Source organism: Leuresthes tenuis, unplaced genomic scaffold, assembly GCF_036924035.1.
Source record: "Leuresthes tenuis unplaced genomic scaffold, fLeuTen1.0.hap1 SCAF_12, whole genome shotgun sequence".
NCBI classification, from domain to species: domain Eukaryota; kingdom Metazoa; phylum Chordata; class Actinopteri; order Atheriniformes; family Atherinopsidae; genus Leuresthes; species Leuresthes tenuis.
Genome location: NW_027325366.1, coordinates 15911515 through 15983603, shown reverse-complemented (window position 1 = coordinate 15983603; position 72089 = coordinate 15911515). Strand labels below are relative to the sequence as shown.

The 72089-nt window shown below is 40.7% G+C and overlaps 2 protein-coding genes across 3 annotated transcripts; one reads left to right on the top strand and one right to left on the bottom strand.

Annotated features, from left to right (window-relative positions):
• The first annotated feature begins 23137 nt into the window (after nt 1-23137).
• On the top strand, nt 23138-63593 carry klf12b (Kruppel like factor 12b). Of its 2 annotated transcripts, none has more exons than XM_072396617.1 (6): nt 23138-23300; nt 38436-38518; nt 46174-46711; nt 49725-49860; nt 57715-57872; nt 60165-63593. In XM_072396617.1, the coding sequence occupies exons 2-6, from the start codon at nt 38453-38455 to the stop codon at nt 60344-60346; spliced, it is 1080 nt and encodes a 359-aa protein (XP_072252718.1). In that variant the 5' UTR covers nt 23138-23300; nt 38436-38452; the 3' UTR covers nt 60347-63593. The 2 variants fall into 2 exon arrangements, with proteins under 2 accessions (XP_072252718.1, XP_072252717.1); XM_072396616.1 differs by lacking the exon at nt 23138-23300 and adding an exon at nt 23311-23573.
• A 2308-nt stretch (nt 63594-65901) lies between these two features.
• Nucleotides 65902-69799, bottom strand: klf5b (Kruppel like factor 5b). Its single transcript, XM_072396615.1, has 4 exons — nt 69497-69799; nt 67930-68827; nt 67745-67804; nt 65902-67390 (listed from the first exon to the last, which is right to left on the bottom strand). The coding sequence occupies exons 1-4, from the start codon at nt 69671-69673 to the stop codon at nt 67212-67214; spliced, it is 1314 nt and encodes a 437-aa protein (XP_072252716.1). The 5' UTR covers nt 69674-69799; the 3' UTR covers nt 65902-67211.
• Between the last annotated feature and the right edge of the window lie 2290 nt (nt 69800-72089).

The window sequence follows — 72089 nt, the reverse complement described above, 5'->3', positions numbered from 1 at the left end:
CTTTTGTAACATGCAAACAGTTCCACAAGTGGCAGAAGAGGAATTATCTTTTTTTCTAAGAATGGGGATGCCGACACTCTTTAGAGCAGATGGTGTTATGGCAACAAGAGTATGAGTATGTGTTTGTCTTATGAGGAGACCAACACGAATTTTTGATTTTTTCCTGTGTTATAAGAAGAGAGACATAAGTTTTAGCAAATTTCCAACTTTTGATTTGAAAAATATTAAAACACATATAATGGATTTCCACTTTACATATTTTCTGTTTGATGTAGAAGCAAACTTTACACAATAAACAGAATTTGGGCAATTTTTATTCCTTTTGCAGACTTGCAGGCAGAGGGGAGTTTTGTCTTTCCTATTTTTAGGGCAAGGGTAAAAATCACAGTGTGCCTGAATGTACTGTTTATGTGAGTGAGTGTCTTTGAATGTGGAAGAATACTCAGAAAACTAACACTTCTGGAATGCCCCCTGCAGAGTGAGGACTCCAGGGTTGGATGTGTGTTTATGGGAGGATTTTGGCAGCACAACGCAGAGACCCTGGCCAGAATAACGGAACAACAGTGGAATGTGGTGCAGCAGGGAATATCCTGAGTCAAACACAAGCCAGTCCCCGGGTCTGAGGAGGAGCACTTTGTGGTAAGATTACTATAAACTTTGTTTTTATATTAAGTTAGATGACACCGAGCACATCGTGCTGTGCAAATGACAACACTACATAGATCCCTGCAATCGACGTTCATTTGACTCTTTTTCATATCACACCACAACTAAATTAGAAGACCATGTCCCATGGAATATTTTTCAAACCTGTGACTCATTCACTGAAAATCTCATCCAAATGTGAGAGCCTCAACTGTGGCGGTGTTGAAGTCACAGTGAATACGAAGTGTTAGTATTTCTCTCCAGGCTGTGCATTAGGCCGGATGCCACGCACCTTCGCCCACATGCCTCCCACAACCCAGCACCCGTATATAGAGGGCAGAATCGGAGCCCAAGCTGCAAGCAGGCAGATAAAGACAATCTCATTGATGTAGGAGCAGCTCACTGGTGAAAAGAGACATCTCTGACACAACCCTGCCTGCGTTACCCTTGCTACAGAATCAGATTAACTACCACAAAAATATTGTGCAAAGGCTTGAAGGCGTAGAGTCAGCTTTTACATACATTTTAAGCAGTTGTGGTGTTCTGAATATATGAATACGTGTGTGTGTGCATCACCATAAACCTTATGGTTGTAGCGAAAATACCTTTAACTGAAACACTGACAAGCAACACAATCCAGCAATTCCTCCAGGAACCATGCCCATGCTTGTAATGACATAAATATGTACTGTGGAGCCTTTTGAATGGCATGTTCCACCCACAACACAATCTGCCAGCTACACCTCTTATGACTTTAAGGCTTTTCTTTTGTGAAAACACTGACAAAGTTACGATGGGGATCTCTTTTAGGAATTCTAAAGGCATCTAATCCTACCTATTTAGCTCAACCTAATTTTTACATAATGTGTTTAATCCACACAATAAACCTACCAACCCACACTGCACCAAACATCTGACAAGCTCGACCAACAGTTTTGTGCTATCCTTAACGATATAACTGCTCTTCATAAAGATTTACCATATATCATCATGAGTAACATTTTAATCTAACAAATAATGACTGAGTATAAAGTTTACGAGCTTGTCCTGCTCAGTTTGCCTTTATTTTCAACTCATTCTCGCAGTCTTTTCCTTTTATTCTATCTCTGCCAGACCTTTACTCTACCCACCCCCTCCCTCTTCCTCACCTTCTCCCTGAAACCAATTCCTTGGCAACCAGTTGCAGCATCTCTCCCAGAAAGGTAGACAGCCTCTCTGTGGTGCCACAGCAACCCATTGCAACATCAGACACTGAAACATGTTACATTATTAACCAGAAGGAGCCAACGGGGGTTGTCAAGGAAGGGATAGTGGGCAGGAGGGAGAGAATGAGAGGGAGTGGGCTGCAAGCACTAAACTGCTTGTTGTTGCTTTGTAAGCTTCAGAGGTTAAACGGCACTTCCAGCTTTGATTTTACCGGACATGCAGCACCATAGAGGTTAGCAGAGAGGCAAATCTACACACTGAGCATGGAAGACAGAGTGTGAGAGAAATTTTGGAGCGGTTACATTCAGTCAAATCCACAGGGGGATCAATAAGGAACATCTGGGTCTGGGGTGGACAGGGCGGCTTTTGTTTGCAGGCAGCACATTGGCCTGACACCTCACCCAGATTCTCTCTGGGTTTCTACACAGGAGGAGGGAGGGAGGGATGTGAGGAGAGAAATTGCTGGGGGTGCAATCAGGGAGGGAAAGGTGTTTGCTTTTTCTACAGGCAAAATTTGTCTGTTCCATGGCCAAGGTTATATTACCACAAGTGTTTCTACCTTTTTATTTGTGAGAAAAGACATTTTATTTTTAGACAAAAAAAAATAGCTGTTCTTTATTTTTATATGCATGTTTGTTTGTGTTTTTGCCAATGTAATAAAAAAAGCAGCATTTCAAAGTGCCATTTGATTCAAACTACATGCTTATGAAATATTAAATGTAAAATTAGCTGATGTCAATCACAAATGCTAAAAGTCTTCCATAGTTTATAGGTGTTGTCAAAAACTAGAAGCTTTTGTATGTATGGGACTATGGGACTATGGGATTCTGTGACGCTGTAATTGAGCACATAGAGCTTGGAACTGAATGCCAACATCAAAACATTAACAGTTAACACAAATTAAAGTACGAGTCTGTCAAATTTTGAGTCTGTAAAACATGGCTGCAGTTACCCTGCTGTGCCTCGTGTCACTGGAAAATGTATAATAGGTATGTTTCTCCACTTGTCCAAAATTCAGAAAATGTGAGAGGAAAACATATCCTAAGGAGTTTTTTATTTGTTGGACTGTGTCCTAGTAACAGAAACCACATCTGATGAATAGTAAAACGTGTAAGCCCTCGCATGGTATGTTTTTCTAAACCTAACCATATGTTCTGCGACATCCAAACTTTAGCACTTATATTAATCTTTTAAAGCCCACGCTTAAATTTTGTGTGCATTTTTTATTTCTGCTGGCGAGATGGTAAGTATATTAAGTATAGTATTACGCATAAAACCTAAACAAATCTTGGAAAAATCTAAATATTGGCTTTGAACAGGAAGTAGTTTTAGAGAAAAAATAGAAATCTAAATAGTGTACAATAGTGAGACACGGTATGTAGAAAACACTGTGTGGGATGGGTTTGAACTGGTCTTTCCAGCCCATCATCTACAGTACATAATATCATCAAAATATGAGGGGAAATTCTGAGAATCCAGAAACATCTTTGTGAAGGAGAAAAACTGCCAAAAAAAAAATCAATATTGTACGTCCATGATATTCAGGCCCGTAGGCAGCACTACGTTGAAAACAAAAGCATGATTCTGTCATAGAAATCCCTGCTTAGGCTCAGGAACACTTCTAGAAACATTGTCTCTGAACACAGTTTGCTGTGCCATCCACAAATGCATGTTAAAGCTCTTTGATGCAAAGAAGGAGCCATATGAGAGCATGATCCACAATCACTGCTATCTTCTCTGGGCCAAAGAGAATATAGAATGACTGAGGCAAATTAGAAAATGTTTCAAAATCTTTTTGAATATCATGGACTCTACGTCCTCTGGAATAAAGAGGCGAGGGACCAGCTGGCTTGTTATCAGCACTCAGTTCAAAAGCCTGCATCTCTGATGGTATGGGGGTACATTAGTGTCCTATGGAACTGGCATCTTGCAAAAACATAATCAATGCTAAATGGTACAGAAACATTTCAGAGCAACATATGCTCTCATCAAGGTGACATCCTTTTCAGGGAAGACCTATTTCAGCAAGACAAAGATAAACAGCAGATTGCAAAAGCCATCAAATGCAAGATTAGCTAATATTTCCTATGAAAAAGGGAAATCTCTCACTTTCAACATTTCAAATTAATGGTAAAAACCACATTGAACCCTCTGGGTTCTGAGCCCATTTTGGTAGTTTTTGAATATTTTAGATTTTGCCTTTATATACCAAAAAAAAAAGAAAAAGTTTGCCATAGTCATGCTTGTAGATCTTTTTTTTTTCTAGTTTGTAATATCAAAATTAATTGTAGTATGTTTTCCACGGCGCCATACTGACGTGATGCGATCTGATCACGCCGGCGTGATCATAGACCTCAGAGGGTTAAGAAGAAAGCAGTTCAAAGCAGCAAATGTCATCAGTACGCAGACTTGTTTACTGTGAATTTTCTGGACAGTTGAAGAAGCTGAAAGGGTAAACTCTCCACGAAGGCCAGTCTGTCTTCTGTAAACATCGGTGTTCTCACATACACTCTTTTAGGATAATGTCTTCAAACTTTTAGAGCTGCAGGACATGCCGTGTTACTAACATCTTTTAATGAAAACGAAGTAAAGTTCGGCCTGACAGGAATGCTGTTTGCTGTTGTTTATTTAGTTCTAACCGGAGGTCTTGGATAAATAAAAAATACTCTGATGACAGTGCAAAATGACAACCAATGTCAGCAGACTTTACCAGTTGGGAACTATGACTGACCAGTTTATCAAACCTCTTTGAGAACTCTCCTTTAGTTATGGAGATATGTCTGTGTGCAAAGTAGTGGAAGAGACAACCTGTAGAAGTTATAATGTGTCCACCCTTTTAGTATAACAAAAGAATAAGTAACAATAACACGATGCCATACTTTTTAATGAATGTGTGAGTTTATTGAATTTGAATTTACTGTTCCCTAAGCTGAGTTACGACTGAGTGTATTACATAGTGAGTATGAGTCAGAGTGTGTCAGTGTCACGGATGATAGAAATTGCGGACCCAGATGTGGACTAAGAGGAGGCTCTGGAGCTGGGAGATATCCTCGAAGGTTTATTTAAGAGACGCGGCAGAACACAAGAAATAATGGATGACGGAGACAAGGAGGAGAAACAGCAAACAAGAAGCAATCGTGCGACCGAGGACGACAGAAAACCAAGAGACTATATACTGAGGGAGTAGGGAATCATAGACAGGTGAGTGCTAATTAGTAATAGAGACCAGGTGTGACATGGAAAGGAAGTTAAATTCAACAGAATACACAGGGAGGAAGAACCTACAAAATAAAACAGAAAACAAGGAGACTGAAGATGACAAAATAAGCAAAAGTACAAGATACTACTTGAAAAATATAAATTAAGAAACACAAAAACACAAACCATGACGGTCAGTTACTTTAACATTGATAAGACCTACCATTATTTAGGAACGTGTGACCAGCCACAACATTAAAACCACTGGCCTGAGATCATGTAGATCCCCCACGCAAAGCCAAATGTTAAGAAATGGACCTCAGAATATCTCTAAAGGTGTCCTGCGGGATCAGGTATCAAGACAGCAGATCTTTTAAGTCCAGTAAGTTCTAAGGTGGGTCCACTATACCCCACACTTCCTTGATGAGGTTGAAATCTGAGGAAGTTGTCAAAATGTGTGATCATCATCGTGCAAAAGAAAGAGGCCACAGCCATGAGAGAATACTGTTACCACGAGGGAGGTTTCGTAAAAGGTTTGCAGAAATGTTAAGGTAGGTGTTATGTGAACAACATCCACATGAATAGCGGTACCCAAGGTTTTTCAAGCAGAACATCACACTGCCTGTTTCAAATTGCTTTGCTACCAAAGTGCATCCTGGTGCCATATTTCCAAAGATAAACTATGCAAACCAGCTGTCCACATTTTATGAAAGAAAACACGATCCATCAAACCTTCCGTCATTCCATCATGACTTAGTTTGGATACTTGCTTACCCTTTGTATGCATTTTGGTGGCGGTGGACATGAGTCAGCATGGGCATTATGTGCAGCAAGTAGTGGTGCACCATCTGATGCCTCTTTAACTTTTTGCCATCTTTTTTGAGTTACTGTGAAATTACTGTGAAAGTGAGAGTATTGAATGAGCTGTATCAGTGCCAGCAAGTTGCATCAGTGAGCGTAGCGCACCAATGAACCTGTCGCTGGTTCACCAGTTTCCCTCCTTGAACCACTTTTGGAATGTTTAAACCATTTCATACCAAGGAGACCCCATAAGACTTGCCAATTCATTATCTGGCCTTGTGAAAGTCACTCAGATGCCTACACATTTCCATTTTTTTCTTGATTCCAATATGTCTGTTCTATTCTGTTCATTTGCTGCCGAATAGTCTAAAATGTATTGTTTGATAAGTGCTGTCAAATTGTCACTGTTATGTACTTCACCTTTTCCTGGGTTTAGGTTTTGTCTAGTCTTCACAGTGGTGGAGAAGAATCTGTCTGAACCAATAGCGCTTTCTGGTAAACAGAAAAAACACTTAAGTTTGTTTGTATTTCTTGAGTTAGGGTTGTGTTGGATGACAATAGTCTCAGCATGCAGCTACAGTGCCTCTGAGAAATTATGAGGATAAGAGAGAAACTCGTCTTGGTGGAACAAGGTGCTCTGCTTTACAGGTATATACCAAGTATCCAAAGTGACCCGAATCAATTTAAACTGCTCGAGTGACTGCTTTTACAATTTAGAAATATTTTACAATATACAACAAACACAGAAATAAATCAAACCACTTATGCACCTAATTTGTGATAAAAAACACCAAAAATTTAAAGGAAATTTAAAGAAATACTGAAAGGATTTATTTCTTGCAATACAGTATAATTGACTTGATGAACTATAGAGCTCCAGAGAATCACAGCGACAAAAGAAAAACGTCATCTATTCTTCATCCAGTAGCCGAGTCTCTCAGCCAAACCCACACCATGTTCCCGGAGATGAATACGCTCTCCTCAGACTGTTCGGCACTTTAAACAGGAGGAAAACACATAGATGTCGAAATAGAGAGACAGAGTGAAGGAGCACAAACAAAGGCTGGGGACTGACTGCTGAAATGGAAAAAAAAAAAAGTGGAGGAGATGAGAGAGGCTAAAGTGAAGTGAAAAAAAGAGAAAGAAAAAAGTGAGTGAAAGAGTAAAAGGAAGGTTTAGTCAGAGAGGGGGGCAGAGTGAGAGGAGGGGAGAGGAGAGGTAATGAGGCCAGTGACTGGCTTTACACCTTGTCTCTGTGGAAACTAATTGGGAGAGAGCTGGAGGCCACTAATTTGAGCACTCTGCTGGGTAAATGTAGTGCACCGAACTATGAAGGGTAAATCAATGTACTACCTCTCCCTACCTCTTCACACACCTTGCTTTTTTTCTTTCTACACCTCGTACCCCTCACCCTCCATCCCACCCCACCCCCACCTTATTGGTTTCCTAATAAAAATTCTATTGACTTCTACTGTGCTTGTGGGCATATGCCTGAGTAGATATGCCTGCTGATGAGGTACAGCTCACCAGACAAGAGATCAGCTAGTTAGATGGGGGAAAAAAAAACCAGGATACAACCCTTCTCTTTATTCCAACTAACACCATGTTTTGTCGACATTTGGCATTGTTCCTATCGAGATTATAGCACTGGATAAACATCAAAAAGGTGATCTGAAGATACATTTTCTTCCCACAGTGGCTGAGTAGCAGTGGGAGGTAATGATTGAAATTCGGCAATACTACTTGGAAAGTATTATGTGCAGCATGTACGTGTTCTCTCCCAAGGAGGTTTGGTAAATGGTGGGAGAAAGGGAAACAGAATGTATAGTTACCCCCTGTAGGGAGCGCAAGGGTGGTTGAACAAGGAGACAGATTTGGGAGGTCTGAAGGAGGCTTATCCTCGCCCTCGGGCTTGAGAATATTGTAAACCTTTCAGCATTAAATGAGAGAAAAGCTCTGCAGCAAAGACAGGGCAATGCACTTTATCAGACAGAGGGGATTCTGCACTTGTGTTGCAAGTCATTTATGTTGCTTTATTTATTCAAAATCTAGAAGTAAAGGGACAAAAACAGTTGCTGTCTTTGAGAGGGATTGTACTACACTGAATGATTATGTGTGTTTGCCTAACTCCACCATCCACTGTGATTCTTGGAGGATGCTGATCTGCTCTGTTCAGCACCATCTGCCCCCCTCTCTCTGCGACAGTGCCTTGCAGCTCGGCCCCCTGGGAAATAGCTGTGGATAAGTTATTCAATTAGAGGGGCATTATTGGCCTGCTCTCTCAGAGGACAGAGCTGATGATGCTGTGATTATACTGCTCTGCATTCCTTTATGGCTCGGCACCCTCTCTCTCTCAGTGTGTTTGTGTGGCCTCCAGTTACACTTGTGTGTGTTTGACTTTTTCAACATATGTGTGTGTCTGTAAACCAACAAATAATTTTTGCAGGGTGAATGGATGTGGAGAGGAGGTGGGGGTTAAAAATAAGGGCTCGAGCAGAGATGCTTGGGTGATTTCAAATGAGCCCATTTCTATTTGAATCGAAATACACAGATAGACACATTCACACAACACATATGGGCTGACCACCCATCATTTCAGAGAGGATGGAGACCTCCAGAGTTACTAATCAGTGTATTTCAGCTATTCAGCTATTTCAGTTTTAAAAATAAACAACCTAAAAGAACAACCTAAGTTATGGTAGATGTGTTTCCACACAATGACTTGTGAATGATTGTGCTATCATTACAGTTTGACAATGAGTTTTCAGTTTTATACTGGAGTCTGGTGTTTTGTTTATTTTGTCTCTACAAAGACAAAGAAATACAAGGAGAGATATCTCAGAAATGCAGAGGTTCCTCACACCCAAGTCCAAATACACTGGTTCTCTGCGGACCAGTGAGGTGGTCTTTAAAGCGCTGCCATGATGGGTCTGCCCTATCTGCCCAGTGCAGACCCACAGATGCCCTCCCAAGGGGACAGGCTAGAGGGGAGCAGGGCAGTGGGCCTGGAGCCTCATCTGCTCTGCCCAGAATACAAATAGGTCAGTGTGTGGTTGGAGAGGAGGGCTACAGGGAGACACACACACACACACACACACACTCGCATATTTACATACACACTGACCATGAACAAGAAGGGGTCCTGCCAACTGAATTCCTCCATTGGCCATGATGGGAAGGGCCATCTGGTATCAATGTGAGGAAGTCAAGCAAGCTTGTGAATGTGCACACATTCATATTCACAGCCACACACACAGCAGACATGACTTTGTTTTATCTACGGGAGCTCCATGGCAGAACCTGAACATCGTGTCAGCAACCTCTCACTGAGTCACCAATACAATGCATCGAATAGTGCAGCAGCCTTCCATCGCGTGGGCATTAAAATCAAGCATGAGACATTTTGCTGCTTGGATCATACAAACCTCATTTCCTTGTAGTGATGGTGCACTTCTGCAGCTTTACTCGTCTTTGTTTTCCAATGAGAAAATCTGTGCATTTAATAATCCGTCAAATTTGTCAACATTTAAAACATTTGTTGAAAAGTGTAGCGAATGAGAACCTTTTCAAGAAAAAAAAGATTATGTGTAATTATGTGTTTCATTGTATAGTTTTTTTTTGTTATTGTTAGTGTTTACTTATATACTTGACATCGATATAGTAGAGATTTTCCGACAAGAAAAACTTTTGAAGTAGAAACCTGGAGCTAGTTTTCTGTACAAGGACTCTTAATCCCTACAAATTTAATTTCCAAACAACCTTGGAGGATGTTTAATCCCTGTTTTGTAAATGTATGACCACACTTTTAATTCAATTTTTGCAGCACTGTGCTCCATCTTTTAGATTTGTCCTGTTTAGGAAATTCCTGGAAGTAAGAAAAACTTTAGCCAGTTTAAAAATAGACATTGTTTAGATGTGATGTAATCCCATGGCTGTATTCTAAAGTTTTTCTTTCTGCTGTCGGTGCAGGCTCAACATATAACTGAAAAGGGAAACTGATTTATTTTGGCTTGTTATCAAAACCCAAGCCTGATGAGGGAAGGCTTGCGCAGAGTAAATCAAGTAGAAAATAAGCAGGGTTGAATTATTTTCAAAAGCCAGAATGCTATTAAGCCAAAGCAGGCCTGTGGCAGCAGCTCATGAAAAGAAAACATTTCTGGGTTTTCCATCATACAACGTCTTGTTCGTAATATCAGCACCTCTTCGTAGTTACATAAACTTCCAGAAGGACAGCAAGAGCTTTACTTTAGCTTGCTGCAGAAGCCTTGTGCTTCATAAAAAGTACACAAGACCTGGAGTATCATATATCTGCCAGAGGGCAATGTATGAGCAAATGGGAGCAGAAGAGGTCTGGATAAACACGTAAGTTCAAGTACTTTGTACTGATGTTTCAGGCACTAAACTATGAGTTACAGAAATTGCTCTGCAAATGAACGTTAAAAATCTCTCACACAACAGTGAGCTTAAAACAAGGAATTTATTTGTCTGCCAGACTTTTGCATTCTCTCCCCAAGACACTGTGGTTGAAATTATTGCAACTTTAGTCCTCTGCCTTGCTCTTGTATTAAGTAAGTTCCACACTATGGCAAATATTCTAAGCACCCTTGTCTCCACCTACCACAGTTTCATGTCTGGAAAAAAATGTCATTAGTTGTGCAGCAATCTGCCTCTTTTTGATTAACAACCCCATTCTATATCCTTGGCGTGCCCCCTCCTCACCTCTCTTTCTTCTTCTTTCTTTCTTTATGCACATCCATCTCTATGATTATTTAAACGGATGCCAGAAAAACACTGTGACCCGTCTAATTTAGGCTGTGAGAGAGCACACAGAGGAGAGAGGGGCCCTGCAATTCTCCACACTCCTTTTTACCGTGCGGGGAAGTGGCGGGTGAGAGAGAAACAGTTGCCATGGCTACCTGCTGGCAGCTTCTGTCCTTGTGTTTGGAGAGCACTGGCTGTTCCCTCTCTACCAAACGCCTGGGAGGGAGGAGAGGGGAAGGAGGGGATGAGGTGAGGGGAGATAGAAGGTGAGGTGGGAGGGGTCCGGCTGCCAAAGGGGAACAACACGAGGTCTCCCTGCCACAAAACCAAAGGGCTGCTGGCAGGGAAAAAGCAACAAAAGAGAAACAGAGGACTTTGGTGGCTGATCAGCCCCTGCTAGTTACACACAAACACATGCATGCACACACACACTGGGGCTGATGACAGGTCTGACAGCAGTGGGGGATGTGGAGGAGTGGCAGTAGATAATTGCTTTGGTCCTTCCATACAATTCAGGTGTCTCAATTGCTGTATGAATCTCTAGGGAAACTCATTAAAGCTCAGTTTAGGAGTCTGCTCAATGTAAAACAGGAGACTGATATTGGCGTCATCACGCCTCTACAGGTTTGATTCAAGTTGATTTTTGGTGATTTTGCTGGAGGATGATATCTTAATAACAACATTAACTTTTCTGCTGAAAGTCTTGTGTCCACATAAGTGAGTCAGGTTTGTCAGGGTGGCTTCAGTATCACAGGCCCCACCTTGGGTCTAGCCACCCAGTAAGATGATCCAGGTAATTGATAGCAGTGTAATGGACATAATGCGTAGATGGCAGTTTAAAAAAACCCACACAGGTCTCCTTGTTACTTTCCAAGCTACTCTTTCATTCTCCTAAACTCATGAGGTAAAGTTACTTAGTCAACTTATTCAAACCATTTTGTTTTCCTAGCACCTTGTTTTTTGTCGCATGTATGTGCAGAGTGAGCTGCTCTCTGCAGGCACTCTTGGATGTGTTCTGAAGTCAAAGAACACTTGCTACTCTGGTGTTATGGTGCTTAAGCACATTCTATGGGTGAGTGTGTGTGGTTGCTATTAGACACAGTGTGCTGAGGCCCCGGTGGCCATGCTGCTGAAGCGTCCCCCTCCCTGCACCCCCCCCCCCCCCCCACCACCACCCGCACCCGCACCCACCCACTGGCAGGCAGATGACCTTGGCAGGGCCTGACAGAGAATTGGCCTGGAGGGGGATCCACGGAGCTCCACGCCAGCCCACTGAGCCAACCCACTCAGTCTGTGCAGGTGTGCAAACGCCTGGACAAACACATGCACAAAAACAGCACTCATACACATCCATGTGTGCATAACCAGCAGACCAGGGAAGGCCCCCGAGCAAGCAGATGTCCTAACAGTCCTCTTCTCCATGTTCTTCTGGATTTCTCATCATTTTTCTTGTCTTGTCGTATTACTGTTTCATTGTCCAGTTTAATATTTCTATCCTATCTTAATTGATCTAAATTGGCTCTGAGGCAGATAGCACAGCAGCATTTGACAAAACACAATAACAAAATGAAAAACGCAACAGTTCAGAAAGCTCAACATTACACAACACATCACATTTCCAAGAACACATCAGCGAAACAGAAAACATGACTGGTATGTGCTTTGATGCTGGATTTGTGACTTCATATCGTAACCTCAGCTTTAGATTTTGGTTGTAAGTGTCATGAAAGTGGTCCACTTTCTACCAGGGTACATAGAGAAAATTTAAAAAAGATACTGCCGCAGGAATGGAGAAAGGGCGAGAAGGCATCCTCTCTTTCCCATATCTCTTTGGAGTCAGATAGAACATATAAACCCCTTGGCTTTCCTTAGCGAGCATCCTTTCTGTACAGTATGAAAAATATACAGTGGATAAGGGAGCAGGTTATCTTTAACAGAGACTAAAGACCTAAAGCTTTGTGCTTACTGACATTATGAAATTGGAAGTTGTATCACTTTTTTTTTATTTAACTCAAGAGACCATATTGCTCCACAACATATTTTTAAAACATGTAACTTATTTCTCACAACGAGAGTAAGAGAACCTGTGTCGACTTACTGAGGTGACAACTGGTGTTGTGACAGTTGTTAGGATTATTTAAGCTAGATGACCAATTAATACCATGGTTATGTTGAGCCTGTCTTATACTAAAGGCCTGAATATGCACAGAATGCAGCATTTGCTGTGGAGAAGAGAGTAGCTGGACTCACCTTTGCAGCCTCTTATGGGGAATCTATTAACATGAACAACATAGAAACATTTTACAAAAAACAAAAAAAACACATACCGTTTCCTCTTTAAGAAAGCCATTGGTGAATAATCTAACTCACTTCAAACAATTCTAACTCACTTTAAACAATTCTCTAAAGCAATTTGCTGATCTGTTAAGGGAACAGATAAATTGTTTCATAGATCAAATGGTTAGATAACATCAAATATAAATACTGATGATAAATATTAACTCAGAATTGGTGAAAACATCATCTCTGTCCCTTCGCAGGTTGATTTAATGACTTCTTTATTTAAGCTGTGAAAGATCTGGCAATGAGATCTCCTTACGGCATAACTAATATAAATTCTATCGTCTTTGATCAATATTCTTTTAAGGTTGGGAAAGTTAATCAATCAGATGTAATGAAAGCCATCAATAAGTCAAATTCTACATTTTCTGCCTGTGTTTCTGGTCAAAGATCAAATTGGTTTGGTTTGAAAACCATCTGCGCCTGAATGTTAGAATGAAAGGTGATCTTCACTTAGCAAGAAGCAGAGGAGAAATACTTAGATATCATTTTAAATTCTCAGCTAAATTTTTTAAAGTCATGTTAGAATGATCACTAAAACATTAAAGGCTCACCTTTAGACGATAAGAAACTGTTTGACATTTGACTGTCTGACCTTCCTGTTTTTAAATCCTGATATTTTTCCACATGTCATATGGTTTGACTCTCTGGTCTGCTTCAGGTAATTTGTAAAAGATCTTTCGCTCAGACAAATTTTCTGTGCAAAGATTTGAAATGCTCCAGCTGTTCATTTGAAATCTTCTGAACTTGAACTCTTTCAGAGAGCTGTTAAATCTTAATTCAGCAACAAACGTGAACTGGTTAAGACCAAAATTGTGTTCTTAACTGGATTTATTTTGGATATTTCATTACTTCTTACCTCTTCACTATTCCAATCAAATACATTATAAAATAAATAACTTAATTAATAAGAATTGCTCTCGTAAAAACTTAAACTTCTATCATTATTGTGAACATATATTTTGAATAACTACATATATAGGCCTATGATCACCCAGCGCTGTAGATAAACATATTATTTGGACTGTTCTCACTCTCAGGGCTGAATGAAAGAAGGAAGAATAATCTTAGGGTGAGAGCATTTATGACAAAGCTAAGAATACCAGGTAAAACGTTGAGAAGAAATAAAACTTAAAATGGGAACATTATGGAGCAGCTTGGTGGTTTGGAAGAAAGCAAAGCGTTTGGGAAAGTGTTTGGAACTTTTAAGCTTTGTGGTTCATCATTTACATTGATGGTGCTCAGCTGATCTTGAGATGGAGACTTTGCTGTCAGACCAAGCTCCCAACTCTTTGTTGATCTTTTCTTTTTCTTTTATGTGGGTCTATTAGTAGTGACCTCAGACAGTAGTCAGAGTAGTGACAATAAGGGCTACAGGGAAAGTTGCAGACCGGGTGGGTGACGTAGAGTTGTATAAAAAGATGGAAGCAATGTGTGCAGCTGGAGCACAAAGTGGTCTGCTTTTCCAAGGACATGGTCTCAGATTTATCACACTGAATCACACTCTTCTGCTCTCTGTGAGGCCCTCAGTCATCATGGAAAATGTGTTAACACAAACACACCAACTCAAGCTCATGCTAATGCTAGCTCGATACGAGGCTGCTAGGTTAATTTAGATGCTGTGAACTATGTTTATGGCTAGGCTAGGCAACTGCTGGTGCTAATGGTGATGTTAACTATGTTATCTTATGAGGCCTATGCTCTAGGCTTGGCTTAGCCCATGTTAATTTAATGCTAGGCTAATTTAGCTAGTCGTTATTGTTACTGCCATAGACATACTGTATATATGTCCATGGTTACTGCTACCATGGAGCTAGGTTATTATTAGCGTTGTTGCTAATGCTAATAACTATTGGCTTATTGATAATGTTTATTGATAGTTAGTCTTAATGCTTAAGCTATTTTAATGTGACTCAAGTTAAGGTTATTTCCCTATCTTTTGCCCTACCCAGATGCTTCCAGTGGGATCAATGCAAAGTGACCTTTCAACAATCTAAATGAGACAACCACCTACATCACAGCTCTGTCAATTCTGACCAATTAAATACAGACACACCACTAAGCCTACCTCATAGGGTCTTATTTTACTCCTCCCAGTTCCTTTAGTGAAGGAATAAACTTTTACTTTTCAGGAGATATTGTCATAGAAAATATATGAAATTGAAAAAGTTTCTTTTTATATACCTTATGGTTTATTCATGGAATCAGAGGAAGCTGACGTGTGCTTCATCAGCCTCAACTGTGACCTCTTCTAATATCTCCTGTGGCCAATTAATGATCCATTTTGAAATTCCTTCTTAAAATGTTTTCATCTAAGATAACTGGTTCTAATCAGATATAATAATAATGCTAATAATATTAACACATATATTAAAACACGGCCTCATAGAGCTGGAATACATAGCTGGAATAGAGTTTTCTTGAGATACTTTATTGATTCCACCTTCAAGCGTTTTCGTCTATAGGTCAAATCAATGATCAGCATCCGTCTGCTCCTTGACTAGCGAAAATAATTTCCACATAAATAAAAACTAGTGTATGCCTTGGTTATCGCCCTTCTGTGCACTAAAGGTTGGCCTTTGGCACCAAGACAACACCATGAACAGGTGATTTACGTCTTCTCACTACACCCTACTCACTAAAAAAGCATATCCAAGATTCCAGTTCCCAAGATCTTCATTCACACAACACATCCTGCCAGGGCCAAGTGACTAGTCCTTCATAATTCAGAGTGCACTCATGTCATTTCACGTTACAGCACAGCTGGACACATCTCACAAGCTGCTGTTTGCTTCCAGCTTCAAACCCTCAGCATCCTGTGCTCAACAATTTCCCTGAATAATTTCAGCAGACCCCCCGCGCAGAGGAAATAAGAGGCTACGAGCGCGAGCCCACCACATTCTCCTGTGCTCTTAATTTGAAGGAACTCCAGATGCTGTCACACTGTACCTTTACAGCAAACATCTGCCGCTTTAAATGGTGGGAAGAAAACATACCTCCTGACTGGCTTTCACAAAAGGTCCCAGCTGCCGGGTCACAAAGAACTCACTCAGCGGGGTTCCAGAAGTCAAATTCGTAGGAGTCACCATTATGTTGTGGAGAAAAGAATACACAAACTCACCTTTGCTGCCTCTTATGGGGAATTTATTAACATGAACAACATAGAAACATATTACATGGCAGCATACATAGAATTCCCAACGACAACAGTTCTCTAAGTTTCTTGTAAGTTTCTCTAATATAATATGATTTGAAATGATAACATTCTGCGCATACGTGGCCAAAACCCAATCTCTGTCCGACACCACTGTGTCTGAGATTGCCAGAATCTCTTCCGTTATCACCTTGACAGAGAACATTACAGCCCTGAATAATATGTGGTGTGAGCAGTGGCAAGGTCCTGCGCCATCCCACACATTCTAAAAGAATCCCTTCTGAAATCTTAGGTTTTGATATATATATTTTTTTTTCTCAGAATTGTTGGAATTTTTTTGAAGGTTTGTGAAATATTGTGCCTTACTTTTTCTTAATGTGTTTTTTCCCCCGTTCTACTTTGTCTGAATTGGTTGTGCTTTGCAGCTGATTGTCACCATGGTTATCACTCTCAAGAACTGTTTACACTTATGAGCACTGGAGAATTTGGTTAGGGCCTTGTCCTTAGTTTCCCAGTCATACACACACACACACACACACACACGTACGTACTACAGAGAAGATTCTCTATTTGTGACATGTTTTGACAAATACATCTGGTTAAAGCTCACAGGAAGCAGGACATGATGCAAATGCATGCTATTGAAATGACAGTGTTTGCTTTTGTAGTAGTATGAACAAATATGGCCCTCAAAGGAGACATATTATGCCCTTTTTCTCAAGCTGACACAATTTGCTGAGGTCTTAATAAAATCTCTGAGACATACTTTGATCAAAATAACACATAGACACACTATAGTAGCTTATTTCTCTTGCGTTAAGTCATGCTTCTATTCGAGCAGATCATTTTAGGGTCTGGAGTGACTCACTCGACTCCATTCTGTCCCTCTCTTCATCAAAGACTGCCTTTTTTGAGATCTTTACTATCTGATAGTTATTACAGTATGAGAGAGCAAACAGTAAATAGCCTGAGAGCTCAGACCTCACTCCAAACTGATTAGATAATTCTTGACAGACAATTTGACTCTCAAATACTTACATTTCCCACTTCTGCATTTGGACCATGGACAGATGATAGACTACCAACAACTCTTTTAGGTACAGTACATGTGTTGTACCAACCCGAGTTGTTAAAGTACAGACTGCAGAGCTTAAACAATTCAGTGGTAAAGCATTATAAACTTTTTTTTTTCTCCAGTTAAGTGAACTTTATTACTAATGACATATCTGGTGTTAAAAGCAATGCAAAAACAATTTCAAAAGAGTTTCTCCCACTTCTGAGCTACAGCAAATGCAGCATCATCTGAGGTTGTAGTTAGGTGGAGATTTTGAGAAAATGGGCTGGATCACCTTGTAAAGTGACATATATTTCCCTGCAAATCTGAACGGCTCAGTGAACAACACCCAAAATAAAATGCCATTTTTGTGTTTTTTCACAGTTTTTGAGTTTATATTGACTTTACATAGCCATCTATAGATAGATAGATAGATAGATAGATAGATAGATAGATAGATAGATAGATAGATAGATAGATAGATAGATAGATAGATAGATAGATAGATAGATAGATAGATAGATAGATAGATAGATAGATAGATAGATAGATAGATAGATAGATAGATAGATAGATTTTTTCTGTCTTTTTCTGTCCTCTTAAACCCCAGCTGGTTGAGGTGGTTGGCCATCCTTCCTGAGTCTGGTTCTGCCAGAGGTTTCTTCATGTTAAAAGGGAGTTTTTTCTTTCTACATTCGCCTCGCGCACGCTTAGGACAGGGGATTGGATTGAAGTTTTGGTGCAATTTGTTGGTTTCCTTAGCTAGGCTATTTGTTTTTTTTTTATTGGCTTTTTATGTATGAATTGGACTAATTTGGAATTTAATTAATTGGATTTGATTGGATTATGATTGTATAACAATGACTTGGATTCTAATTGGCTTGATTTGTATTGTGTCTTTTAAGTGCCTCAAGATGACATTTGTTGTAATTTGGCGTTATATAAAATTGAATTGAATTTAATTGAATGTCAGGTCTGTCGTCGAGATTACACTCTGGTAGCATCAAAGATGTATAGGTGTTCTCAGCAATGTGTAAACTAATTCTGTTTCGTGAACAAATCGTAGTTTCTCCATCATTGTCTGCTCTGGGTTTCTCCCTGTTGTGTCCAGCAACCTCATACCTTATGCTCTGATTGGCCGCAGCTTCTCACTGACGGTTCACTCAACATTCCTCCCCCTCCGACTGCTTGAAAGCAAACATGCAAGACATTCAGTCAGGGGCTGGGTCGTGTCTCTGAGCCTCTCAAATCATGTCTTTAAAACATTCACATACAGCAATTGATGAACACTGGTCGGACTGCCGCTTTGACGCAGATCTGAGTTATTTACCAGTGGTATGAAAAATGGGCTTAAAATCTTGTCGCGTCAACTAGGTTTAAGCAAGTATTGTTATTGCCTAAACCAAATGAGGAAGTGAAAAACATGTCTTTGTAAGGGATTCTTGATTGAACATTATCCAGAAGTTTAAATAGTTTTGAAATCTTGATGATTAATTAATGATTAATAATGGAAACTTTTGAGAATGAGGCTGATGTGGAAATTCTCAAATATGTATGGGTAGTAGTTTAAAGGGCGGTCGCTTGGATCACACAATCTGAAGTTGCAAATATTTCTATTTTGTAATCGTTTATAATTTACAACAAGAAAGAAAGTGTCATTCAGCATGTCCTTTCCTATTCGAGCCATGCTGCAACAAACAGGACACCATGTTGAGAAATGTAATAACAGGTGATTTGTGAAAAGGCTCATATGCCGCTGGGAAATTCAGCATTTACTCTGATCTGTGAATTCAGTCAACAGCGGGATGCAGGTTCCAGCTAAATTTTGAAAGTACACAACACACAAAAGCTATATTAGAGGTTTCTTTCAAAAAATATTTTTGCAGTGTATTCCGTTAGTATTGCCCTCAAATCTATACAGCAAGAGCTTCTCATTTTGTGAATGTAGTCCTTTGCTGTTGTGCATTCACAATGGGGGCATAGTGAGACTGTAGTGGATAAAGAGGAGCTCCAGGGATGAGCACATCATTGCTTACAAACCTGGGATCTTTGACAAAATGAATATATATATTCTTGTCCATCCCAGTTTCAAGGTTTAATCATTCTACTTTGAGCTTTTTCATGGCCACTTCTTGTATTCCATTTTTCATTCATTTTATTACTTTTTCATCACTACATTGAAAATTACTTATTTTTTGGCATATACTCTAATAAAAAAAATTCACATATTGGAAAGGAAAGGAATGAAAAAGAAAGAATTGCAATCTGTTAATTGTGGTTATATTTACTAACTCAGCCTACAGTGACAGAATATCCTCTGTCCCCCTTCTTTTGCACCCTCTCCCCCTTGATTGTGCTGGTACTGGTTGTGTTTAGCCTCTCTGATCCCTACTTCCTCATCTAGCGTGTCTTAGTCCAGAGTCCAAAGTTTAGTCAGAGACAATAAGAGGGAGCATCACTCTTAGCTTCTCGTGAGACACTTGCACATTTTTTCTGCTCTCATAGGGAGATGCCCACCCCCTCAGCATAGACATTTGGTAGTGTATGACTAAATGATGAATGGTGTTACAATAATTTGATGAGATTGGGTCGGATGATGCAAGGGAGAAGAGGGTTATGATAATGCTCTTCTTGATGTCTTCCAGCTTATTATGCCACTCCACAAACAATCTCCCAGACACCCACGCCTTCTTTGAACTGCTCCCTCCCCTGGGTGTCACATTTGCAAACTGTCTGTAACTAACGTAGCCTTTGGGAGATATGCTTGTGTTTCAGGTGTTGAATAAGCCCAGCTGGCGCTGGAGATGGATGGAGAGCCGACTCGAGCAACAGTCCACCTTCACATACCTTCCTTTGCTGCTCACCTGCTCCATCGCTACTGAGAGCCCCCGTGTCCCTCAGACATTTTCCATCATCTTCTCTCACGCCCCCCTTCCTCTTTTCAGTCCTGTTGCCTGTTGGTGTTCCTCTCTGCCTGCGTTCCCTCAGCACACACCAGGGGCACTGGTTACACAGTGAGGATTTCATTTGAAAGAACTCCTGAGGACATCATTATAAAGATCATCACTGGGCCTTACGGCTGATGTTACGTTAGTGTTACATTACTGCAACCAGCCAGTCCTCTAATCAAGTAAATCAGAATTTTTCTCTGAGATTGGTAATGGCACATTATTATGTACCTGACCATTCTTTTGTATCTGTGATAATATGAATAATCACATGTCAGTCATTTGAATCATTATTGCTTTTAATGCATTTATTCAACATTACAGAGTTATTGAAGGTTCCACGAGTAATGAGATGGCAAGATGGTAAATTAGACTGACAGAGAAGAAAGTCGGACAGTTAAAAGAAAATGTCCAAAACGTGCTTATGTGCCGTTTGTTTATGCAGCCGGGTATGACCTATAGTTTCTTAAAAAGATTATGTAAACTCTTGTTGTCATGAAAGCAAGTGCATTTGAAGGACATAAATGTCGTCCATGACGGCATGGCCATCATGTGAAAAATAACATTTTTTAGCTCTAATAATCGTTGTTTTCTAACCCTACCTCAGTAGATTTCCCTTTTAACTCTAAGCAAGAGATGTTATTGCCAAACGACAAGCAGGAAGTGACAAAGTTTTGTCACCAAGGCAACCAATAGAATGGCATCTTTTTTATAACGTGACCATCACCACCATATATATTATACATTTGTTATATTATATATATTTGTGACCCAACCATGATCATTTCTAGCCCTACCAAAGTAACGTTGTTGTCTGAACACAAGTGTAGTCATGTTATCGATGACATGTATGCTGGTCTTAATCTCATGTCTAGCAAAGGGCCAATGGTTAGCTGCTCCAAAGGCTTTAGAATGACGTGAGCTCTGATGTGGAAACAATTATATGAGTCATATTTCCCTTCTGCCACATTTAGTGGCAATAGTTTACAGATACGCCTCAAATCGGTCTCAGATACCTAAATGTTCACATACTTGATCGTTCTTAAACAGCATTGATTACATATCATTCCTAAGAATGCAAAATGTCACTTTGTCTGATTTTTGCATGGTTTTCCACACATTTGTGGTGATTTAAATAAAGTTCTTGCTGATACATTTTGCTTCCAGTTCCGTTTTGTTTGTATTTGTCCCCTCTAAAAGCTAAACACAATAGGTGTCTTAAAACAAAAGTGAAATGACCTTTTAGAGGTTTACTTGGGACAAAGGATCAGAGGACAGACTAATTTCTTCTGATTTCAATATAAACAGAGGTGAAATTGGCCTCTCACCTAAAATGACATCAGCTATAATTTGATCTACGAAATGTATTGATGCAGATATTGTAATAGGAATGAATCCCTGCCCCTCATAAATCCCTTCATCAAGGTGCTTAAAAACACAGTTAAGGCAGCATTTGCATCCCACACAGCTGTGCAGGTCCTTACCACTCACACACCACTTCAATTTACATCACAACTATCATCTTTCCCTTTATTATCCATCCATCCATTCATTCACCCAAGCCCTCTTCCCACTGGACACCTTTAGTGCCTCCAAACCAGACAGCCACAAATTTCCCCCTCAGACAATCACCTTACCATCCCTCTAGCCATCCAATTCAAGCTCATTAATCTATCCTTTTTTCACTCCATTCGTATCCTTCCATTCTCTCACCTCCACCTAGTCGTTTTTATCCTCCATTGATTGCGAACAGAAGACTTACAGTATCTGAAGTGAAACAGAATGAATAATAAGTGGGTGGCAGTTGGATCAGGCTCACTGTACTACAGTAATGTTGTCTTTCTCCTCTCTGTATCATCTCTGGCTCTTTCTATCCACTCCACAATAAAGCTGGCACCATGTAAAGTGGTACGAGCGCCATCAGCAATGTAGATGAGTCCTCTTCCTTTACCTTTAATTAGAGCTCCCAGGGGAGTGAGTTTGAGCTCCAAAAACATCAGCCCCTCATGCCACATAGTTACCCTTTTTTAAGCCTGGCAACACCAGGAGGAGAACTGACCACTGAGGCTCAGCACTACACAGAAGACAATTTTAAAAGCCTCATTATGTTTTTGAAAGCTGGGAAATTAGACAGCTGATAGAAATGTGTCATTTTAACGTATGAGCAGAGTACAATTACAAAGAGAAGAGGGAAATTGTGTTACAGAAAGTCCCAGAATGCACACAAATATCTGATGAGTTTGTGTATTTGACTGTCAAAACTCCACAATTAGCTATAGTCAGCTATAAGCGTGATTTACTACTATGTGAGTAAAATTGACAGGACAAACGATCTGACTCAGTTTGAATACACAATTCAATGTTGGGTCATTTCTTAACAAATATTGTCTACAAATAACTGGTTGCACACCTAAATGATTATTTCCCAATCAAAACTGTCAATATATCATTACAACAATAGAATTAGTTTGTCTTCACCTGTATACCTGAATTTAAGAAGTAAGGTTTGAGCTAAAGGTATTTTTTTCAAAAGTTAGTTTTAATATCTGTTTATTAATCTGCCAATGCATTCATTTGACAATTTATTAATTGATACATGGCTTCTTCTTTGTAAACAGAGAACAATGCCAACCTGATTTCACTAAATTTCAGCCAACCAAGAAACAGAAATGTATCCGGATCCGACAGAAGCTGGAACCTTCACACTCTAGATTTAATTTTAATAAAAAAAATGTTTACCCGTTAATCCTCTTACTGATTGACTGGTTAATGGATTTGTGCTGTGGCTATCAATGCTCTGTTCTTACTACTCGTGCACATGGCAAAAAGACCCAATTAAGGGGGGGGAAAAAAGAACAACTCAAATCAAGTTTCTGGAAATTGTCACCAGACCACCTAATATCCTGTAAAGTGAGCCAGTTGAGCTAATTTTCTGTTTCCCTTTCCTCTCCGTCCCCTTTAAACGGGGAGGTGCTGCGGCGCTCACCCCTAGCCCGGGGCGCACGGCCGCGCTCCGCGAGGGACAGAGAGGGAGTTTGGGCTGGTTGAGAACGGACGCGTCGGAAACCTCCCCGGAGGGGCCCCATGTAATTCGATGCATGCTGTTAAAGCTTAGAGTATATTGTCTTCCCTTTTGCTTATGAAGCCTCCACCCACCGGCCCACCCTACATTTAGCGGATCATGTGACTCGGGGTAAGTCATTTGCAAGTACAACAGTTCTCTGTGCGCTCCTATTCATTTCCTGAGAACTGCCTGAGCCGAGCAGCTGAGAGGCAGAAGGGGAGGGAGCTGCTCGCTCACATACACTCTCACACACACACATTATCACACACACAAACACTCGTACATTCACGCAGAGTGAGAGGAGAGAAGAGGAAAGGAGAGGGAGAGGAGGAGACGAGACAGAGAGGACTGTAGAGAGAAAAACAGTCTTCTAGTCTCCACGGCTCTGCAGCTTCTGACAAGGTCTGTGCATTTTTTCTTATCCTGTTCCTGTGCTCGCTGCCGCTGTGTGTGCTTCATTCGTCACGTTGTTAGGTTTTGTGCTTGTGCTCAGTGCGCTTCGTTCAGCTGTCATTGCTCTGTCAAAGCAGATGACAACTCAGATCACCTATGGCATTGTGTTTGGTGTCCGTCAGTGGTGGGTGGGGGTGGGGGGGGCAAGAGACCCTGCGTGGTGGCGACTGGACATATAACACCGTTTTCTTAGTGTGAATTTAGAAGCTGTCATGATCTGAAAGAGAGAGAGACAGAGAAAACATTATGTTAGAGTGAGCATGAGCAGCATCTGGACTTTACAGTGCAGGGACCGGTTTGTGTTTCACATCTCTTGCCTCGCGCAAGTCCAACGCAACTTCAGAACGAATCTGCTCAACAGCGAAGAAGTGTTATAGATCAACACTGACTGAGTGTCTTGACGGGAGACTGCAAAGACTCTCAACATTTCTCAGAGGAGGGAAAAAAAAAGAAAAAGAAAAAAAAGTTTGCTGTCTTGTCAGAGTTTTTGTGCATGTCTTAAAAGAGTTGTGTACGTGTGAGCGTGTAATGTGTGTGGGTGCGCATTTGTGTGAAACACTGTGGTGTGTGAGAGACCAGCTTGTTTGCCCACTGTAGCCTACTAAAGCAGCTTAGATACAGAGACACAGGGCTGTTAGCAACGGGTTAAACATTAGGAGGCTTGGGTAGCGGACACACAGTGTGTGTGTGTGTGTGTGTGGGAGTGTTGCAGGGGTGGTGTCTTGGATGTCATCGGCAGCGCTCTCACTTCCAGGGTAATAGTCATTGGTATTGATGGGTGGCTGTCACCGAGGCAGAGAGCCACCAGGCAGGAGAGAGTGGCCGGGGGCTGGCCCTTGGCTGTTATTTTCAATTACAGGGGACCAGGGCAGAGCTGACAGCAAAGGCATTTGTACATCCAGTGAGGGAGGAGGAGGGCGTTTTTTTTTTTTAGTTTGTGTGTGTGTGGAGGGGTAGGGTGGGCAGAAGAGGGAGGGAGGGAAGAAGAGAGGAAGGTGGGAGGGGGGGATGAGACTTTGGCCTCTGCTCTTGGGTTTGATGTGGAAACTAAGCACTGACCTCGGTGACTTTACCCTTGCGATGTGGAGAGGCCCTGCCTTGCCTTTATCAGAGTGTCAGCCATTGGGTGTTTGTGCTAAATTGTGGTTGCATCTGTAGAAAAGTCAGTTAATCAATATACTGTGTACATGTAAGTGTACTTTTAGCGAGACCATGAGTACTCGGAATTATCTTCCATGTGCTGGTGTGTACCCATATGTGTTGACTCTTCTGTCCAAGAGTCAACAGAAATTCCCCCATGGGGGTAATGAAGGATGCCATCTACTTCTGCAGTAGGGGGTGGAGTTATGTGTGTCTGCGTGTGTGGACGAGACCCCCTGCAGTTCTTCAATGTTCAGTGAGGGGGGATTAGTGCCCATTTAAAGTCTCACTTAAATCCATTCACAAAGGGACCGTCTTCATGTGCACGAATAAGCCGGCTGATATTATCATATGTGTAGAGTAGCCTCTTCACATTATGCATCAACAGCTTTGGAACTGGCGCACCACTCAAATATTTGCAGATGCCCACAATCAAATCAGTGAAGTTTTCTAAATTATGGCTTGATTCTGTTGACTATTTTCGTTGTAACAGCAATCACATAAGGACAAAATAAGGAATTACTTTAACGTTAAGTACCACAACATTGACCCATATCTGCAATCAGGGTCACAGTCAACACTGGATAGCGTGGATTTGATTAATAGTATGAAGTATATTAAAACAAATCTTTACTTCAGAACTCACTGAGCTGCACAACAATTGGCACCGAGAGCATCACTGACAAATGGTTGAAAAAAGGTGAATGACATAGAAACCATCTTTCTAATGATAGTTCTCCCTTGACTGCTGCGCTATTGAAAATTTGGAAACAATCAATATTTTTTAAAACGTCCCAGTGTATATACACTGGGTCAATGATGATGCATTCTGCACTCTGAGAAAAGTGAATAAGTTACCAAGTTAGCAGCTGCAGATCTTTGAACTGAAGCCAACAAAACCGTTTAAACTCTTAATTGCCCTCTTTAAATTTGTTCTCTTGGTATTGTCATAGTATGAGGTTTTTTTTTTGGTGGTGGTGGTGGTGGTGCAGCAATGGTTCTACAGATCTCCTGAGATGATGAAGTCCGTCATCTTGTTTACATGTAATAAACGTTTAGGGAACATGCCCTTAAAACATGCTTATTAACTCATAATTAGCGTTAAAACTCACATAGTTAATAAATTTATTGTCATAATTTGAGATATTTTCAACTTTTTTTATAAGAAACCAGTTAATAGGTTATTGACAGTTTTTAGAAAGATTGATAATGAGTTTCTTGTAATTTCTTATGATATACATAAATATTGAGTTTAATAAATTTCCCGTTACTAATTAAGCCTACCTAAATGTTGCCAGGACAAGCTTCAACAACTGTTTCAAATAACTGAAAAATCTAAGATTAGACCAAAGCGTCAACGTTTTCCAGCTAAAACATCGATCCTTAGGCATCAGGTTAAAGATGCAAAGCGGTGGCCTCTAAATGAAAGTATATTGTTTTTTTCTGTATTTGTTAAAAAAAACCCTCTGCTGTTAATGTTCTAAAAAAAACAATACATGCAATTATGTTAACACTATGATGCCCCACACATCTTGTTGTTTTCCTCGAAAGTGCATCAAGCTGCTACTGTCACTCTGATTCCTTCAGTGCTTCAACCCCCCACCCTGAGAAATGGACCATGGACTTATGATAGAGATCAGTACAGGTGGTGGAGTGGGGGGCACTCAATTAAAAAGCCAATCACCAACAGATAGACTCTATCTGTCCATCAACGTCTCTCTGCCCGGGATGTTTAATTGCTCTGAAGGATTCCCCCACCAAAGGCATTCTCAGTCAGCCACAGATCACGCCACACAAATTGGACTCGTGTTGACAGATTGAATCTTTCAGGAAGAAGCGCTGCGCTCTGGCTTGTTCATTGTAACAACATGTAGAGCTGATTCTTATTCAGGGAGATGGAATTCCCAGCATTAGCCTCTAATCAGCTGGGTTAACTGCTGGCATATTGAGTGAGTGCTCATTGATCCAGGTGGGTCTTATGGAGTGTATCAGCATTGATAGTAGATAGACTGTTTGCATGACAGTACATGGCTGGATTCTTGTGGGTCCCTAATTGTAAGCCCAGGCCAAAGAGGAGAGAGGAGAATCAGAAATGGTCCTGATTATAAAGTTGCTCTTCCAGGTTGAGGAGTCAAAGAGATAACTTCATATGCTGATAGATGTAGGAATCTTGCTTATTTGCGGTTGATTCATTCTGAATAGTAAGACATGCAGTAGAGGTTGTTTTGAAATTGCCAAGGGTGAAGTAACACATAATATTTGTATGTGATGTCTGTGGACTGAGGTCCCCGTCCTGTAATTTCATCATGTCAGAGGATGACAAAATGTTACCTCCCTGTGCGATTTTCTCTTGTGGATTCAACCTTTGACCTGGGTCTCCAGCCCCCGTTTGTTTACCAGATTGAGTTAAGGCTGCACACAGAGTGCTACAGCTTGTGTGTTTAGTGATTGAGAGAAAGAGACACAGAGCAAGGAAAGTATTGCACAACTGTCATCGACTCCACAATTGATAGTGTAAATAGTGAAAAAAAAGACAGAAAGAATTTACAATGTAACTAGAGTGATCACAGCTTGAGAAACAGCAGTGCAACTGTTTAAAAAAAAAATCAGTTGCATTGTTCTGAAATCTCAGAAGGAGCCTCTTATTGTCAAAGCTACTGCAGAGCATGCCAGCGTTTATTTCAGTGATCAGAGAAACTAATCCAATAACAAACATGCTAAAGTGGAGGCACATTTTACAATGACGTTTGACCAGCACATTGACCCTTTTCTTTCCTTGTCTTTTTTTCTTTTGAGTGATGACACCTTCTCCGGAGTTGCACACTCAGTGTTTACTGGAAGTGACTCATTACTCTCAGAGCTTGCCCCCAGACTCAGATTTAAAGTTCCTTGACATGTTTCCATGGTCAGGGTGGCAATGTATTCCAGCGGAAGCACTCTCTCTCTCTCTGTGATGACATTTCCTCTTTCTACCGAGGGTGTAATTTACTTCAACCAAATACGGAAGTTTGACAGATGGAAGGAAAAAAAGAAGGAAGCCAAGAAAAGGGAATGTAGGAGCATTAGAATAAAATTAGAATAAAGTATTTTTCTATTTCTATTTCTAGAAATCTGCTTTTCCAGTGTTGTGGACCATTTCTGTGCTGTTTTTCCAGAAACAGTTTCTCTTTACAGAATCTTTGGGGAACTGATTCTTTTTAACATTTGTGCCAGATGGCTTCTGCAGACGTGTGTAAGGATGCCGTGAACTTTGTTTCCAGTTGTACCGTAGGTCAATTGTGGGGAGAGGAAGTAATGCGGATAGCATGTGGAATCCATTTAGGGAGGCTGTGGCACTCCACTTGCTCTTTGACTTCAGCACAGCCGAATGGAAGTTCGTGCTACGGTCCGTATCTCCTCTGTATTAGCTGCCGCAGCCAGATATCAACATGGCAAAGCATCAGCTCAAAAAGGGAGGAAAATAATCAAAGTAAAGGCGTGAGTAAATGAGTAATAGAGGTAAATACAGCTGCTGGCTTTTATCGAGTGGCTTTGGAGAGCTGGAATGGGTCAAACCAAGAGGAAAAAACTCGGTGAGCGAAAATAACTGTGCACATTTGATGTAATAAGTGTCAGTGTGTTGGAATGTTTTGGTTGGTTCGTTATTGTCTCTTTCCATGTGCAACATGTTGGGATGGATTTGGTTGTGTCAGCACAAAGTAAGGTTAACTAAGGTACACATTTTGTGATGTTGCAACAAGAGGATTCTGCGAGGCTTTTAAACACTAAAATGCTTGTGTCCTCACTATGGGCTGCATTCTCACTGCTGTTCGTATCACAAGAGATAGCGAGTGAGGAAAAAAATAGGTAACCAAAAAAAAAGGACCAGAAAAAGTGTTTGAGCGTGTATGATCTCTAAATGACTTGCTCGCAGGAGATGCTGTAGATGAGTCAGTGGATTGTTGCCTGTGCATGCTTGCATTGTACCGTTAATGTAGAACATCTAGGTCGATCTTCGAGAGTGCATGTGAGTGCACATGTGCTGTGATGCATTTAGAGGAGAAGCTATTGTGAGTAGTATGTACACAGTGCCTATGTGGGGGGAAGGGGGGGGATGACATCCCAGCATATATGTTAGAAGAGCACACACATATGCTACCAGAGCCTTTGGGGATAAAAGGCAGAAGCCTACTTAAAGAATCCCCCCATTAGGACAGGAGTGTACTTTCACCCCTTGGGGAAAGGGAAGTATGTGGGTGGTTGGTCGTGATGGTGTGAAAGATACAGTTTATTGTGAGTAAGCCATTCTGCTGCATCCTAAACATTGGATGGGAGCATGGTTTTACTCTGACCCTTTTTTCAGCATGTAAACAGTAGCTAAATGTCAGCCTGAGAGGACTTTGTACTGACTGTTACTCGTTTGCATCACAACAAGCTCTCTTGATGGGCTTCAATACTTATCACAGACAGCCAGCATTTATTGCCGCTCTGTATTTTGGCTCATAAAGTCTTCAAATTAAGTTATTCACCAGTCTGCTCATTTTAGTGTTTACAGAGAATTGCGTACACGATGCAACTCTGTCAATTTGAGTACTGCAGTGTGGCCACCTCAACTAAGAACCTGTGAATGGGGAGTAAATAAGAGGCTGGAACAGAGTCAGTGAGTGCAGTTTCTATTGATCTGCTGAAGCTAACCTCTCTCTCTCTATTTCTCAGTCTTGCATGCACTGTGCAGCCTTGTGATCTGTATACATCACCATAGAGATGCAGAGTCTTACAATATCTTCCTGAAAGGCTGCACTAAGTTGCCAACATGTGTATTACCTTCATATGACCACATGACTTGGTGTATATGAAAAAAATGCAGAGGCGCTATACAGCAGTCTCATCCTGGTTTGCTCGTTGGCTCCACCTCCCCCCTCCTTTGGTACAAGTGAGGTTTTTGTGTCAGAGGCTATTTTAGATGCACAGCTACTGACCCTACTGCATTTGCAGAGGTGAGTGAGTCTGTGTGTGTCTGTGGTGTTCCTGAGAGGTCACTGGATTATGTTCAAGCAAGAAGACCTATTAGTAAACTGGCTGTCTAGGAGCTGTTTTGTAGCATCTGATTGTGGTTTCTTCTGCTCTAAATGCAGCTCTCATGCTGAATGTTTGGCTTATTCTTTCCCACGATTACATCAAAAATTGTCTTCAATTGAACACAAATTGTCTAGAATAGTGTCACAAATTGCTTTGACTTGGAAGTCAACGCTCACTTGAGTAATGCCACTTCATTTTAGAGCTGTCACAGTCACAGCTTGTTTAGCTGTTTCTCAGCTGCATTTGAGGCACATGATGCAAGAGGATGTCAGACTCTTCTGTTTACCTCTCTGGAGCGCTGTGGAGGAGTGTGTGTGCGTGTATTTGTGCTTGGTTTGTGTGTGCACACTGTAGGTGTCTGTGTGTGGGTGGCTGTTAGTGTTGAATGGGCATCCATATTCTTCTTTCATGGGCAGAGCTGCAATACTAAGAGAGATTTTGTATGTGAGTGTCTATGTCTGAATCTAACACAAATATGGTTCGTTGTGGGTGCAGGCAGAGGTCACAAGGTATGTGAGCCTGTGTGTGTGTGTGTGTTAGACAGACTGTAGAACAGAGCAGTGGCTCAGGAAGTCAGCCATATAAGAAGTGCAATTGACACACAAACAGAGACAGACAAACCAGACAGCCACAGACTCTTCTTTTCAGTTTGAGTGTTTCCTCTCAGAATAAACAGCTTCTTCATTTCCCACAGTTTCACAAGGGAGACGGAGGTGGTAATGGTGGAGGTGGGGATCTTTTACAATGACAAAAAGGCACTGAAAAGAAAAAAAGGAAATTTACAGAAGATTTCCCCTTTGTACAATTGAGAAATTGTATTTTTGAACAGAGATTTTTTTTTTTTTACAAAAACCTTTGACAGATTTAACATGAGACATTTAAGACATCTGATTAACTGGTTGCAGAATTGTTAAAAGTCTTTTTTTGCTGCTTGAATGTCCTTTGACTGATTGTGAAAGTGTGTTCCGATGCTGGCGTGTTATGAGATTCCAGCACATTTTATCCAAAAATGTACTTTTGTTGGGTGAAGGAACTGTCTTGGTTGATGCATTGTATGCATTTCCTACTCATGAAAGTGGTCTTACAAATCATTTTCATGTGCGTGTGGCTGCACATGTGTGTGCTGGTAAAGGCAATGGACTTGAGCTGCATCCGGCAACCTCATCCCCTCATCCTGACAGGATTACTGACACAGGATCCCCCTGCCCCTGGCAGAAATAGCAAGGACCCAAGGGCAATCCACCAGAATATGGGAACTTCCGTGGGCCTTACTAGTGCGCATGTGTCCTGTGTGTTTGTGTGTGTGTGTATTGTGTGTTGTCTGTGTATTTACATGAGTATCAACTATAATTGGAGCTGGTTTCCTCTCAGGTGCTGAGCTCTTTGGCTCACGCAGGCAAAAACAACATGCGTTCTCTCAGACTTTCATATTCGCTGCCTTGTTTCCATCACTTTAGAGGACATTCTACTCACTTACATTCATTTGGAACCCAGCCTAACCATGTTTTAGAAAGATAAACGTTATTGCAACTTGCTTTTTGCCCCCAGAAAGCAGTGAGTACCCACAATATGACCATGGAAACAGATTTATGTCGCCGCAGAGTAATGCAAGAACACACATACATATTATATTTGACTTTTTTGCCTCTTTTGATTGGTTTCCTCTGCTGTGAATAGAGTTTATATTAAACTGTAAACTGCACAGGAAGGGAGTTTTTTGCATTAGATGTATACAGGAACTTACACGATCAAGTCATTGTGTGGGGAAAAAGAGCTGGTAAGCCACATTGTTGTTGAGACCATGTTCTCATCAGATACTGTACCAAAACCTGATGAGCCTGGGCTCCTTTAACCATAAATCACATCCGTTTGTTGCACAAGTAGCTCGATTCAACTTTTAAAAAAAAGAAAGAAAAAAATGATTGTTCAATAATATAGTAATTTGATGTGGTTTGTCACACATCTATGAAGCCATGCACAATTTCAAAGTCAGTTGAGAAAAGAAAACCACAAAGGGAAAGCCCTCAGTGTTGTTCTTAGCTGTCTTTTAGCAAAGAAATTCTACCAACTCTGATGTAACGGTTTAGCTGCATCTATGCTAACCTTCTAATGACTAGCAATTATTGACTTTCATCACATCTACAACCTGCCTGTAGCTGTCAGCATACGATGCTGGTTGGTCCAAACTATCTGAAACTGTACAGACGAATGTAATGCCAAAAAGAATCTACTCTGCGAAGCAGTGCGACAAATGGGCATTGGTTTGAGGGTTTCTTGAAGCTGGATTTCATTGTAGTGAAGCTTGCCGTGAATTCGGACACAATGGTCGATGAAATCAATACTCATTTTGTGCCATTCTGCATTCAGCCTGTGAAGTCTGTGTTGGAGCTGCCTAAGTCTATTCTACACAGTGTCTTTGTTTTAACAAATGCTTACTTTGTTCTTGTAGATGGGATTTTTTAACAAGCATTTTGTCATTACTAGCTCTAAGAATGGTCACAGAAGGGATGTTCAATACCTGATAACCAGGGAGCGTTGGTGACTGTATTTTGTTTCTACTGACAGACTCTGTATGCACAATCGTATGATTGTGCAATTTTCTTTTAATTGTCATACAAAAAATTGTGATGGATTTTATTGTTTCTTTCCATCATCCTATTCTTCCATTAGGTTGAAGTAGTTTTGAATGTGGCATTGCTCCCTTTGTCCACCTTTGTTTTTTTGCTACAGATTTGACAGATTGCCTTTTCCAAGTAATTTGGCTCTCCTATTTCATTTGGATCTTAACCTGAATGTTCGCAAAGTGCTGCATCATGGACGTTTTAACTAAATCCATGATGCTAACGTCAATAGATGCTCAGTTAAATACAATGTGACAAAGGTCAGACGTTGAGCACAGACATTGTAAAGGAAAGGGCCCTAATAGTGGAAAACAAATTGAACAGTTTGTTTCATCAAGCTGTTTTTATGTATGTGATGGTGGAAATTATTCTAATGACAATGCAAAATGGTGAGTCAGCTGAATCAATGCATTCAGGTTAAATGTGTGTTCAGCATGTCACTAGCATGAGTTCTATTTTAAAGTGTTGAGGGCTTTTAAGTTTTCCCAAGTTTTGCTGTATTTCCAATGCTGTATTTTCAATCTCTGTATTTCCCAGAGATTGAATTATCTAACACATGATGAGTGTCTCGTGTCTATTAATAGCTGTGCTCATGTAGAAAGTTGTGTTTTCCCTCCGTGGAACGGATGTATTCTCTGATGAAAGGGCAGTGTTTTGAGGTAAAAGCCTCAGCTGAGTGCATCTTTAAAGGACTATTAACCCTAAAGGAGAACACTTTTTCTTTCTTTCTGTTTTTACTGTTAGTGCGTATATGCTGAGATTTGATGCTGTTGCGCTGGTCAGTCGTCCACACTTTTACAAGCAGCGAGGTAGCAGCGCTCTGCTCTCTTGAGCCTTGTTCAAAAATGTCCTAGAAGCATCTAAAAGACTTTGCTTGCTGCTCTTGCCAAGGAAAATACGGCTTATGAAATGGAAATTCTGAGACCATTCACAGACTGCCAGGAATGACTGAAAAAAAAAAAAACTATGTCCATGTCAGTACACCCAGGAGTGAACAGTGAGGGAAAGCACACATCTTCAGCTTGCTCTCACAGACACATGCATAACAAGGAGAATCGTCACTGTTTACCTGTTATGTGTTGTTTTTGGGTAGGAAACTATGAAAGGGGAAACTCCACCAGTTTTACATAAAGGTCACTTAACTCATCATGGGGAGTACTTCTCTTCGCTGCAAGCAAAAACAAATGTTAGGCGCCTTCTGTGGCTTTAGAGGGTAAGTTTATCACTTTTGGCATCATCGAATTTTAAAAAACAGTCTAAACAAGGCAGCGAAAAACAACTTGCAAAAAAGTGAAGTCTGACCAGGCAGTGAGGGTATATAAAAAAAATCCATGAGTTGCATCATGGCATCAGTACGCTGCGATGTATTTTGAATTTGATTCATTGATTGCTCTTTTAAATTTAAGTCTTACAAAGAGAAAGATGGCACACTTACTTCTTTCCACTTGCTTATCTTATGGAGTACCTCTTCATTAGATATTGTATAGTGAAAAGATATTGCAGTGCTAACTACGAACTACGAAACCCTACAACTTTCTTTGCCATTTAATTGTAGTCATCTCTCCCCATGCTTTAACAACCTGTGCTTGTGGCACAGAAATGGTTTATTATTTATGTGGTATAACAAAGTATTTTCCAGTGCAAGACAGCACTGAGTGGGTTGGAGATACAAGTCTGCTGTACCTTTGACCAAATCCAGTATTGTTGAAGTTACTCTTTAAGTATCCATTCTGCAGGGAACTACAGTATTTGAATGGCTCTCAAGCAGAATTAGGCCAACTGGATGAGGTCATGAGCAGACACAGCTCAACATGAATCAGACTGAGGTTAAGATTTAAAACCAGCTGTGATTCAGCTGCAGCTCTGTTGTGTCTAGCATACAAAGTCAATAGGAATAAATTTATTGAACCTTCATTTAATAACATCTACAAAAGCGTCACTCAGCATACCCTCTTTGGCCAGCAAGTGCTTTCTTTGTTACATTGATCAAGATAGTGTAATTGTGAGTGTGCTTTTACAGCTTTACAAAAAGTGCTTGCACTCAATCCTCAAAAGAGAGGAAGTTGAATAGTGTGCTGGTGAGCTAGCAGTTGTGGGCCGGTTATCAGGCCAATGTGTCACATTGGGGTGTCCAGAGGCACAGAAGAGGGAAATGAGCTGCAGCAAAGAGGCCAGTGGCAGACAGTGCAGGCAAAACACAGGAAATGCTTGTCTCACATCACCTAACACCTCGGTTTCGATAATTTGCACATATAGCTCTGATCCCTAATTTGTTTAGGTTTTGTAATATTTTTAAATGTTTTTCTCAGCAGCTTTTCTCCCTTGTTCTCCTTTCTCTCTTTTTGGTCGAGGACTGGGTGGGAGGGGGTCTGTTGGCATTCTTGCACCGTGTGCTTTGCGCTCGACCGGGCCTTGGCTCTGATCCATAACCCTCTCTTGCTTCTTTGACTCCTGCCCCTCCTCCTGTCCCCCCCGCTAAACTACCCCTTTCCAACCCCTTCAACTCTCCTTGATTGCTCCCCTCACCGCTGCTCTTGCCAGCAACTCTTCGACAGGCTCCACCCTCAGTTACTTCTTTTGCTATCACCTTTCTTAATCCTTCCTCATGTATCACCCATGATTCACTGCACCCTCCCTCTTTTCAGCTCTCTTCTGTCCCAGCCTGTGGCAGCAGGTCTGGCCTCTGTGACACAGATGCACACAGTTGCTGTGGGCGCTCGACATGGGCACAAAGCACTGGTGGGGCCCTTCTGTTGCAGCGTGTTTCTGCGCGTGTCTGCAAGTATGTTCACATGAGAGAAAGAGATAAGGGAGAAAGCAGAGATGGTGCACACAGCCAGTTACTAAATCTGGTTTCATGAGGTTGTTTAAGCCCAACTTTCATTTGAATAAAAATGTGTTTCTTTTTCTTTTTTTCTTTCTTGCTAGTGAACAACCAGAAACCGTACTAAACAAACTGGCTTCATGCTTACAGAGATGTTAACCACCCACTACACCAGCACACACATTTGAGGGATTTTGCCAGCAGTACTTAGTACTGCACTGTGAAAGCTGAACAGTTGGTTACATAAATACCATCTCCATTTAATTCAAGCTTTTGTCCACATAACATCAGGTTTAAATCATTATTTTGGACTCTTTCTATGAAGATGTGGTGGTATTCTTCAAATGATAAAAAAAGATGTTTCGTCGAAAGTAGAAAGTACCAAACAGTACTACACACTGCTCTGATTTGATGTAGTAATGTCACACTTGATAAACTGGGGTGACATTACTTTTATCAAGTTATCTACTGGCCAGCTGGTCAGTGATGAGACTAAACATTTAGCACCTAGCAGGTTTTATTTTTGGACCTTGGGTATAAAGCTAAGATACATTTCAAGAATGAGCCACACAGCTGTTTTAGCACCGCAGGTTTATAGTGTTGTTAACATTTTGTACTGTATTTTTTTACATGTGTGTGCCGTTTATGACATCAGTAAGATTATTGTTTGATTTCAGAAGGTTTGAGACTTTCTAAAGAGGTTTAGGTTTGGCATGTTAAGCATTTATTCGTTCGCTCCTGTAGTCACTGTTGCCTCAGTTGGTACAGAGTTATTAGCCATCAGAAAACTGGGAAATATTGGACCTGAGGTCATAGATGTGAAGATGTTGTGGGAGTGTCAATTCTGGTCAGCACTGACAGGAGAAACAAAGAGGTTGGAAAACATGATATATGATATGGATATTTTGAGTATTTCTGTTCCTAAAGGTGGCTTCAGTCTTCACCTGCTCCCTTTGATATTTTTGTGTGCGTGTCGTGTGGTGATGGCCGGGGATGAGATGCCTGCACACTCTACTGCCCTCCCTTCTTCCCCGACTCCCCCACACACCTGGAATGGCCATTTCATTTCAGAGTGCAGTAAATGGAAAGGTGATCCTAATCTACCCCGTTTCCTTCGAGCTCCCCCCTCCTTCTCTTTCTATCTCCCACACACAGTGCCTCATACCGCTGATGGACAGCACACTGCTGGTTGCCTGAGCCTGCCACCAGCGGACAAAATTTAGCGATAGAGCACACTGAATACACAATGTGTTCATTTCATACTCAAGTCCTTGTTATTATTTCAAGTCTTTGGGATTTGTGATGTTCAGGAGGCAAATGTGATCCTTTAACAGGAGCTGACTTTGTAGTTTTTTAACATGACCTCCTCAATAAGTGGCGCTCCTCTGTTAGCTCATTATGCAGTGTTGGGTTTCTCTCTCGCTGCTGTTAGTTCCTTGGTCACTGCAGTCACAAGCAGAGCTATGCAGTTGCCATTGATTTCCTTTGAATGGTCCTCTGCAGGTCAGTTTATTAGGAAGGTGCTCGCAAACCCCTGGATTACCTGGATTTCGGGGCACAATTTAGAAGGTTGCTGTTTTCAAGAAATATGCATTTGTGACTTGGCAATGCAGGTGCAAGCAAAAATAACTATATAAAAAAGATAAACTTTTTGAGGCTCAAGAAAGAACTTTTTGACAGTTTGCCTCATGAGGGAAAAGTAAGATTTTATGTGAAATGTCTATTCTGGAAAATATATGGTTTTTCTCCAGTGAGCAAAATATGCTTTTGCAAGAATGACGGTCATCCAGAGGAAAACAAATCTCACTTTCTGCCTGTCTCAGTGTGCTCCCTTCTCTTTTCTCCTCAACACTTGGCTTGAGGGTTGACTGAGGCTGCAGCTCCACCAGCCCAACGTTACTATGGTAACGCTATCTGGGCCTACCAAGACCTGAAGCCGAAGGACATCCTGGACAACAATACAATAGCAGCACAGCCAGGGTACCTGAGGGACTTAGACCTGAGAGGCGAGAATCTGGGGGGTTGCAGATTGAACGAGCAAATCCTCTCTCTTTTGCTACCTCAACTTACACACAAGCACAGCCAGGATTAGCCCTCAGCTTGAGAACCTGAGAGGAAAAGGAACAATATGTGGCATTAGATGAGACTGCTGCTACAGTTCTTAAAAGGTGTTTTTTTCCCCTTAATGAGTGTCTTGAGCAAAAAAGACACATGTGTTTTAAGTTGGACGGACTACACGGATATTGTGTGAAATGTGAGATGTTTGCAGTAATTAGATGTTCAGACATCAGCTGCTTAAAGGAAATATATGTCATTCATCACTGGCTCAGCTTTTTTTCTTTGAATAATAGTGGTCACGATGGCCTTTTTGCTGCTGACTGCAAAGACTGGGCCACAAATCCTACTACTGGTGCCAACAGCAGAGAGTAATAGAGATGTTTAGAGTCTATTTGCCTTGCTTGCATTCCTCCATGTAGTGCTGCTAAAATAATAAGAGGGAGGGTTACCTCAGGTCGGCCCCAGCTGAGGGATATGGAACATGCATTGTTGTCACTGGCTCCATTTGAGTATCCCTCTTAAAGCCACAGCACGTAACTGAGGAAATGGGCACTGCTGCCCACTTTACTGACAACCTCTGGCAGAGAGGAAATGTGTTAAAGTACATGTGTCCTGTTGTGGTATCAGTAGACATGTCCAAACTTTTGATTGTTGCTGCATGTGATCATGAGGAGTATATTCACAATTTCACTTTTGCATTTTCAATTGATTTTTTTTTTCAATGTTTTCCTTGTATTAGCAGAGAAAACTCACGTTGTGCTGAGGCCATTGCTGTTGAGCAACCATATGAAAGCGTGTGTTTGTATTGCATTGTAGTCTTAAGAGGATTGTATTCAGTGTTATTAAGTGAGCAGCCTACCAGGATGAATGAAAATCGTTATTATTAAGACGGAGTTACGCTGTGCACTGAGTTTCTACAGTTTGGACACATCTCTTGTCTGTCAGCTTCTGATGATCTAAAAACATGAATTCATGTCTATTTTAAATGTGTTTATCTCTCAGTGGGTGCAAGCACAACATTGTAGATGTCCGTGTGTGAATAATTGAGTGTGGGACCTGCTTAGTCATGCTAAAACACCCGTCTTACACCTCCTCTGTGTTCCTTCACAGGCAGCCTAAGAAACAGGATGTTAATGCTTGACGGAATGCCTGCAGTCCGAGTCAAAGCTGAGCCCCTGGAATCGGAACAAGGGGTAAGAGAGCAGTTGTTTTCCAGACAATTCCTTCTTTTTTTTCCTGCTTTCCTCTCCTTCTTTCCTCCTCTTGGCAATGGGCTGATAATCACTCCCAGGCCAAAGCAAGTGAGTAACTGAGAGAGTGAGTGTGGGGGCTAAGAGGAGTGGTTGGAGAGCATGGTAGTAAGCAGAAAGAAGAGAAGAACCATGAAGAGGAGGAGAGCCACAGCTGGAGGAGGAATGCAGTGGGGTCTTTTGGGGAGGTGACTGAGGCCAGCAGAGTCCATGCTGGCTGCGGATGGTTGCACAGATGTAGTCACTGCTCTGGGGAGGATAGTTTCATGAGAAACTCTAAATCATATACGTCTTTGTGTGCTCCTGCTTCTCTATGTCTCTCTGACAGACGCTGACAAACAGCCACTTGCACTCAGATATAAATACACAACACACTATGTTATACTCTTCCCCTCAATGTATGTCACACATGGCATGACTCAATCACAGAGCTCTACAACACTTTTTTGTTGTTTCTTTCACTCAATTCATTTTTGTCACAGGGGAAGCGCTTGTCACTACAAGCCTTGTAAGTGCTGTCAATTGTCCTCCATCAATGTTCAAGCTTTGATGATCTGTTTTGGTTTTTTTACACAAAACACACTAGTGGTGCATGAAAGTTTGTCAAAACTATCTCTGCAATCACAAACCTTAAACCGTGTCAGAAGTTCCATAAAAACAATTTAGACAAATATATCATACTTTGGAATTTTTTAAAAGAGTGAAATAGCTCAACATTATATGTAAACCTTTGCTTTCAGTATATGGTGTAACTTCCTCTCGCAACAATTACTGCAACTAAATGTTTCCTGTTACTGTTTATCAGTCCTGTACACCAGCTTGGAAGAATTTTGGTCCATTCCTTTTTACAGAACAGCTTCAACTCTCTCCAGATGTTGCTGGGTTTTCTCACATGAACTGCCTGCTTCAGGTCCTTCCACAACATTTCTGTCTTTGACCCGGTCATTCCAAAACATTAACTTTATTCTTCTTTAACCTTTATCGGTAGAATGACTTGTCTCGCTGCGTGACCCATTTCTGTTGAGGTTTAATTTTCAAACAGATACCCTGATGTTTTCCTTCCAAATATGCTTGCACAATTCAGAATTCCTTGCAAAGCAGGCCCAAACCATAATGGTACCACCACCATCTTTCACAGATTGCATAATGTACTTGTGTTGGACGGCAATCTTGTCCTCACCCCAAACATTATGCTTCTTGTTTAAACCAAAAAGTTCAATTACAATATGGTCTCACCTTTCCGCAAGACGTTTTTCCAACAGGCCTCTGGCTTATTCTTCTGATTTCTAAAAAACTGGAGCCACATTCTGTTTGGAGAGCCTTTGCTTTCTCCTTGAAGCCCTGCAATACCCACCACACAGTGTTCTAATGGTGGTATTAACATTAACATTTGTTAACAATAATATACAAGCCATTTGTAAAAATCAGACATTGGTGGATCCCTGTTCATTGAACAAATGACCCCTGATTGTCATGGCTTTGATTGTAAAAACACCCACAAATTAATTTCACTGAAAATCAAGTGCTAATTTCAGAAGTTAACATTCTTTTGCTGCTCGTGCCATGAAGATGGATTTTCATTTATGATATTCTCTCCGAATTTGTTTAGATTTGATTGAAATTCTGATGACTCAGATCATATTCATGCAGAAAATGAAACAAACGGTTCACAAACTTCCAGGTTTCACGGTACTTTGCTGAATTCCATTTAATTTTTTTTAGTTTGTTGTTAATTTAAACTATGTGTACTGGCCATGCCATGTATGTAAAAAAGATACCTTATGCAAGGTTTTTATGGCCCACATACAGTATCAGTGCTCTGTGGTCTGACGTACCTAGAAATAAAGTGGTCTTGTTATGGTGAAGCTGTTGCTAGGTTACAGGGGCTGTGTGGCTCTGTAATGCTGCCACATTTGTGTGCCGTGGATGCAGGCCACCTAATATTTGTAATCATGATGAACTGGTGTTCAGCTATTATTGATTCCCATTTGTGACACATCAATGATATTTTTACCACTAATTTATCATGAGGGAGATCAACCCAGCAGTTTCCGTTGAGATGAACCTGAGAGCGTTAACCTGTGATGGATGAGAAAAACACCAGCATCTGATAACCCATAAGGTTATTGCTGTTCTTAAAGAGGATTGTTTGGCTGTGGATGTGCTCTGTGTTGATAAGAATTGAATCTGTCTCACATCTAAGACCTAGACAGAGAGGCAGCAGGTGGGTTACTTTCTGTGTGTCCTGCCCTCAGCTGTTGCTCAAGGATTTGAGAGCTGTACTGTTGTGCTGCTACCTTATATACCTGGGGTTTGAAACCATTCCCCAAGTGGTGATGTCAGTCGCAGACAGGATGTGAGCGCTGCAGCCCACACAGCTTTGAAGTGCATTGAGATCCAATCTTGCCCTAACAGACTGAGCTTCCCTTTAGATGGCAGACGCAGACAGACAGTTTCGACTGCTGTAGAAATGTGGTCTTCATTTGGGTGGCGTGGGGCCAAGGGCTTGCTGGAAATGGTCTGCCTCGTTTGACAATTCGCCTGCAAGGGGCTGGAAAATCTGTCCCGCTAACCAGTATCCCCTAATAAAGACAATGCATGAGAACAGAGGGAGGCAAGCGGGTCGAGCGTATCTTTACGTGTGCCAGTGTGTATGAATGTGTGTGGGATTGCGCACACACACGTGTTTGTATCTGTCAAAACAAGAGTGGAGGTGGCTTAAGTTTTCCATTTCTGCTGGTTGAGAGTTGTTTGAAAACCTGACCTCAAAATGCAACGGTTTCTGGTTTGCATTTTTGTGTAACACCACATCTCTATTGTTTTGATCAACCTCATAAGTTTGCCTCAGAACCAGAGGAAATTGGTGATGTTTTTAACTGTTTTTATGCTTTTACGATCGTATCGTTAACACAAAACTAAACAAAAAACAAACAAATGTGAAACAAAAGTAAACAAAAAAATAAATATGACATCATTTTAATAGAAATTAGATTGCTTATACAAAAACAATCGGCCTTTGTGGCATACAGTAAGTCTTGTTTGGATACTGGGGCTGTCACTTTTTCATAGAATCAAGTTGAATTTTAACTGTGCGTCCACTGCCTCACTTTATGTCAGACAAAATTAGTAAACAGACTTAACCCTGTGTTTAATATTTCCATCTATGGCAATGAATCCAAAATCTTTTTCATTAATCAGGCCTTTTGGTTCATGATTAACTCGCACGGCTTGCTTGTTTTCTTCATTTTATGTTGTTTAAATAGGATAACATGGAATGTGGTTGGTCGAGGAGACCTGCAGCATAGCACCTATGTTCTCAGTTAAAGTCAATCATATATATTTTTCCACTTTCAAAATGATCGATTTAAATTATTAGAAAAAAAAGTTTTTTACCATGGATAACCTTCTATAACCACAGGCTGTATTTTTGATTCCACAAACACTAATTTTGCTTGAGCGGAACCCTGATCTGCCCCTTTTATTTGTCAGTGACATGCTGCTCTTATTTCTCTATTTTTTGCTGATTTCTTCTATTACATCTATTTACATGTGCTTGGCATGTGGTTTGGAGAAAAACCTAATATGTCTCTCTCTGACGCATTTGATCATTTTTTTACTTTTTAGGTAATTCACATTTAGCTACTTTTCCTGCATTCCTTATTGTTGATTCACAGTAAAGGAGAATCTGATAGTATCAGCACAGCATTACCAACTGCACCTGAAACTTTAGAATTATTAAATAGAATAGATATTTGGCCTTTTTTGGCAATAAACATTTATTATTTTGGCCAATATTGGGATCTAGTTCATTAAAGTTTGAGGGGAATCTTGCTAACCTGACGCTATTGGATGAGTTTGAGACACATGTAATCATTCACAAACAGATGTTATCACATAGGTAAGACCATATTACCAGATGGCACATTTGATGTCTTGTGGTTCATGAACTCTGTTCGGTGATAATTTCAGTTGTCAAATTGGACAAGATTAAAAGGTTTGAAAATTAAATCCTCATCTGTGTGTGTAACTGTACTGATTAACTGCAGACAAACTATGCTAATAATGGCACTTTTAGTAAAAGTTCTGTTCAGCTTGGAATTCAACTGCTGCTCAGGACTTTTGTGCTTATGTACCCTAATCATCCAGCTACTGAGTTGGTCCTGTAGTTGTTTAATTTTTACTGAGGGAGCTGATGCATACGTATTTGCAATAAATACTATTCTCACGTTCTATTTTCATATTCAGTTATGACACGGAAAAGCCCCATTTGCGCCAAGATTTATTAACTACTAGAAGTCAGCAGAGCAAACAAAATAAGGCAAAAAAAATCTGAATAAGAGATTAGGGTCAACACACAAGAAAACTAACAAGGGAACCAGAGGCACAAGGAGCAAAATTACAGTATGGCATGTGAAGATGATCTTACCAAGAGCAAATAAAACAGTGGAGTAGAAACCAAGCAATGAGCAATGAGCTTATAGAACACAGATGTAGGGTAAGCAACTTATTGAACACAGGTGGAATGTTTAGACAAGGCAGGATGCAGTACAAAGTGGGACAGAGCTTTTCAAACCAAGACAAATGACATACCGTAATATGTGTGTATTTGCCAAAGCTGCAACCATGGCTCAGCCAATCACAGTCCAAGACTTGGCACAAATCTCTTTTATTAATCAGAACATATTACTTAACAGTCGTCAGACTACGTTTGTGCTTGGCTCTTGAAAAAGTTTCACATCTTTGACTATGAAGAAAAACTGTCAATACTTCATAACTCAAGTGGTCAACCACGCCCACTTACTAAGAGAATATTTGCATACTATTGAGATTAGCCTGAGTGGATCTAATAAATTCAAAGCCTTCAGGCAGCATAGCTCTAGGCAGACTGTGACACACACTTGCGATACAGAAAATGCAAACTCAGAGAGATCATGCGGATGTGCAGCTAGATGGTAGCCTGAGGCTCTTTCGAATGAAAAAGACTAAGACGGGAGTTGATACAAGAGGAGCAGAGATGACATTCCTCATCACAAAAAAATATATTGACAATTAATATATCCATTCCTCTTAAAATGTAAAATCATATATAATCACCAGATAGTATTTGGACAATTTAAAGGAGGAATCTGTTGATGAAATACAGAGTCTACTAACAAGTATGTTCAACAGAAGTTTGTTATATAGGTTCATTAAAAGGAATTCTTGGAGTTGATTATGGTTATGCACTGCAGAGCATCCAATTCTTGTGAGTATAATGACATGTCTTACAAAGTAAATTCAGTTTTACATCACATTATATCTTCCCTCCACGAGAGTCATAAATTAACAATCACCCTATGGCTGCATGATGAGATATTTTATCTGCAGTTTTTAGTTGTTCGTCTCACGTGAATTTGATGATGCATACATGATTCAATTTTAGTCATTGTCATTGTCTGCGCTATATGTGCATAAATGTGACCTTAAGCATGTTTTTACCCCGATTCCATTTTATACAGGCTTATTTGACATTAGGTACAAAGACTATGCACTGAACGTAGACAAACAACAAAAATGCAGGTGACTTACAGTATGCCTGATCACATCCTACGTAGACACATCACTGAGGGTGCTCTGCTGCTTCATATGATATGCCTGTGTGAGGGAACAAACAACTCCAAAAAGCATTTCTACCACAAAAACCAAGCATTTTGTTTATTCACGCAGGGCAATGAAAAGCATCAGCTGATAGACATCAGCTGCCTCATTCATGCTTTGCCTTCAGTGGCTCATTCATTAGCTGCTTGGCTTCCAGCTGATTTAAACTCCAACCACAAATGTGCAGAGGATGGCCTTTTAACCTGAAACCTATTGTTATTATTGTTAAGCCATTTTTCTTTTACCGCACATTCAGACTCCTCCTATTGATGCTCTCACTTTTGTCTTTAGTTTATCTAATTACTTAGTATGTCTTTATAAAGGACATTTAGTTCTCCCAGGAGAGCCTTCATCGTTGCTCTGATTCTCTGAGAGTGACCTCTGAAAGGAAGAGTCTTCTCTGCTTGTTATAACTTAATAACTATTGACTATAAATGGTCACCCCCTTCAGGGAAGCATCTGACTGAACTGCGCTGCTAAGAAAAAGTTGCTGAAGAAGTTTCTTCATCACAGGAAAAGGGTAATTTTTTCCAAAAAGACTGGGAACAAGCATTTTGAAATATGTATGGCCGCTGATATTGTGTAATACATAATAAGCCTTTATCAAACCACTTTAAATGTTTCTTCTAAGGAATAGTTGTAGACATAAATTGCTTTAAAGGCCTGTACTGAAAACACGGGGTGGGTGGTAAATATGAACCAGACCATGATATACTGTGAATCTTGACTTGACACCAGTGCCCTTGAGCTGAACCCTACTAAGGTCCAGAGGCCATCAGAGGGCATGTTTCACAGGGCACAATTTGTTTTCCAACTGAGAAGGAGTTCTGCACTGAGAAGATTTTTTTTTTTTTTTTTTTTTTTTTTGTGAATTCATGAGGTCGTAGCATTTCCTGTAGTCTCGATAACTCTTGGAGAAAAAAAAATAGTAAGCCATCGCATAAAACGACGCTCACACAGACAGTCATAAAAATTCCCCACTGATCAAATCTCTGGATTACATAATGAGAAAGAGATGTGAGTCTTCAAAACAAAAAGTGAGGACAAAAATTCACAGTGTTGAACATTTTTCATTTGTGATGCAGCTGCCATTGGAAAGTTTGAACTTTTTATGAGCTTTCCTCATTTTATTTAAAAGTGTAAAAATTCTGGTTCTTCCTCCCTGGTGGCTCCAAGTGTGACTCTGAAAGTCTCCACTGTGAGGACCTACACCACTGCAGCAACCCTCTCTAACTGAACAAAGTGAGCCGAGATCAGCTACATCAAATGTAACTTGGGAGGTTTGACATTAGAACAAAGACTGATATGAAAGAGGAGCTGTTTGGGAGTGTATAGAAACATAGTATTGCTTTTCTACCATGCATGCTTTCTGTTATCTCCTCTGCATAAACAGGTCCCTGAAACCTGCAGACAGATGGAGCGGTTGTGTTACAGTCTGCGCGGTGTTAAGTGAAAGATGTGTAGAGGGATACTCTAAGCCACCAGCGTTGGCCTTAAGAGGCCCATCGCTGAGAGACAGAGGGAGACGGTCAGGAAATTGAGCCCATATGATGTTTTTCCACCGTCACAAAGGAGATTTAGGAGAGATACATGGTGAGCCAAGAGAGCTGCGTTTGAGTGGGAGTCATGGAAAGTGGGAGGGAAAGGGAGAGAGTACAGCCCACGCCAAGAGAAAAGAAAGAAAAAGTGGAAGAAGGCGAGTGTGAGAACGCTATCTTTACTTCTGCATTTCACATGGCACCATTCGATGACACGGGAAGAGTTGAAGGCTTGATTGAATGTGAAGCTGCTTCTCAAACAAATGTCACTGCATATACATCTCTGACATGCAGCCCTTTGATCCTTGATCTTAATTACTCAATGTACCACTCTTTGTGGTAAGTGAAAGATAAAATTGTGTCACAGGTTTTCATGGTAGTAAATAATAAAGTCTAACGTCGGTGCTTCTTTTCCTCCCACAGTCACCTAAAGTGCGCCCTTATTCGGCGATGGACAGCGTCCCCTTCTTCCTCAGCAGAGTTAAACCCGAACCCCCAGAAGACCTACTTGCTCACGACCTGCAGTTTCACACACAGACCGAGCCTGTCGACCTGTCGATCAACAAACCCCGCCCCTCTTCTTCATCTACCACCACCATCACAACCTCAGCGTCATCCCCCCTCAGATCTGCCTTCTCCCCGTCTTCTTTATCGTCGTCATCCTCCTCCTCCTCTCCATCGGTTATCACCTCAGCTCCATCGGTGCTCACGCCAGGCCCTCTGGTGGCCCCTGGAAGTGGGGTGAGAGGACAGCCGTATTTGCACATCCTGCAGTCTGTGCCGCCGCCTCCATCCAGCCCTCTGAGCCTGCAAGGAGGGAAGCTGGCCAGCCATGTTCACCGCATCCCAGTTGTGGTACAGTCACTGCCCCTCATGTACACCACTGCCGTGCGGTCCCCCTCCAGTCTCAACAATGCTATTATGCTACCTCTGATGGAAGAGGCCAAAAGCCAGGGCAAAGGTGAGACTGTGCTCTCAGTGTTACATATTCATATTCTTTGTTCTTTTGGAATGAATTTTTTATCTCTTTCATCATTTTCAGTGAGAAACACTGTACATTTGCTGTTTCTCTACCAACGAAACTGAGGGAAAGACAATGATTCCGATTTTTTTTACTTTGAATTACTGGCAACTCCTGTAATTAAGGCTCCTGGCAACTTTAACCCATTTTTAAGTATAAAGAAGTATTTATTAGAAATCCGAAATCTGACATGAAATGATTACCCAAGCATAAGCAGGGTTTCTTACTGTCTGAAACATGACCAAACTGTTAAAATTAGAATTAGTAATAAGATTAGTTTGTTTGAACTGTCTCTGAATCAAACTCAAGGGTTGACTCAGACAGGCATTCAGCAGTAAATAACTGTCTGCGTATGTGTGAGATATCCCTAACAGTTTTACTGTCTGCTCAGATGTTCTGTTGTAGATTCAGTGCCGTGAAGGTGGCATGCTGTCAGAATGGACCTTGCATGCAAAAATGATTCCCCTTCAGACTGAACGCCTAACCCATCTGTAATAGCTCGCAGTGCATTTTCCTTTTCCTTCTATCGAGGAGCAAATACCTTGGGTAGTTTGAGTATTGGACGTCTATGGCGTTGCCTTGAGTGTATTATTGGTTTTCTCTCTCTGGGTGTGGTTTTACTGCCAACCACTGGAAGCAAGCCTACAGTAGGTGTTTCTTTCCAAGTCTGAGCTGTACACAGGGCAACTGTTGGTTGTAAAAGAGGTCGCTTCTTGTCACTCCCTTGAGAACGGATGGACACATTTAGACTTGTGCTCACACCCATGTATGTACTGTACGTAGAGGCAAACAACAAAGATGTGTAATTAGAACATGTGCTCAGACAGACACTTGGCCGGCTGGGTGTGGTGGTCCTCAGAGATGGGCGTTTTAAGTGCTGGATATCTATTCTAGAGGAGAGGAAAGAAGGAAGGATAGGAAAAACAAAACTTACATAAGAGGGTGGGGCTGGATATTGAAGATGGGTGGCACAAACACGTGCATGGGTATATGCACAGACCAGCATCAGCTCTACCCAGCTCTGATGCCAACAAACACAAAGAAAATAAAGGGAATAAATGTTGTATGTTGGGTGCGGTGGATACATTTACTCATTAGGAGAAAACAAAAAAACTATCACACAAACAGAATATTTAGCTATTGTTTTGCACTTACGGAAAAAGAAAAAAAAAACATTAGCCGTTATTAATCATCAGGTATTATTGATTGGTTATTGACAAATAAGTTGTTGACATCAGGGAAATTATAAATTAAACCCCTTCCTCCCATTAAGAAGTTTGATGTTATCGTTGTTTTTTTGAGTTCTCATCAAAGACATACTCTAAAATGCTCAAATTCCCTCTCCCGTGCACCCCCACCAACACACACACACACACAAACAGGTTGGCCATCCTCTTTAAGAGAGGGTGGGTACCCTTTCTTTCAATGCTGTCTCCCTGTCTCCGGCAGGAGGTTGCCATGGAAACAGGGCTTGACTGGAAACAACAGGAGAGAAAGAAAGAAATCCGGTGCTCTGCCCACCTCTCCACTCCTCCTTTTTGTCCCTTGTTCAAAATACCCCCTTTCTAACACACGATGCATTTCTAACTAATTACAGGTTTTCCACGGGGCTGCTGACCACTCTGCATGTCCTCGTCTCCGACAACAGTAGAAACCTTTAAAAGCAAAAGTCCAACCGAGTTAGAGCATTATTTCTGTGCCCCCCCCCTCATTCTTCCCTTCAGTAATAACACCATGTCTGCTCCAAACTCAAGACCATTATTATCGACCATTATGGCCACAGTCTCAGCTGAGAGGGCAGAGGAGGTGAGGTCCTGATAGCTTGTAAAAGCACCACGCATACAGTAGACAGGGATGCTGCAGACCTCAATGGAGAGCACTGTATGTCTCCATATATTATGTGTCTGTGATGATTTCATCCTCAGAAATAAGTAGTCAACATACAATCTTAAACATGTTGATGTAGTGCAGTATTTCTTTTAAAAAAGATTCTTCCTTTAAATCGGTTAATTACTCAAATGATGATTATGCTGTCGATTTTTCTACCCTTTGCCATAAAAGTTCTCACCAGCAGGCGAGGTTTCTTTTTTTGACAATGATTTCTTGACGTACCCAGAATGTTTCTCTGTTTGCGACCATGGAGATGGCATGGACAGAATGGCTGCAGGCTGCAGGCAGTGTTTCCGATGAATTGTCCAAGGAAGCGACAAGTTGTTACAACTTGCAGAATAGATGTAACGTTCCTCTTTAAGTCAAGAAACGGAGACCACTGAGCTCACTGGCTCAAAGAGTCACGCTTCAGTGACATGAATGCCGGTCGTACCTTTTGCATCCTCTTGTATTTGCAACTGTGGCAAAATGAAAATTTGGGTAAAGCAAAAATTTAACTTCCTAAATACTTAGATTTTCTGTAAAACAATCAAGCAGCTAACATATAAATTGTGAGTTTTATTCTCTGTCAGCTGCTGTTGTGGGGGATATGTGCTTTTAAGTTGGACATATTGTGGACTCACCCACAACAACAAACTACTGAAGCAACAGCTAAACAGTGCTCCACCCAGCTTCTTATCTCTGAGGCTGGGGGCTGATATAGATTATGTGTGCGTGTGTGTCCGGTCGCATGCATTCATTTTGCTCTGTGAATATGCAGCTACTGGGTTTAGTGTCATGGTTGACTGCTCTGTCCCTGAGTTGTGCAATGTGTTTGAAAGCTGACTGAAAATACTCGTAATATGGGACAATTCAACACTCTCAAATGACACTTTATACAAATATTCATCAAATACTGTCAAACCTAAACAGCAAAATATGACTTACAATAGTTGATGAAATTAAAGAGATTACTTCATTAGAATTTGAGAGACTCTCCAGCGCACACAATGTGATATGCCTTATAAGTTTACAGCTCCAGTGTCATGTGTCTGACTCCTGTGTCTGTGTCCCATTCTCACAGTGCATACAGACCCCAACGGCCTGTCGCCAAGGCATATCAAAAGTGACAGCGATGACGATGACCTGCCAAACGTGACCCTGGACAGCGTTAACGAGACCGGCTCCACAGCGCTGTCTATAGCTCGCGCCGTACAAGAGTGAGTATCTTGATCTTTACACGTTTTAGTCAAATCTCCACACAGGCTTTTTCCTCCTCTAATTACTCTGAAAGCTTGAAGAAGATATGTAAATCTCTTTCTTTAGCTGTAGGTTACTTTCAGTTGGGAAAGAGGACAAAATAGCACACGACTATAAGAGCAGTCGAGAAAGCAGTAGAAATCTGCTTGGGCATGCCTTTTACCCACACATTATTTGGTGTGGACATTTGAGCCCGTGCACTATCCAAAGACTATTGCATTGCCACTTCTAGGACAGTGGAGGTGCATAGTGTGATATGTACCTTGTTGTTGCTCAGCAACCAAATTGAAACAGGAAAAAAAAAGACACATGAAAGGATTATAACTACACATGGTTACAGTGCAGTTTTTCAGGGTAGTTTGATAAATGTCAATGCTGTTTTTTATGTAAACATTCTACCATCTTACGGTATGTACAGATTTGTCTATTGAGTGGTTTTATTCATTTTAAAGATGTAATCGTCCTTAGTGGAGTCTTGTTCGCTGCACTTAGGAAGGTTCTTAAGTGACTGAAATAACCTGGCTGTATCTAGGTGGCCACCATGATAAAAGAATTCTAAAAGCTAAAGAAAGGCACTTCAGTGCTTCCTTTCTTATCTCTTTTAACAATAGATACACATGAGTGTCCTATGCAAAGCAAATTATATAATAATGTCCCACAGTTCTTTGGAGTTGCAAAATCTAAAGCACCATCTGGTCATTCAGGCGATACATATCTTGGATAAATTTAACCATTTTTTCCGGGTTGGGAAGATGAACAGAAGCAACTAATGTCAATGTGAAAAACATTCAGTTCCACTTTGTGACTGATGGCCTACATTCCTTTATAAATGTACTTTCTCACTCCTAAAATGACAAAGAAATGTCCAACTTCGTTCAGCCCAGATGAAAGTACATTCAAAGAACACATGGGGTATTTCTTTTCTTTTTTCAGACCATTCTGAGAACTCTGTTTCACTATGAAAGACCCATCACAACAATGTTTTGTTGCGCAGTGACTGTATTGCATTCCGCTTGTCTTTTCCTCAGTCCTTCTGGATTCATCATATGGCATTCCTTGACCTCATGGTGTTTTCCACTCAGCTCAAGGAAAACATTTTAGGAAAGGCCATGTGAGATAAATCTTTAAAGCATTCGACTGTAAGTCTGATGGTTGCAGACGAAAAACTTGAAAAAATGCTTTTGCGCAACAGTTACAGAATAAAGTGGCCTGAAATTATTTCCTTGACAGCCTTGAGAGTAGCATCATCAAACATACTGTATAGCTTAGCTTTGTGGACTGCTGTGTGATTTATTATTTCTTTTTACATCTGCTCTACCACATTTGGATGCATCTGCGTGGGTGTTGCATCTATATGCCTGCCTGCATATGGCTCAGACATACTTTATGCCCTGTTCGGCCTGCAGACATCAGCTCCTGTGGTGCCAGTCCATCTGTGTTGAAATGAAAAGACTTCCTCTCCACTGGATGACAGCTTATAGTATTCTGATCAGAGCCAGGAAGTCAGATGCAGAGAAGCATTTGGCTTAGCCATGCCCTCCTTCGCTGCTGCCCGTCAGCCCAAAACAGTCAAACTATCAAACTGTACTGACTCACCTTAAAAAAAAAGTAAGGCAGGAATGTGTGATAATCCTGCTAATGATGCTGCATCATTAGTGAGGCTGAGCCAAAACCCAACTTGCTGTGCTTTGGTGGTAATACTCCAGCTTACAGGGCTGATATTGTGTACAAGACATTGTATCATTTGTTTGGACACTACTGGCTGTGTGAACCTCTACACTAATTAAACTTAATAGTTTTTTGTAGTGGAGTTGTAAAACAGATTTAAAGAGCATTGTCCTTTTTCTCTTATTCTGTGGGACAAGTAGAGGTTGCCATGTATTACAGTCACACACACCCACTTACACTTACAGGAGGATTCAGGTTTCAGTGCAGGTTATTGAAAGAGACAGGCGTGCCCCTGAGTGCCACACGTGGGCACTGGGTGGTCAGAGGAGAACAGAGGTTGGCAGGACCCAACCTTTCACTGCCCAAGCTTTCACTATGGAGATAAATCACCAGCCAGGCTTAGCAATACCCTGCCAGGGCCTGCCCACACACTCACTTCACTGTGTACAAAGTGCAGACTGAGCTATGTGGAAACTGTGCTCCTGTGTGTGTCTGAAAAAAGTATGCCTGCACATTTGTAAGTATCAGTGCTCCGGTGTATGTGTGTTTTGTAATGTACGCATGCATGTTTGTGCACAGTGGACCGAACAGCTGGTTCCAGGGGGAGGTCAGTCATTGTCAACAGGAACACAGACTTGCATGTTTGTCTGTGAAAAACAAAGTGGGCTGTAGTCTTCTTGAGTTACATGCTGGTTTGGCCGCCGAGTGGAAGAATGTGTGTTCTGTATCGACACACCACATGCACTCCGTGGACATCTGCACTGCAACAGAAGCTGACATATCAGTCCTCTGTGTCGCTATATTTCGTTTCTTTTGTACACTGTGTACACTGTAAGAGCAGAAAGAACTGCTTCACTTAATTTGGCACCGCATTTACACAAGCAGTCATCCAGGGAGCATCGGGGAGAAGAGGTGTAAGGGTGGAGGATGGGAGTGCCTGCAGCCTCCAATCCAGGTATCCATATATAAATAAATGAGTGAAAGGAGAGAGTGAGTATGTGTGTGTGTGTGAGTGTGTGTGAGTGTATCATGTGCTTCTTGGGCAGCCTCCTCCATATTCATGCGTTTCCCTGGGGACGGGTGGATAGGCTATTGTGGGAGAGTGTTGGTGAAAGAGAGGAAGGCAGCGAGAGGTGTGTGTGTGTGTGTGTGTGTGTGCTGGGGGCAGGAGCTTGTGTTGGAAGGGCTGTCTCTGCTGAAGTCTGGCTGGTCCCCAAGGACCCAGGGGGCACAGAACAGAGAAGGTGGAGGGGTGAGTTGTGGGGTAGTATCCTCAGACAGGTACAGGAATGCCCAGTGGGCAGTCTTCCAGTGTACACACACAGTCACACGCTCCCTTTCCTGTTTTCTTGATAATTCAAAGTCTGTTTGAGCAGCAGGCAGTGCTGTTGCTCTGTTGTAGCTGGTGTTGTGACCCCGCTTCCCGTGAGAATTCATAAAAATAAGTGTTGTTTTTGTATTGTGAGAAAACCCGGACACAGGTGACACAGTCACTCCCACCGCTCCCAATCTCTCTGTTGTGCTTGTGGGGAGATGAAGAGGGGGGAAAATGGGAAAGCAAATGAACTAAAACGGAGGTCACCTCTGTTTGAAATTGTTCTCAGCTGCACATCCTATTTCTCCCTGCTACTTAGGGAGACACGGACACATTCAAACAGTCATAATGCAACACTGACACAAGGTTCCAAGCAGAGAGAGTTTGCCCTTGAGCTCCTTTGAGAAAATACAACAAAATAACTGTTATGGAAACACCTAAACACCATAATATTTTGTATCATACATATTTATAGGATTGCTTTTAAACAACCACTTGATCTTAAGGTGGAAATTGTTCATTATTGTTGTAAAAATCCAGTTCCAAAAAAGTTGGCTTGCTGAGGAAAATGTAAATAAAAATCAGCGCAATCGTTTTTCAAAAGCAGAAAGCAAGGAGTAAGAACAAAGCAATCATATTAAACATACAAATATAAAGAGACATTTTAGATAATCATTATGAAAAACACACAAAGAATAGTTGCCTTCGAATGTAATCGAAAACAAGGGGGCCTTTATTTTAAAAGCCTCCATTGAAATTGCCAATCTAATGTCTGATCGAAGGCTCGTGTGAAAATGCGCGCTCACCAACTGTCTTTTTCTTGACCCTGTGGACCTTCAAAAGACCCAACCGCTTAGAGTGCAGCAACCGTGTTGGTACATATGGCTTCAGAAGGTCACTTGGATATCCTGGTGCACTGACATTTGAAATTGTCTTAGTTAAAAGCAGGCCTTTGAAATCTGTTCCAGAAGCCAACGAAGAGAAGCGAGGACAGGGGTCCTGTGATCACAATTAGACCAGCTTGTGAGAATTTGTGAGCTGACACAAGACCTGTTGCTGTAGTTTTTACATTTCTCTCCAATTCATTTCTGATATAGGCTTTCAGCTTCTCAACAGTTTTCCACCAAATATTTTCAGCTGGTGGCAGGCCTGAACTGCATGCAGTTACACAATTAATGTTTTTTTTTTAATTATTTTCCCAAGTCTATCAGTGATAAAAGAATTGTGCTTTTAATGCAGAGCTGTCTGATGGTCTGAACATCACTGCAATTCAGTTTTACTTTTGACCTTATATTTCTCTGAAGGTTTTCTTTTAAAATTTCAATCGTTAGATGATGAAATATCCAAATTGTTTGCCATTGTGATTTTAGTAAACGTTCCAAGATTTTTTTTAATTAGTTTGTTGAAGACGCAAACGCATCCCGGTCTTCCTGCACCACTTTTTTTTAAACATGTTGTGGGCATAGAATTAAAAGAAAGCCTGCATTCCGCTTTTATTTGGATTTACCGTCTTGTCAGATTGTTTGCAGGCTCGTAGCAGGCTCGTAAATTATTGGATAAGGGCAATAATCATAAATAACGTTTTACACTTCGAGTACACGTCGCATCTTTTTAGAGTAGAGTAAAGTTGACCAGTGGTGGAGGAAGCTTCTCAACCCATAGGGATGCAGTGTAACAGTGGAAAAAACAGTCTATCTCAGTTTCCCGCAACCTTAAGTGTTGTTTTCACACATTTCATCTGACCGACAATTCCAAACTCAAATCTTTTTATGCTGCAGTGATACCAAACAGAACGCAGGAAATTGTGTAGTATGGAAGAGTAAGGAATTAATTTTCTTTCAACAGCAAGTGTAATAATCAGTAAAAAAAATGATAAGCCTGCTGATATATGTTCAAGCACTCATATATATGACATTTGATGATTAAGGCCAGTGTTATTCCTAAGTCATGATTGTTTGATGTCACTTACAGTGTTTAAACACTCTGCTGTTATTGTTAAGGTTGTCACTGTTACTTTTGTGTAAGGGCCGGTTTGTTATGACTGCTCCTTTCGCGAAGATTGAAGAATTTCCCACTTTTCGAAATTTTCTTGAGTACTCAAAATACCAATGAATATCCTTCACTGACCAAACCAGAATTCTGCCTCTGTGCTCTTGAAATAGAGCAACGATGATGACAGAATGTTAATCAGCTGTGGAAAGGCGGTTGAGCTCCATTAAATGAATTAATTTACGATGCTGTTTGTTCTGTGTTTTAGAAGTCGTTTTTTCCTCAAACCTTCCTAAATTATATCATAATCATGAAGTCACTTCATGGATGAAGTCAGAATGTAAACATCCGCCTCATCTGTTCGATGTCGGCTCGGCGCGTTTCCACTGTAAATCCTGGCTCTTCACTTCACTTTCCCGGAGACGCACGCACATACAGAGGCCCACAGCACCTCACGCCTCAGATGCTTGTAGACATTTCTCTGTTAGATTATTAGATGGCTTGTAAATAATTATGCGCCTCTTTTTCCAAATGTTTTGTTCTGACATCACGTTGCCGTGCTATTTGTGAGCACAGTGAGAGCGCCATACAAAGAAAAGAGAGGGGAGTTGGAGTTCACTTCATATCTGACCTGTGTGCTCATTTCCTGTACAGCTTCAGGTTGGCAGTAAGCCAAGAGTAACAGGTGATTTGTATGTATATATACATATTTATATGTATATATACATATATATATATACATACATATATGTATATATGTATATGTATATGTGTGTGTGTGTGTGTTTCTGTATTTCTGTGTGTCTCTTTGATTGTAAGCGTGCTCTGTATCAGAGTCTGCATTTGACAGATCACGCTTTGGTGAAAGACAGAGACAGGAAGTGGGTTGTGTGTGGTGGAGACAGTTCACTGGAGGGCCTGTCTGGCAACCCCTGCGCTCCTCTTTCAAATCCCCTCAATGTGATCACAGCCCCCCCCCCCCACACACACACACACACACACCCACACCCCCACACCCCACCCCACACACACACAATCCTCCTTTACCTGTTTCTATGTAACCGCAGCACAGACTTCACTTCACCATGGCTCAGAGAACCCTGTTAAATATATTCCACAGACATTACTCCCCCCCCCCCTTAAGTAAACAGAGATGTTCTTGTTTTCTCTCTCTACCGTATCTCCTTTTTCTTGCCAATTCACTGGGTGTGTGCTGCAGTCATGTGTTTATCGTTGTGTAAAAGATGCTCACTGTTCTGCCCTCGACAGTCATGGGTGAGACATGGACTATTCACCATCCAACACAACCTCTCCACTTTAAACTTATTTTTGGTTGTGTGTTTGAGTTCCTTTTTTAATAGTCATAAAAGTGATGTCTGAGTAAGTTTAGATTCGGTATAGGTCACATTAAAAGAAACACAGTGCTTCCCTTATGGCGGTGACAAATCAACTCGTGAACACTGACCACCAGCCACCTCTGTGAGATGAAATGTCACTCCAAAATTTATTGATGACAGAAGTAACCAGTGGGTCAGTGGCCTCGTTCTTCAACATTGAGGGGGGAAAAAAGAGCCACTCTTCCAATTTTGATTGTGTGAAATATTTGAGCCACAAGCCCTCACAGCTCGTCTTCTCTCTAAGAGGTACTCTTCTGCAGAGTTGCACTGCCACCTGCTGGCAAGGTTGCTGTTTTGCCGGTCTGTACCATATAAACTACAAAACTATTCTTGTTATGCTACTGTCATATAACTATTCTAACAAGAAATGATATGCCACGTACAGTTGGATCTTAGATCTCTTCATTGTTCATTTACTGCATTATTGCACTGCTCTATTTATTTCAGCTCTTTACATTTAATCTAAATCCAAACCATTGTGACCAAAAATCTTCATATACGTCTCAGCACAAATCTGCCACAAAAACCTTTTTCTTTTACCTAGCAACGCTACCATTTTACAACACATGCTGTGATGTATTACCTTTCATATTGAATCTTTTAAGTGTAACTTATGTCATAACTGATATTTAGGGAACTGCATCCTTCTCTGCAAGTAAGCTGCAATGTTTTTTCTGTGGATCAGCTAAAACATGGATGTGGAATGTACTAAATTATATTTGATTGTTCCCATTTAGCTAAGCAAATCTTTTCATTTTAGTATCTGCACTGTGCTGGGTTATTGATGTTAGCTGACATGGGTTTTATGCTAGTATTAGCTAGTGATGCACACTAAATAACACAGTTGTAGAGCAACATAGATTGTATTATAAGACTCTTATAAGACGGCACTCTGATTTCCTGCATTGGTTTGTAAACCGCTGTTTTGAAGACTCCATCACCATCTTGATCCTTTTTAGAAGCATGATGTGACCATATTTGGGCAAGAAGCTGGAGCTGAAGAGTGACTGAACAAAAAACATATTTCTTTTGAGAATTATTTTTAAAAACAACCACCAGCTTTTATGATCAAAAGAAGTGAATTTGAGTTATGACTCCACCGTGACTTGTATTTCATGACAAAATGTGACGCTTGTTGAAAGAGGAGTCTGGTGGAGCCATATATATTTTGGTGCTTCGATTGAAAAAAAGGCAAGGCAAGCAGGTGCTAACTTTAATGGTCAACCTTTGGATTGTCTTCAAAAAATTATCCCAAGCTTTGTTAAAAATGACTAACAATTTTGATGATTTTTGCATTAATTATGCAAGACTTTGGGGTTATGACTCAGTATGGATTTGGAAAACAACATATTTGGGCTGTGAAGTTGTTATTACACCCTAAACATGCCTTTGTGTTGACTCTTCTCGCCTTTGTGTTGACTCTTCTCGCTCTTGTTTTTCTGCAGCTCCATGTCCCCGTTCAGTATTGAAAGCATACGACGCCCCCGGAGGTCAGAGTCACCAGATTCCAAAAAGAGGAGAATCCACAGATGTGACTTTGAGGGCTGCAATAAAGTGTACACCAAAAGCTCCCATTTAAAAGCACACCGGAGGACGCACACAGGTCAGTGAGTCTGTGGATGTGTGTTTATGTGCTGTGTTTCCGTTTCGCTTCAGTACAATGTTTATTCAACTCTGAATGGGTGACATTTACATACTCAGAAAAAGTCGTACTATTCGTGTGACCCTGTGCTGTGACCTTGCAAAGATGTAACCCAGGCAATATTATGCTCAGGCCACGCTGAAAACAGTTAGTGTCTGACTCACTTTGCAGAGCTGGTAACCTTAAATTTTATTCTAGCGAATGCCTCATCGAAACTGAGACTGGTGGAGAATAAATGACAAAAGCATGAACAAAGCAATAAATAATCAAACAATTCATTTTTAATTGATTTAAATGCATCAATCGATATTTGAAAATACTCCGACTTCCTCCCACCGTCCAAAGACGTGCCTGTTGGGTTAATTGGTGACTCTAAATTGGCCCTCGGAGTGAGCGTGAGCGTAGATGGTTATTTGTCCCGTTTGTCTCTGTGTGGCCCTGTGATGGACTGGCGACATCTCCAGGGTCTCTCGCCCAATGACAGCTTGGTGACCCTGAAATTAGATTAAGCAACAAAACAAAATTCCAAATTGTTAGATAGTTTTCTTCAAAATGGATATGAAACTGAAAGCATGCAGTCACAGCTCCGATGAGTATTACCAATGAAATTTCCTGACTGACTCAAGGTGAGCTGTTATGGATTAAGACCGCCCTATGTCCTTTCTGATTTCTGTTTGAAATAAAAGGTGTAAACTGACAGTGAAGTGAGACATTCCATGTCAGGTCAACTTTCCCTCATATTGTTTTTGCGGCTCTGTTTTTCAGGTTGAAAAGGAGTCTTTATTGGAGAATTCCTCAAATATTAAAACCATGGGGAATATTAAATGGGGTCTGATGTAGCATTTCCACTTAAGTTATTGAAAAGTCTTAGGGTTTCAACACCTGTCTACTTAGAGATGTTGTAAACCTATCATTCTGCTTACTGGGACAGGTGTACTTTGTCTACAAGTACTCTTATTAGTTCGATACATTTCATTAGATTTTTTAAGTCAGATACCTAAAAGTGGGTTGCAGTGATTTTTTTTCTGTTGCAAACTTTGCAAACATCTACCGCTCAAAAAAGTGTGAGAATGATTGCTGTCCTATCTTACAGCGGACCTTTGTGGGGATCTGTGCTGTTTCAAGAATAAACAGTTGAACGTGTCAGAAAGAGTCCTGTAAATATGGCTCTGCAATGAATGTGTTGAAGTGTTCAACAAATAGCAATGGAAAACAATTGGCCTGTCCTAATAATGTAAAAAGTGAAAATGTATAAGCTACGTTTTTTTTTTATTTATAGAAGACATTAATGAAATGTCTTAAACCACTCCATAACTTGCTTATTAAAGGCCTAATTCCACATAAAAACTGTTCAATAGTCACCTCAAAATGGTGAAAAGTGACTCAGAATAATCCAGTTATATAGTTTGACCTGCAAAGAAAGAATTGTGGTATCACTTTGGGATTGTTGCATTATTTTGTTTACTTTCCACAACACATGAATGCTCCGATTCCATGGTACAACATATAGTACTAGGATCGTAGAATTATAATAGACGGCACTTCAGATTTTCATCCGTGTAGCTGCTTTTCTGCCTTCTTGCATATTGTTGCGAAAGTCTAGTGGTTCACATAATTCACTACATTGAAAATGGTCTTTACGTCTTGAGAAGGTTTTAGCATTATCAAAGTTCTGCAAATTGCTTTGCAATGTGTTCTACAGGGACTCATTTGCAGACTCACCAACGGCGACTCAGCTGCCATCAGGAGCCTTTTGGGGTTCAGTGTCTTTCCGAATGACATGTTGACATTTGGATGAGCTGAGGACCGAATCACTAATCTTTCTTATAATGAACAACCAACTCTGTCATCTAAAACAAAGTCAAACAGCAATTTGTTTCAAATTCATGTGTGTCCAGTTGAACAAAATGTTTACATACTGTATATAAGCGGGTTCTTTCTGGAGGTACATATTCATTCAGACATATTCTTTGCCAGAATGTTGACATTAATTAACACATCCAACTGTAAATGCAGATCTGTACATGAACTGCATCAATATGCTCTGATGATGCAATATGGTATGCATAGCTTTCGCAGGTTTTGAGTTTACTTATTAATTTTTGCACTTAGTACTCGACAAGTCGGCGTCTCCTATATACTTACACAGTGTAGTGCAAGAAAGGAGCAAAGACCGAAATGCATTAAATGGCATCAGTGACAGGACTGAAAATGGGACTGAGTGTGTTCTGTGTTTCCTTTCTTTCTGTTCAGGGGAAAAGCCATACAAATGCACCTGGGACGGTTGCACCTGGAAGTTTGCCCGCTCTGATGAGCTGACGAGGCATTACCGAAAACACACAGGGGTGAAACCCTTCAAGTGTGCAGACTGTGACCGCAGCTTCTCCAGATCCGACCACTTGGCCCTTCACCGACGGAGACACATGCTGGTGTGAACTAGATGCACAGCGATTAAGAGAGAGGTCAATGGAACAGACACACACATACATGCACACACACACAGGCAGCCAAGGGAGCGGGATCTCCCTTTGAATGTTTTTCAGCTGGCCTGGATGCCCACAGTCACACCTAGATGCACACACACACACTCTCATCCTTTATATGGAGTGGAGACGGAGATGGAGAAGAAGGACGGAGATGCACAGAGTTTGCGGAGCACAAAACAGGGTCACTTCTGGATCCTCTTGGGGTTGGAAGGAAAAGACGTCAGGATCTTTTAATGTCATTGGAGTATAAGAGGGAACTGTCTTTAACAGCACTGTTCGTTAATGTTTCACTTTGGTTTTTGAAGATGAAGTCGCACTCTTTATTTGGACAAAAGATATCATTAAAAAAACTATGTATATATATATCTATATCTATATTGATATAGATATAGATATATATTGCATTTTAAAATGCGACTGCAGCGATTTCTTTTTAGTATTCTTATTTTCATTATTTTTCAAACAGCTGCTTTTCCAGCATTCATAATGTGAAAGACCCCACTGTATGGAATGGATTTCCTGTGAGAGCAGGAAGAAGTTAGACCTGGAATGGATCACAGGAAAGGACTGGGCGTAGTTGGATTTACAGGCAGTATTGTTTTCTTCGCCTCCCTGTGAGTTTGACGTGTGACCAGCAGAGGGCACCATTGAACCGCAGATGCTTTCCCATTTGGAAGTCTGCTGTCAGAGCTGAGGCATCCCATACAGAAGCTAAAAGAGGGCTGGACTTTCACCTTTCCAATAGCCAGCAAATGTTAAACGGCATCAGCTCAAACAGCCACCCTTTCAGTCATTAGTTGCTTTCTTTGAAACAATAGAAAATGGACATCCATATCGTCATACCAGCAAAGAAACACACCCTTTTATGATCCTCTCACATGGACATACCGGACAACCGTACTTCATCAGTGCTACTCTTTATGTTGAGCCTCTTGAAAGCATTTTCTTAAAAAAGAAAAAAAATCTTTTGTGGATTTTGAGCTGTGATTAGCAATCAGTAAAGTGCAATCTTAAAGGTTAAATATACTTTCAGTATGAAAACGTTTTGTTTATTGACTCTTGCTTTTTTTTCTTTTTTAATTGCCTGCTTATTGCTTATGTTTGACTCTGAAAAAGATGACCCCTCATGTACAGAGAACTTTGAAACAATCAGAGGAGCTTTCCGGTATGTGAAAAAAAAAAAAATTAAAAAAACAGAGGCACCTTAGAGACTTTCATTCTGTCCCTATTTATCTGTCTGTATCGTTCAGCTCATATTTCTCTGCCATGTTTAACAGAAAAAAAAGGTATTTGTGTTGTGGTTTTTTTGCACAGCACAGCAGCACTTAACCATAAGCTGACAAGGACATCAGCTGAAGTGTTACATAGATAATTTTGTGTACAGTGCGGAAGAGCAATACACTCTGAACAAAGTGACGAGAAGGAACACCAACCTTCTTCCTTGTTGTGTTTGTCGATGTCAGAGTCTGAGAAGAGGTTTCCAGCTCGGCCTCACTGTGTATAACTGCTCCCTCTGTTACTGTCTGCTCTGTAGTTCTGGTTCAAAAGCTGACATGTCTCAGCATGCGATTTATTCCATGTAACCGTACATTTGATTCTTTTTTCAAATACATAAAGTCACTTGATTTGTTCTTGCCTCAGTCCACATAGGTATTCGGATGACAGAAAATGCTGAAAATTACAGGATTTGCACACGTGCATGTAAACATACATAAAACAGATAAAACTTACACGGATATATTATACATCCAAAGTAAGATTTCAGATGCAGTTACCGGCGGAAACAACTCTTTGAGAACATCAGTTAACCATAATCAGGGAATTCAATTAAAAGTATATTTTTATAGCCCTAATAACAGGCATTTTTGCAAGTGTGTCCGGTCGGTGCTCTTTATGCTGTGTAAAAGCTTCAAACATAAACTCCACGTATCAGGCCAACCAATGTTATTTGATAGTGCTGCCAAATGCATTTATTGGATGGAAGCCAGTACAAGAAATGGTAACCTTTTGGATTGTGGTACTTTGAAATCCTTATGCTCATACACTAATGCACACATAACACACACCTGCACACTTCAACGCTCTGACTTTCAGTAAAACAGCCAAATCCAGGAAATGATTTCCACACATGCATGCAGTGTGTGTGTGCGTGTGTGTGTGTGTGAGAGAGAGAGAGCGAGAGAGAGAAAGAGAGACACCCCTTTGATGTAATGGAGGATGCTCATGTATGTTATCATTATTTATGTATCTTGTTTGCGTACATGTCATTATGCCCAGTTGTATTATCTTATTGGCAAGAGCATATCAGCACCTTGTTTGTTTATTCGTATGATTTTCAGATAATTTTATTTCAGATGTCAATTTATAAACAAATAATCATCATCATATTTTATCATCCATATAATGTGTTATTAGGACATTTTATGATTGAGGGGGCACTTCGTGATTGATTATAATTCTTTCTCGTCTGTAAAAAGGATCTTTTGAAATGTTGTAATATATGTGATGGTGAAGATGAAACCTATTACAAAGTTCTGCAGCCTGTATATACATCGAAAAAAAAAATAGGGCTTTTGATTAGTAGATGCAGGAAATACATTTATACATGTAAAGTCTTTTCAGAGACTGTAATTTATCTAATTTGATACAAAGTGAAAAGGGGCTATTGGTAATTCATCCTGTAAATTATCATATGTGATGTTATGTAACTGCTTTTTTTTGTGTTTTTTTTTTTTTTTTGTTAAGTTCATGATCAATTCTTTGTTATTTTCTAAGGCTGAACCAGTGTTTGCTATAATCAACAAATTATTTATATACATTGACCGTATTAAGGTACTCGATTCCCTGCGTTGCTGTTTTGCTATACCCGGACAAGAAATTATACAGATCAAGCACATATCAACAACACATGTACTCGTGTATTCAGTATATGATGTTGCATGCCTTAATACACCAGTGTTTGAAAAAATTCAATTAGACTTGAAGATGGTGTCCCCACAGGACAGGGTGTATTGTATTTCCCTACTGCATCTCTTTCCTCATTTTAAAGCATAATTTTGTTACGGTAACCAGGGTCAAAGTTATGCAATAATGATGAATAGTGCCTCATATATCACAAACTTGTAATATCACCTGCTTTGTGCAAAGTGTCGATTCCAACTCGTGTGCTTCAATTACTACATTTCAAATGAGAAAACCGGGAATTTTGGTAAAAAGCACAGACAACAATATGCAAGTCGGACCTCTAACGTTGAACTATTCTTTTCGCACTGAGCCTTATACAGTACCATTGTGTCAAATGCAGCATCCTCTCGTAACACTTAAACAAGGCTGTTGATAGCACAAACCATTGCTTTGCTTGCAATAAGTCACCTCCTTTAAGGGGAACAAAACCGAGTTAAAGTCCTCTGGGTGTTTCAGTTTCAGCCGTTCAACACAGTGACTCCATGGAAGATAATGAGGAATCCCACGTAAAGGAAATAAGAATCTGGTGGTTGGGATTCCAGCAGTAGATTGACACATTTCTGAATGAATACTGATCTTACACTTTTTATCAGTTAAATGAGTATTTTACTTTCTGCGTAACATCTGCTTTTGATTTGACAGGTTTTTGAAAATTTAAGTAGTGAAGCCAATGCATATGTTTCCAGTTTGCTGATATTACGTACAGTAATCGTTGTTCCTGTATTTATGTAAAGTGAGTGTAGTGTAAATATATTCAGATCTTTTCATTCTTACTGTTAGAAAAAAAAATGTGATATTGCTCAGCATTGCTTCAAAAGGGAGATTCTGCTCATGGAATTCCACGTCTGTAAAAGAAATTTTTAATCCTGATATTTTTCAAAACTTCAAGAACAGGTGTCCTTTTCCTTTTTTTTTTTTTTTTTTTTCTTCCTCTCTTACACTTTTTCTTTTCTCCAAGAGTTGTATCAAGTCAGTGTTTTGCCTTTTTCTCTGTATTTTTCATATGGATGGAGCTGTGAAATTAAAATAAGTTCAAACATATACATGTATATTAATATGAATGGAGGCATGAAGGTTAATAAAGTTGCATTTTGTATGTAACAGACTGGGATTGAGCTTGTTGCTATCTATGACTGAGATGAATGTTATGCGGTTTCAGTGTCACTTGGACATCTGAGTACTGTACTGTCAGTGGCATTCAGAAACCCAATCATCTCATGGAGATGGCCATTTTAAAATCCTAGCTCATGTACAGTATAGTGGTTTGTACTCCAAGTACATACAATCTTTACAGAAAAGAACAACATTTTGGACAGCTTATCTATTTTCATTTACATGCTGCACATTTATTAAAAAACTATCAGGTTCTAGGTTTTTCTTGCTTAGACGTGAATAAACATTCATATAAAACATAATATGTTCCTCTGAATAATACCACACTGCTTTGTTGTTGTTATGTAGTACCATAGAGTGGTATTTTAAGACACGGGTGTGCTGTAACAGAGCGAAGTGAATGCAGTTTCTGAGAACAGGTTACACTTCAGAGGAAACACCCGGCACATTATGTACAGTACTTAAAACTGGATCTGGGTGACTGTGCGCCGGTCACAAAAGGATTCAGATGATAACAACCTTAATCTCAGTAATGAAACTGCAAGAAAATGTTTTGAGCGGCTTCCAACTTCCTCTGCACTCAGGACAAGCTCAGACATCTTTGCTATGACTCACGCCACAAGTGCACATGCAAATTATTAGCAAAAGACAAGGACATCTTGTTTTGATTGCACCGAATATATTAGGATCAGTTTTGAATGGAAGGCTGCAGCTTTTAAATGTGGAAAAATATTCCGCTTAAACACCTGCTATGTTCTCGTTTCCTCTTTTCAGTTGGTGATAAATGAATAAAACCCACAATGTTTATGAGCCCTGGCATTTGAAATCCTCGTCCATTTTCAATATGAACTTAGTCATTGGTCGAGCAAATTGAAATCTGCAAAGGTTTACATCCTGAAAGAAGCTGCTGTGAGAAGATGTCGATTGTAAAATGCATTTAAAGTGTGAGATCCCTGTTGTGTAGCATGAAAAAAATTCAGATAGTTATTAAGAAATCTTCAACACAAAAACTTTTATTTGCACTGAGAGGTCACATGGATTCATTTGACATCAGTTTAGATTACACGATTATGTTCAGCTTTGACACAAAATATTGTAATACATGTGTGTATACATTTCAGCAGTATTACAGTAAGTCACTGGCATAATAATCGATTGAGCTGCTTTCTTTGCGAGATAAAGTGAGAGTGTAGACTGCTACATCAGTAGCTGATCCTTGGCGGATGAACAATCTAATGATTAAAAAACAAATTGGAATCTTTTCTTTTTTTTACACCCCAAAACAATCAGCCGATTGCTTTTTTAAATAGTAGATACAAAATATGTACATCTTAAATTACAGACACTTTAAAAATCTAATTTGTTCAACCATATTCAAATTATAAAGAAATTTGGTCATGTCAAAGAGATTGCTATATTGTACACCTTATCTTTTAGTTTTTAAAAAAGTAATCCAAATCTAATGTTCCATTACTAATATTAGTTTTTATGAAATTCTACCACAAATGTTATTGTGTAATCTCACCGATGAACATAAACAAACAGCGGACAATCAGAAATGAAGGACATGATAGGAAGAAAGAGCCAGCATACAGAGCAGAGCACAGCAGAGCAGCCAACCCATTAGGACAGCTTTGTTTTTTCATTCATCCAGAAAAGCAGTAGAAGGCACACGTTGAAAGTAGTCAAAGTAACCCATAACTTTCAGGGATGTAAAGTCTGGTAATCTATGCTCAGCTGGGAAAAAAAAAAAAAAAAAAATAATATTTCTATCTTAAAAATCCTCATTAGCAATTAAATAAAGCTATGTTTCATATTGCTGTGAGGCTGCACCTAACAGGGCAAAAAAAATGGTTAAATTAAAACAAAAACGACACGTTAAACCCGTCGACGCTGAAGGTAAAGCAGTGTTCATAGAGGCCCTGAAATAAAAATGCAGCATTTAGATTTGTCTCCTGCACCTGCACACTCTAATGACCGGAACTTACAACGCAGCAGAATAGTGGGACAAGCATTGGCGTTGTCCACATTATTACCATTAACATGTCATACCCAAATGACTCCTTTTTTTTTTTTTTTTTTCCAGTGAAATTGTAAAAAATAGATCTTCTTTTGGGTTTCTTCGTGGCAAAGTACTCCATAAATCTGGCAGTGTTGAAGTCATGCAGTGATCACTGCACTCACCACATTGGTCTCAAACAGCGCTCATCCTAATATTTATTTTTCATCCTGGCAGCTTTTCGGCAATCTACAAGTCGTTTGCGCACAACTTTAGCTGCTGTTACTGGCTAAAATCCATACTTTTCCTTCCAGTTCATAGCATACATACAGCACGCTGTTTTCAGTACATCAAACAAATGCTTGCATCTCACTTTGCTGATATGATCTTTACAATTCAATTTTAAATACAAAATCAATATCTAAGGTTGTTTATGTCTGTATGAAAATAAAGCTTAAAAAGGTCAAATTATCACATTTGGCTAATGATGTTTGACTGACACTTTTGCAAATATCCCCCAGTAATGAGCCATTTCTGTGGGGGTAAAATAAGGCAACAATAATATTAAATCTTATCACAATAAAAAAGGGACAACTAGAGGTGGGCCAGCACTTTGAAATGTAGCGCCACTTCAGAATAAGAGGACTAAACCACTTTTTTTTTTTTTTTAAATTGCCTCAGAATGTTGTCCATGTTTGCTCAAAAATGAACCGACTTGATAGGTTTAGGAAGGAGTCTCTAGCTCTGGTGCCTCTTCATGTGTAGGGCCAGGTGATCTGAGCGAGAGAAACAGCGGCTGCACGCTCCACACTTGAAAGGCTTTGCCCCAGTGTGTTTCCTGAAATGGCGCGTCAGCTCATCAGAACGAGCGAAGCGCCACTCACATCCCTCCCAGGAGCACTGGTACGGCTTCTCACCTTCAGCAGACACAAATGGCAAAGGGAGGCTTTAGCAGGCAGACGAAACTTTGGAGAAATTTCCCTCAATAAAAGAACATTATTCAAGGGAATACAAAACAAATACCAAGTGAGAAGTTTTGATAATGATCAAACTGATAACACAGCTGTTCCGTGAGCCATAAATCACAGCGCGTCCTGTCTTTTTCCCTGACACTTTTTATGAGAGCTGCTGGCTTATGAGATTTGACAGCAGTGAGATGTGGGCGTGGTCTGTCAGCAGACAGAATGTATCTGCATGCAAAGTACACTTCTCTGGCTGGCAACATTCCCATTTTCACCCCAAAATAATACGGGCTACACAAAATATTTTACCTGTATGGGTCCGTAGATGGGCTTTTAAATGAGAGGACTTTGTGTATACTTTCTTGCACCCTGGAAAAGAGAGAGTTCATAAAGTTCATAAAGTTATACCAAGAATAAAAGGAACATTTGCACTTTAATGTTGCTGCAGCTCTTAGCTCAGCTTTAGGGTTGTGAAGACAGGCATGAGGGCTCACCTGGGACATCACAGTGGTGAATCCTCCGTCTCTCCAGATCGGGATTATTCCTCCGATTGTACTTAACTGGAGCAGATTGGGCCAACACAGGGGACAGTGGCCCAATTCCCGTTGCTGACTGAACTGGAGTCAGGCTGGAATGCTGGACTGATCCAGTACTTGGACTTTGGACAAATCCAGCAGTGTAATTTTGGTCTTGGTTTTCAATTGCTGCCCCGCAAGACGACTGTCCAGGATCAATGGAATTGTGGGTCTGAAAAATTAACTTGGAGGCAATGATGGCTTCATAGGAGGGAGGCGGGGTGAGATTTTGAAAGAGCTCTTTGCTCCTATCTGGACTTGGAGGCTCAGAGTTTGGCGGGGAGGGTGGCAAATAAGTGGACCTGAGCTGATGGCCTAAGTGTTGATTAAAAGGAAAACATTCACTCTGCAAACTGTTTGCAGGTGTGGCAGAATTCTGCACTGGGCTTACATGAACGTTCCCGGTTGGAAGACTTAATGGGGCAATGGGGATGGAGTTCATCTGTGACCCATGAGTTAGCTGCTCAAAATCAGAGTTCAAAAGCTGAAACTGAGGAATGTCCTGGAAATCTGGCACTTCCTGTTTTATGAACATGCCTGGGTATTCTGGGAGAGTAGTCTGCACTCCGTTGACCTGACAGTTGGGATGCACCAGGGAGTGCGATGGCTCTGCTTTGATCTGTCTCGTGGTCCTGCAGAGGCCAGGTTGCAGGTACGTGACATCAGGAAGGAGCAAGCTCATGTTGACACTATAAGGGGAGGGGAAGTCTTCGGTAAAAGGTGGATCCAGCATGAGAGGACTGTCCTTGGACAACATTTTAGAATTGACTGCATCCTGTGGGTGCAGACATAAGTAGTTGTCCATCACTGATTTAGTCTGGAAGGCAAAGCAGAGGGCAAATTATTAAGAGGCACACATACAAATCTTGTAACTGAATCAAGATAGATTTAATGTCAGCTCTGAATTCATGCTTTGCAGTGCAAAGCATAGCAAATATATTAATTTATCAAAGAGAGACCAGCTACTTTATGAAGAACATAAGCAAAACTACACTCCTTTCTCTAAAGATGTCAAAGAGCCATGAGGCTGACGGGGCATAAAAAATGGGCTGAATAAATTTGGGGATGCATCTGGGGCCTACTTGTATAGGCTGCTTTCTGTCAGATCACAGACACCCCACCACCTCCCCTTCCCCCTTTACGAGCAGCCACTCTGATACGCTCTAGCTTGGGCTGTTTCGAAATACATGGCTGAAATTAGAAAATCCAGTTGCTCTGCAGCGTTATGCATCCTCCTCCCAAGTTTCGGGAACGGGTGCACATCCCAGCAATGCCCTGCTTGTCATTCTCTCGACAGTAAGTGAAGTCAGCATCAACAGAGAGATTTAAAACCTTCCCCATTGGGGGTCACACCTTTCAAATGAAAGCAGTCTGTTCTGCGTTGATCAGATACACAAACAGCAATATTCCTCCGTCAAAACTGCGGGCGTCCGTGCAAACTGTGACGCCGAGAGGCTGATGCAAAAAGAAAAATGCTACCACCTACCAAATCGTAATCATGAAAAGATGAAGTTCCCAGGACGGCATCCCTCGTGTTACAGAGCACTTGTCCATGATCTTCACCCCTCCGACCGTCAGCTGTGAGCGGTGCGGTGGTTTTGAGGAGAAACTGCGCGTCCTGTCCCGGAGCAACCCAAACATTATTCCTTACGGCAGCGGCCATAAAAGCAGAGATACCGTCAAACTATCCGAAATCGTTCGCGAATGAATTCAGCATATGTATTCTTTTGTTTCGAAACAATCAGTGCGGGTAGCTGTCAAACCCTCATCCCCTCCTGTTTTGCGCTGGCTTGTGAAATTACGCAACTGCGTGATATCAGCTCGTCTGCAGGGCGGGGCTGAACAAGTACAAAATAAACAGGGCAATCAGCCGATCGAAATACACCTAGTGTAATGAATACTGCGGTTAAATGATAAAATCACACTGAGGTTTGAGATAAAAGCACAGACGCAGTGAGAAAAAGTCGATTTAATGAAAAAGGTATCACGCGTTTGTGTTCACAAGTGAGCGTTTTATTCAGTCTTGATAATAAGGTGAGGTGTAGAGTATTTGCAATATTCCTCAGGGTCATATTGGGCAGGATCCATGACATCTTCAAACAGATAAATCAAATCACTCAATCGTCTGCCTGTCACCTCAGGAAATCAAGTTCTTTTCCCCTGAGTTCATTCTATTTTTTCTCATGCAGTTTTTGATTTTCTTTGGAGACTTGCATCCTGGTCTGGCATGTTAAAAATGCCACCGCTGAGCAGCTGTCTGTCAGGAGTGCATACTTGATGCCAACGTTCCTTTGCCAGCAGCGAAGCCTGCTCACGCACAGCAAACTGGTAGTGAATGTTTTCCTCTAAATGGTTCAGCATTTCACACAAATGCACTGTGTTTCACTTCTATATTAACAGTTTTGTATCTGATTTGTGCCTGCGGGTGTCTGAACTTTGACCTCTCACAAATAACAGTAAACTGCAACTGTTGGATTAATGTTGACTTACTTTGACCTCTTTACATGGCAGTTGATGAATGTGCAGGAACTTCCTTATATAGTGTTTTTTGCATCCGTTTATACAACTCAGTAATAAAAAACAATCAGTATTTCAACTTCTATCTCTCCAGATATCACAGGGATAGGAGCTTTATACCTCAGCTTAACAACACAAAATTGACTTGTGGGAGTCCTGTTTTTCTCTGCCCCCACAAAGTTGAACAGACTGAAGAATTACTTCATAACAGTGCAACATGCTGGAACTGTGTGCCACAAGGCTGGCACAGATGGACAGAAGGCCAGGTAACGTTTCATTACACAATATATGTATACATAAAAACGCAGTCGGTGTAAGGATTTTTTTTTTAATGTGATATTTATGCTGCCCCTCCCACCCATGCCTTCCTTCAGGCATTTCTTGTTCTGTCATTAAAATACTGTTACAACACCCTCTCGGGCTTGACTGAACCTGTTTTTCAGTATTACTGGAAGTGCTATAGGGTCATATTTATGAAAATGTGACACACGTAACATGTGTGTGTGTGTGTGTGTGTTCTGTTCTTACATTTGTCTGGATTATAATTCACTTTCTTTGTTCTTACATTTGTCTGGATTATAATATGACTAGATATGACTGACCAGTTGTCTGTCTGGATACGATGCATATGACTGAGGACGGTCAAGTCAGGCACAAGGGTGTTCATCTACTTTGGTGGTTAGATTTTTAGGCATTTTTAATACATAATTCGCTGCACCTTTAAAAGAATAAATGCAAATAAACACATCAAACTCTGACACATCAGTACATTTTAACAGAATGTTCAAATATATTGAATAACAACCAGTAAAACAAAAAGGGTCTCTAAAGAAAAAAATAGACATAAAAAGACAAATGTATCCATGACATAATTATTCACTTAAAGGCTTACAGGCTATTTGGTTGCAGAAACTTTTGATAGGTTTCTTACACCAGTCTGCTGCTGTTTGTGCCTACCCTCCTCTGCTGTTTTATAGCTCTTGTTTTTAAGACTTTCCTGAGTCCTTTTCATCATGTTTCAGCTCTCTTCAAAGGCTATCTATGAAATTAAGAGGTATCTCTGGCCGTCACTGTTTTTTGTTGTTCACTTTGGGTCCTGAAAAGACTCAAGCTATGCTCCTTTAACATTGCCTTGTGACACACGGTAACACATTTAGCCCTAAAACATCTTGTTAATCTTCTGATTTCATTATCAATGCCTCCAGTTCCAAAGGCCCAAAAGCAGCTACTCTGCATGAGAGAACCTTGTCTATGTTTTACTGTTGGTAGGATTTTTTTCATTGTCATTGTCAGCCATAAACAAACTGATGCCATGCATTACCAAAATAGCTCTATGTTAGTTACTTCTGACCATAGAATATGTTCCCAACCAGTCTAGTTTATTTTTTTTTGTGCTTCAGTCTTAGTAGTGGTGTCCTGCTTGGTCTTTGCCTGTGTAGACCTACTTGCGCAGTGCATGTTAGGGGTTGAAAACAGTTATCCAGATCACTCTTCGTCTTTTGTGGCATTTTTCGCTCCCACAATCGGCATTTACTCTGGCCAACATGTCCTGGTTTATGATC

Excerpts from the sequence above, each read along its gene's own strand:
- klf12b (XM_072396617.1), top strand. The coding sequence starts at position 38,453 with ATGTTAATGCTTGACGGAATGCCTGCAGTCCGAGTCAAAGCTGAGCCC. Across the intron at positions 49,861-57,714 it reads ATAGCTCGCGCCGTACAAGA|CTCCATGTCCCCGTTCAGTA; the intron begins GTGAGTATCTTG and ends GTTTTTCTGCAG. Across the intron at positions 57,873-60,164 it reads ACACCGGAGGACGCACACAG|GGGAAAAGCCATACAAATGC; the intron begins GTCAGTGAGTCT and ends CTTTCTGTTCAG.
- klf5b (XM_072396615.1), bottom strand. The coding sequence starts at position 69,673 with ATGGCCGCTGCCGTAAGGAATAATGTTTGGGTTGCTCCGGGACAGGAC. Across the intron at positions 68,828-69,496 it reads CTTTTCATGATTACGATTTG|ACTAAATCAGTGATGGACAA; the intron begins GTAGGTGGTAGC and ends TTTGCCTTCCAG. Across the intron at positions 67,391-67,744 it reads CCATCTACGGACCCATACAG|GTGAGAAGCCGTACCAGTGC; the intron begins GTAAAATATTTT and ends TGTCTGCTGAAG.